Source organism: Parus major, chromosome 5 (genome assembly GCF_001522545.3).
Source record: "Parus major isolate Abel chromosome 5, Parus_major1.1, whole genome shotgun sequence".
In the NCBI taxonomy this organism is placed as follows: Eukaryota; Metazoa; Chordata; class Aves; order Passeriformes; family Paridae; genus Parus; species Parus major.
Genome location: NC_031774.1, coordinates 50740423 through 50806899, shown reverse-complemented (window position 1 = coordinate 50806899; position 66477 = coordinate 50740423). Strand labels below are relative to the sequence as shown.

At 38.3% G+C, this 66477-nt stretch overlaps 1 long non-coding RNA gene across 1 annotated transcript; it reads right to left on the bottom strand.

The window, feature by feature from the left end:
- Positions 1–21024: 21024 nt before the first annotated feature.
- On the bottom strand, positions 21025–55218 carry LOC107205942. Its single transcript, XR_001522204.3, has 3 exons — positions 54904–55218; positions 54016–54216; positions 21025–22279 (listed from the first exon to the last, which is right to left on the bottom strand). It is a non-coding gene; the product is annotated as an uncharacterized LOC107205942 (long non-coding RNA).
- Between the last annotated feature and the right edge of the window lie 11259 nt (positions 55219–66477).

Here is a 66477-nt window from a genome sequence, read left to right as displayed (position 1 = left end):
CTTTCTCCCTTTCTTTCTCTCTTTCTCCCTTTCTCTCTTTCTCTTTTTCTCTCTCTTCATTTACTCACTCGCTCACTCACTCACTCTCTTTATTTTTTTTTCAGCAATTGACATGATATCTCCTCTTCCTACTAGCTTGGGACCCTTTCCCTGTTTTGCAGATTTATCCATCATCATGCACACAAACATGTTTCATGTGTTCTTTTCTGTTTGCATCCTCTTACCCTCTTTCTTCTCAGTTCTCCATCTCCCATGTGCCCATTCTCTTCCCTTATGTTGTTCCTTTCCTTGACCTCTTGGTCTTCTCTCGTTTCTTGTTTTCACTGTTTCTAGTCTGTTCTACTTGCTATACCATATGTTAAATGTCTCACATCATAAATAAAACAGTTTTGACTCCTTCCATCTCTAGCTACTGGCCCATCTGCAGTTCTTTCATCTCTAAGCTTTCTGAATATGCTGTTTACACTTTTTCTTCCTAGAGCTTTTCCAATCTGGCTTCCCTCCTCTGCCCTTAAATGAAACCATTCTTTCCACAACATCTAATGGCATCTACTTTGCCAGATCTCAGACTCACTGCTATAACCGTAACTTCTCTTGGCCTCTCTGCTTCTGCTGTCCTTGAAATCTCTCTGGGATTCATCAGGTCTGGCTTTCCTTGGCTGCTTCTCTAATCATTTCTTTAATACATCCTCTGGAGAATCCTCCAGTTCTTGGTAAAGAAATTGAGGGTTTTTAACCTTGTGTAATTTTACCCACAACCAAAAATTCCTTTGTCATCTCTTTGTTGAAGATTCACAGATCTACCAATATGTTCCTCCCCAGTCTCCTTCTGCCCTAAATAAACTTTTAGTCTGACACATTTTTAAATGATTTACTATTTAAACTTAATTTGGTTGAATTACAGACTTTTCTACCACAGACCTTTTCCCTACGTTCTTCTCACTAACTGTGGACTTGAGTGAGGTTGGTCCCTACTCTGATTATCATCTAGATGCTCCCAGCCAAGCAATGTGCAAAATTAACAAAATTGTAATCTCCAAGACATAATGCTTCCTAGCCATGCAGGTTGCTGTAACTCTTATAACAGAATCAGAGAATCACAGAATAGTTTGGGTTGGATGGTGTCTTTAATGGTCATTTGGCTCCACCCTCCTGCTATGACCAGGGACATCTTCAACCAGATCAGGTTGCTCAGAGACCTATCCAACCTGGCTTTGAATATTTCCAGGGATGGAGCACCCACCACTTTTCTGGGAAGTCCGTTCCAGTGCCTCACTACTTTTACAGTTAGGGATTTATTTCTAATATTTAATCTACACTGTTTCTGTTTGAGGACATTACCCCTAGTCCTATCACCCCTATTAAAAAGTTTGCCTTTTGTTTCTACTCTTCTTTTTTCCTGACAAATTATGTACTACATTTTTCTCAGCCCTTATTGGTCCCCTAATGTTCATTCAGGAAGCAGGAGAAGAAGCAATATTCCTACTTCAAAGTTTAGGGATGTTTCATATATCTCTCATGTATCTCTGCCTTCACAGCCTTCAGTTATATTCTTCTTTATTTGATCTGTAAGAGCAGTACCTACTGTCAGAGTCAAAGCTCTTTATACCTACTTCCATTTACCATATATTATAAATTCCTGCTCCCCCTGGTAACTTCCAGACAAGGATCCTTGTGGTTTTGATGGCCAAATTTCCTGTAAAATATCTGTAAAGCTGTCTCATTGCTTTCCCTCAAATCCCTCCCTAAATCCCCTTCCTTTGGGAAGCATAGTTAGGCGGCTTAAAGTGATGATACTAAAGTCTCAGGTTTTCTTTCTTTTCCTTTGTTTTATTCCTTTGCTTACCCTAGACAACCAGTGTAATTTTTTCAGATCCTTTCATCTTTTTTTATTCCACCTGTATTCACTACATTCTAATTATTACTATAACATCTATAAGAAGCAGAAAAAATAACAATCACAATTGCACAGTATTTAATTTTGAAGATTCTATGACTCCATGGAGCTTTTTGCATATGTATATATATATATATATATATATATATATGTGTGTGACTGGCAACATGAGATGGGAAAGGCAAATATTTCACATCTTGCTATGTAAAACTTTAAAAAAGTGGGAAATTTAAATGAGTAATGGAATGGACATTGTCATATACCCGCTGTCAATGTCTAGATTTTGTTTTTATCTCAAAATGGAATATCTGATGCTATATGCATTTGTGTTTGTACATATAAATACATATATATGTGCACACACACACACACACGTGGATATATATATATATATATATATATATATATATATATATAGAGCGTACTGAATATTCTACTTGGCTGGTTGTATGTGTCGAACTTTTGATGTACTCTATGAAAGGTGGAAAAAATATGTAAAGTAGTTAAAGTGGTGTTGATTGATGAGTGAGTAGCTCTTAGTAAAAGGAGATAGTGTTTTATTCTGCCAAGCAAAGTTATCCTTTGTGTGGGGCAGGCATTCTGAATTTTTTTTTTTTTCACTTGGTGTGTGGTCATCCTGAAATGCTTTAGAAATGTCTAATTTTCTTCTTGTGAAGCAGATTTGTTTTTCTTTCCTTCTTTCTTTCTTTTTTTTCCATTTTCGTGGATACTTCATTTTCCTGGTAGGGAGCTGTTGTCTTGTGGATTTTTAGAAGTAATATGTGTTTGAGCAGGAAAGAGACAGATCCTCAGATGTTAGCAACTGGCAAAACTATTTTGAATATGAGCCTTATTTGAAGATATTTGCCATGACATTTATGTATTTCATATGAATTAAAAACCAAGAATAATTTATTATTTAAATTATTAAATAATATTTGGAGAATAATAATTTTGTTCTCAAAACCAGGATTTTTAAAAAATAATTTTCATGAATGCCTACCAGAAATTAACATAGTTCTCATTCCAGTTATGATTGAACTACACCTTAAAGGAAGCTTTTCAGGATGTGACGTATGTTAGGCTACCCACAAAAAAATATGCACAAATGCATGTGTATTATCTTTTTGCAGATAGAAAATCCTGTTTTAAAGTAAAATAGCCTGGTCTGAACTCAGGGGTGGGATCTTAGCTACAGAGGGTCATTCCAGATTGCCAAACCTGGATGACATTTCTTGTTTGCCTGTTACGTCCAAGAGCACTGTGCTAGGAGTTGCACACAGATGAATAAATTGGAAGGCTTGTTCCTCACATCCTAAATGAACATCATGGTTGCAAGATATAATTCACTAATGGTTTCCTTTTCAAGAGCAGAAATTTAATCTGTCACTGCTGGAAAATGCCACAGTTACGAAAGTTCCGTCCAAGTTGAAAGGAGCACAGCAAATGGGCTACATAAGGTTCTTAAGAGTACTGGAGAGCCTCTTCTATGGGAAGAATGAGCTTGGTATATTTCTCTTAGTGATATGGAGGCTGAGAGATTTCAAACCTCTCCCTCAGTGCTCATGGCAAGAGGGCATTTCAGGCTACTTCAGTGCGAGGGGAGATGAGCATATGCCAGTTGTTGACAATATTTCTGCTGTGATCTACAATAAAATGCTAGAGGTCAGAGCTTTCAGATGTCAGTCTTAGCAACCTAAAGATAACAACCCGTGTCCAAGCCCTATTAGTTTAATTATGGAGCCTAATACAGTCCTGGAAAAGGTATGTTCATCTTGCTTCTGTAATAGTCATGTGGATTTGCTGTTCCAAAGTGTCCCTTCCCATCCTCCATCCTTACAATAACTTCCGACATATGAAGATGTACTTTATTGATCTATATTTTTAAATCAAGATTTCACAGTGTTCATGGCCTCTTTACTTTCTAAGGCAATTTTACATTGAAGTTCAGTAAACCTTCTAATGTAAGAGGCTGATGGCCAGCTCAATGACCGTGCAGAACAATGCTGGAAACCTCAGACAAGGTTAGGAGAGTTATTACTAAAAATTGAATCTCTACATGAGTCTAAGAAATAAGTGTAAACTGACTCTAAAAATTAGAAGACAACTCTCTGAATACCACTGCAAATACCACTGGCAAGAGACACGTCTCTAAGCTGTCTTCAGACTCCAGAGTAAATAAATAAAATATTTCTGAGAGAAGAGGGCTGTATATGTTGGCAGTATTTCCTGACTTTGTGTGTAAAACCGAGCACGATTCGAACTTCCACTAGGTAAAGACACTGACACAAGAAACTCATTTAAACTGGTCAAATTCTAACAAACATTTTCTGTGAAATTTTGGTGAGGTGGAGTTTGCCAAAAGTTTTTCCAGGAATTAACAACCTCCAAAGACTGCAAACACTTTTTCTTCTGAACATCTCTAGCCAGAATCTTTCTCCAAAACTCATAAAGCAAGAACTTTAGAAAACCTGCCTGAAAAGCAGTCTGCTTTGTAGAAATATAGTAAGAACTTGCCAATCTTTGAAGCCAGAGAGAACCTAAATAAAGGCAGTGAAGACTTTGTGCTCACTCTGCTTCCCAAGCACTATGGAAGAAAATGAACAAGTTTTAAACAATCCACTGGGGGACTTGACCTTTTTCTATACTCCCTCCTCTTCTTCCAACCTCCTGATTTCTCTACAGGAAAGCCATATAAATGGCTGATCTTGGTTCATCTCTATTTAAACTTGCTCCTTTGGGCCTCTCTCCCTGCTCCTTTCTCCCACTCTTAGCCTTGGTAATCAAATCTTGGCTTATACTCATTCCAACTCACCCCCCAAAATCAAACAAATAAAACACCCACATTCAGTATGAGATCACATTACTTGCTGATCTCAGTTCTGGTGTTACCTTACACTTTCAGCTGGTCAATTATCTCTTTGGAGCAGTTCAAAATGCTCTATTGGCCTATTGACTCAGTGGTACAATATTTGCTTCCTTCTAGCAAGCCTAATGGTAAATGGCACTGAGCACTTGCCAAGATCTCTGGCAAGAATCAGCTCTATACAAAACTTAGAGGCAAAAGTTGGTCTGTGTTTTATTTTTGTTGTTATTTTTGTTTGTGGTGTTTTATTTTGTTTTGTTAATATGAGAAGAAATTAAACATTATTTTTAACTCAAAAGGGATTTTAATATTAGACACTGCCTGGGCACAGTCTCAATAAGGACAAGGGCTGTGAGAAATGGGATGACATTTTGTTGCATAATTTTAAATTGAATGAGATTTACATATATTTTTATTAAAAACAATGCGAGGAGCATGCATTCTTGGAGGAGATTCATTTGTCAAAAGTTCAAAAACTTGGCAAGCACAACTACATTAAATGTCCAGTCAAATTTTTTAAGAGGCAATTATGTAAGATATAATGGTCATTTGTGCCTATACAGTCATTCATGTTCTCTTGACTTTGTAGACCTTAGAATTTTACCACCATCTCACAACACCTGAGTTTTGGGATGCTTTGATCATACTTTCAGAATTCTTACTAAAGAATGGTTAATTCTGTGGTGCATGAAATTTGCACAATACTGACTTCATTTTTTTTCTTAATGGAACACATTTTTACTATTTTGCAAGCCATCCGCAAGTTATTACTTCACGGTTGGTTTTAAAATACAGTTAGGAAAATCAAAACAAGTCTTGATTACAAATTAATTATGCAGTGAAATAAATTAAAATACAAAATAAAATGAAGTAGCTTCTCAAGTGAAATGTTTAATCAGTTTCAAGTGTTCTGAAGAGAAATGATAAATTATATAGCACCTTGTACAGAAAGTCTTAAATATGTTAAAAATTTTGTAGACTGTAGCTGCATAAATAGTTACAGTTAATTTAAAACAGCTTTCAAAGTACCACAGCAAGATAGGGTTTGGCACAGCACAGTTGAATAGAAAAAAGGTTCTATTTTTTCTTCCTTTCTTTCCTTCTTTGCCTGCCATACCTGTAACTTGCATCTAACTCTGATTTTTCATCAAGTCATGTATGACAGAAGTCTTGACCTGTTGGAATGACATTCATGACCCCGAGTTGTGTATGTAGGCACCTTCAGATCATCTGGACTCCTGACCATCCAATTACAGTGCACTCAGGCATAACCTTGCCCTCAGCTAGACTGATGATTTCGTCACCTTAGTCTGTTTGTCCATGTGGTACTGGGTTCTTTGTCCCAGTTAGAGATTCTCTTAGATGAGGATGGCCTTGGTTTCTCATTGGTATCATTTCAAACATAATGTGATTTTGATCCCTTTGAACCACAGTTATAAAATGAACAACAGTAGTAACAGGAATGAATACCATGAATAGAGGTATATCTGATAGGCAATTACTGTGGGCAGACATGGGACCTTCCTGTATTTTCTGTTGAAGTTGAGCATAGTTTATTTTAATATTTTTCATCCTCAAGTATATTTTCCACTATTATTCTAAGAACTATGTACTTTATCTCCAGTCAAGTAGCACGGTTCCAGGCTGCTGCTGTGCAAGAGACAATCTACAGTCTAAGCAGTAGGAGGTTCAATGCTCAAGGACAGTTCTGAAACACAAAGCTATAGGATAATTGTGCATCAGAGTTCCATCCCTGATGGTCTGAGTTCTGTGCCAAAACCCTCTTCAAGACCAAGAAACAAATAACAGTTCCTAAAGAAATCTGTTCATATCCTCAGGAAGCCTGGAATCCCTTTGGCCTACCATCAACACTTCTACTCTTCAGCAGATGACAAAGTTTTTTTTTTGTCTTTATCATGAACAGATCAACATAAACTCCAGTCAAGATTTTTTCCCATATTCTTTCATTTCCATTTCATTTCTAAAAGCTATTCTCAAAAAGTTTTGCTGCTTTCCAGTTAAAGACTACTTGATGCCAACCACTGAAATGTTAAGACTGTGTATATACTAAACTTGAAAGAATTCTACATGGTTTGACACCGTCTAGTCTACATCAGGTTTATGTTGAACACCTAAGTAGTAACTACCTGAAGAAAAAACCTCTCTCACTTCCTTTTATTCAGTGCATATTGATGAAATATGCACTTTCTGTCATTTAGTCCTGATAATGAAGTTTTTTTCATTCAAGTCCCTTTGTGGTAAATATTTACAAAACCTCCCAAAGTCTGTCAAAAGCAGGACCTTGAAATTGCAGTTAAAGTTTGTTACAGGTGCCAACAAATATCTTCTAAATGAAATTAGGGGTATGGCATGCCTTCAGAAGAAATAAATTCTAAGACCAATTCTATCAATTGAATCAATCAATTTTCCTTAAAACAACCTTGTACTAGAGATCTGAATTAGCTGTGGGACTCATGAGAGTTTGATCAGCAGCTGTGCTGGGGAGCTTAGCCCCAGAACACATCAGAATGACCACATATTTCGTCGCCTTTTTGATCAAAGGAAAACACTCACTCACTTGACGTAGCTTTCCCACAATAATTGCATGTTAGAGAAAAGCAAACCAAAGCATCTGATGCCCTAAGTAAATAGGCACAATCAAAGGACAGAACAAACAACGTAACATGCCGTTCCACCTCAAATGCTCTTGCTTCCCTCCTTTGCTCTTTTACTCCTCCAAAATATCTTGGAACATAACCATTATTACAAACTAAAATGATTCAGGGAAATTTTCACCAAACAAGGAATAAGTTATGAAGATCCACAATGAGAGTGCCTGTGTTATTTCATCTTGTGTGGTGACATGCACTATGGCCAAACAGTTACCTCTCAGAATTTCAAACTCAAACAGAACTGATGTCTATGTCTGTTTGACTATCTCCCGTCTCTTTGACTGTTTCCCTTATCTTTGAATTTCTTTGAGTTATTTAATATTTTTCAGTCTATGTATCTCATCTAGATTTATTGTAGATTGTAAAGCTACTTGTTTAGCCTGGAGAAAAGGAGACTCAGAAGTGACCTTATCACTCTACATCTTCCTGAAAGGTGGCTGTAGTCAGGTGGGGTTGGTCTCTTTCTGCAGGCAGCAGCTGACAGAACGAGAGGACACAGTCTTAAGCTGCATCAAATGAAATACAGGTTGGATATTAAGAAGTTTTTCACAGAAATAGTGATAAAGTACTGGAATGGTCTGCCTGGGGAGGTGGTGGAGTCACTATCCCTGGATGTGTTTAAAAGACTGGATGTGGCACTCAGTGCCATGATATAGTTGAGGTGTTAGGGCATGGGTTGGACTCGATGATCTTGAAGGTGTCTTCCAATCTAGTCATTCTGTGAATTCTGTGAATTCTCTGAATTCTGTGAATACTTTACATAGAATTTACATAGACACATGCATAATATTCTAGGATTTAGTGGCCAGGTGACCCTTATGTTACATTTCCCAAGCAGTCTCTGAAGAGTTAAGAGCTCTGGCGTTGTCTGTAGCACAGAGGAAAGGCTAGCCATGGATTCCAGCATTGCTTTTTATTATGTTGCAGCTGTACTGCACTCAATTCTACTTGGACAAATTCCTGAACAAGAATCTATTTCCCTCATTCACTTTTGGAATAAGTACTGTTTTGGTTTTTGGCTCGGCTTTGAAGCAATGTTCTTTTTGTCAGTATTGAAGGAATGAAGGGTATATTTAAAGAATAAACTTGGGATGTGTTTGGTGATTTTGATTTAGGATGTAGGAATAAGGTTCTCAAGGGATGGAAAATTTGAATTCTAAAAATAATGAGCATCTAAAGTTTAATGGAGGTATTATTATTGCATTGACTCATGGGCTTCGCTTGATTTACTTGTCTGTTTAGGAATGGGAAATTTATTTACAATACAACTATATTTATAGCAGTTACAATTTATAAGTGCTTTATTCCAGTAGCTATTTAAATATAGTTGATAAAATTCAAATATATTATGATATGTTATGATATGAAAATTCATTAGCCAGAGTTCAGGTTACTGCAGTTCTTAAACACTGATGCAAAATTGCTCATTCACTTCTGTGATTTTTCTTCTTCTGTGGATGCAAAGCCTGAATAAATTTAGTTTTCTGAATATGTAGGTCACTTTAATCTACCCGTAGACTATTTAAAATAGACAGTTGTTGACTGCCATTTCTTCTTTGAGGCCTTAACACAGTTTAACTTGAAGATACATGAGATTTGGTGTTTCTCCATAGGACATCCATAGGTTGTTTATCCCATCCAGTCCCTGCACTAAGAACTATGTTAGCTCCATGGTCTCAAGGGTCACTCTACAGCAGAGTCAGGTTTTGGATCTAAACATTTCCTGTATAAAATAGCAACGTGGAGAGAAAACAGCAGTACAACGCAATTATAGCTTAAAGTTACCACTTTGTTCATTGCCTACAGGCATTTACATATACTTAATGGTATGCTTTACTGCTGGGTGAAGGTAATCCATACAGCAGAACAAAATCTTCCAAGGAAGTTGGCTAAGTGCTTTAGTTGCACTGTGGCTTGCAATTACAGAGTTGGAAAGAAGAATTTTTGACAAAATAGCAAAAATAAAGTAGACCTTAAACCAGAAAAATCAAAGGAAACAAAACTAATTTTCGGACAGGGTGAATTATTGACCAATCTTGCCCATAATGCATAAAGAAGTTATTTCAGATTTCCTTTGGAAAGGTCAGCTTTCAGAATTCAATCATCTTTTGGCTGATGCCAGTAACTAAACTAAACAGACAAAGCCCTTTGCAGAAGGTGTGAATCTCTAATTGGACAGGAGAAATCAGGCTTTTCATGAGAGACTCTACACACCTTTGCTTGTAAGAACAAGTATACATTGGCCAATGACTTTCACTGGTATGTTTAAAGACTGAGTTTGGGGCAATCACCTGAGAGCAGGTCAAGCAACAACTCACTTCACGCAGGCTGGGCCTTTGCATTGCAACCCCTGTACAAATTATGAAGTGCTCCCTATCGTGAGCCACACAATGTCAATCCCACACCCACATTTATTTAAAGAGAAGTATTTTGGTCTGCAGGCACAGTCACAGTTTCAGCAATCCCCTTTTTACCCTTTCTCTTATTAAACCATTAATTTGTATTATCTTCACTTAAATTATGTTGTTTTCCAGGAAAACAGGACATTTTATCTCTTTCTAAATCAGGAGAATAAGAATTTGTTACTGTATCGCTAATCTGACCACTGCTGCTAAATTGGTCAATTTATGTACCTTTTTGCTTCCTTAAACACAGTTTCTTCCCAGAAACAAGACTTTTTATAGAAAAAGAGCATGCAGCAAATGGTTCATTCCACTTTCCTGCCTGATAAGATTTTGCATTGAGCACATTTAAAATACTCTTTTATTGCTCTATGGTAGATTTTAGACAAACACGTTTATTTTTGTAGTGATCAAAGAGATATGGATACGTTTGTCATCTGTTACAGATCTAGAGGCAATAGGAGGAAAAGAAGACTCCCCAAAGCATTTCACATGAAGATGTTTCTGCAGAGTTATGTATTCTTGGCTAGGTTACAGCTAAGGGGCCCTGGTCTGGCAGAAGTGACACTTTCATATACTCAACTTCATGACCACAAACAATAAGATGAAATTAAAAGGTCTGGTCTCCAGGTGCCAAGTTAAGCATACATTTTATACTTTAAAGTCCTGAAAACTTCACTGGGACTTGTCTGAGTGTCCTGAATCTTGCACTGAATATAAAGTTCAGCAGCAATTTTGCCACTCATGATAGTCCTGTAGATGACAGGTCAAATACTGGAGTATATGCATTGGGAGTACAGTGTGAGGAAACCTGAGGGAAATGACACCACCTCCTGAGAGGGTGTGAAAAGACAGGCTTAAAAAGCAAGGGGACTCTGAATTGCCAGTATGTAGCCAGAAAGATAAATCAAAATGATACTTTTAAACATTCTTTTCCCTTGCTGTGTAAGGATGGAAACTAAGGATTCAGTCAAGACTTCAAGTAACCCTTGTTCTGCATTTGGGTAACACTTTTACTTGCTTGTCTTTTTTCTGATAACCCCATGTCTGTAATGCAAAGATTGATGTTGGAGAAGTACACCAATTTGATTCATTGTTCATGCCATGATGATGGCATGGGAGCATTTTAGAAATCACAACATACACGTTGGGTCACAGGACTGTGAGCATGTTCATGAATATGTCTTTAAATAAAGGGATATTCATTGCATAAGATATTATACATGCCCCAAGCTGCTTAAGAGTTGGAAAAGTAGAATATTTTGCATCTGGATAAGGAGCCAAATTCACAGTATGAGATAGTTATCATATATAAAATTTCAGAGAGATCAAAATATCTACCCACGTGCTTATTTTCAGAGCATGGTTATGAAATATAAGCTGTCTTTAATACCTTTTTTTGTGTTGCAGTGTGTGCATATCCTTTATGAATTTCTAACCTATTTTTTTTTCATAGTGAAAACAGGAATTTTAAAAAGGACAGAGAAGTTTCCCCCCCTTTTTTTTTATTTCAGGAAATATATGTCTTTAAAAGTAGATTTATATTGGTCCCATTATTCAAAACATAAAAGACCTCAAAAGCTTTGAGAAATTCTGTTTAGAAGCTGCCAGTAAAATGAGTTTCATAACCAATATCAGTTTTGATACCAATAAAGCTGTTGAAGACACTGCCAATCATTCATTCTCCTCCAGTTCAAATGTAGATCTTTATAGGGATGACATCTCACTACACTGACATCTGGAACGTAGCAACAAAATGCTGCTGGCTCAGAGAAACAGGAGCAACATGCAATATTCATTGCCAAATGTCACTTAGCAACATAACGTGTAGAGTGGAGGAAAACTCACATCAGCCATACCCTACCTCTCCAAACAAACAAAAGCTCCTTGTAAGACTTATTTTGAAAAGGCAAATGATGTCATTATGCTACCTAGGAAAAATTTCTGTTCAAAACACATGGAAGAGAAAGGGATCAGAATACAAGTTCTGGTTCATTCCATCAGGGAATGGATACAAGACACAATTAAGCTTTGCATTGCAATGACAGCCCCCCAGCCCCCTGGAAGAATGGTGCTCTGAGTTAAGAGGTGCAGCTGCAAAAACTCTCTGGCATGTTATTGCGCTGTTGTTTAACTTAACTTATATAATTCCAGGGTTATATATCAGCCAAGTAATGCTTTTTGGATCTCCTTTTCTTAAGTGCCCAGTTGCCACTCTTTTCTCGTGTAAGTGCCTAAATATTTATGTACTCTCTGAATGTGTAAAGAGACTAAAGTTCTGAATGGACCGATGCATCCATGTGCCAAAGCACAGTACAGCACAGTTTGGAGGAATTTCAGTAGTTTTTAAAAGTAACATAGTTGTATCAATGTGTTTCTCAGCCTAAGTAGATTCACTATTGTGATTTAGATTTTTACCTGAAAGAGGCAGAAAAAAAGAGAAAAAGGTATAAAACACAGCAAAACTTTACCCAGGGAAGATACTCTAAACCAACCAAATACTTCCAAGCATTTTCTACCAGATATTTTTGTAAAGTGTATCTCTTCTATCTTGTCTTGGGACTAGGCATCCTTGCAGGAAGTGGGAAGAAGGTGAGAAGTTGGTTTGCAGAGGATCAACAACAAATACTTGTGAAAGGTTGGCCATTAAAAGTGGCAAGAGTTGCAAAGAGTTCCTACTGGCAACAGTTTGCCGTTTTACTATGTTTGTTTAGGGTTTTATCCTATATAAGGATGTCAGTTCAGTCTTCCCATTTGGAAAAAAATATTAGGTTTATGCTGTGATAAAAGTCCCAATCATCCAAAATTGAGGCATCACTAACACAACATGTTATCAAGTTAAAGCATAAGAGAACCTTGAGGTCCTGCAGAGATTGGATGCAACTAAGTAACCTACAGAAACAGTAATAAAAACATCTGGTAGCAGCTAGGAACTTACCAGTTAAATGTTTATGAGAAAGATCTAGAAGCACTTGTCCAGCGCAAGAGGACTACGTGTTGTCAACATAAATAGTTACTACAATACAAATGTACAGTGGTGCATTGGGAATTAGCAAAAAGTTAGACAAGTATCAAAGTCATTGACAGAACATCTGTGGAAATATTAGTTTGAGTGCTCTATTCAAATCTGGAGAAATTTGTTCAAGACTGACGGAGAGGAACAGGAAGGAACTGAAGAAATAGAAACCCAGTTTTATACGAGAGATTGCTTTCTTTTGGACACAGTGGAGTGGTAAACACAGAGGTGGAGAAAATAAACAATTTAAAAACTATTTTGGAGTGCCAAAAAATAGTTAAATAATTTTGCATTATGAATATTCATTTGAAGTTACAAGAGAAGTGAATTTAAACCAGAGGAATAAAGTTTTGCAACATAATAATTGTGGCAAAAACCTTAATTGGTGGTAATGTGGAGGACAATCTCTTTCTGAAATGTGAACTTTGATAAGAACATGAGATTTTCCTGTTGGTTGTAGTAGTCATGCCTGAACCTCTCACAGTCTCCTCACTTACACCATTAACCCTGTCAAAGAGGGAAATTTGTTTCCTCTCTGTTTTGGTAAAGATAGGATGTCAGAGCCTCATAATAAGTAACACAATATCTTTCCTAATTAAAAAAGTTGTTAATTTTGGCAATAACAAGATAGAAATTTGTTCATTACAATTTGGCAATCATCCACATTTCCTTATTTTATGACAGCTCTCAGATTATTGTTTTGTTGTCAACAGAAACCAGGTCAAAAAGTAGAAAGAAAAGCTGGATGCTATCATGACTTTGAAATTTAATTTTCCAAAAACAGGACACTCCTACTAAAGGACTTTGTATTAATTGTGCGTTTCCTGACAAGCTGCATTTCACAGATGTATCCATCAGTTGTTCTCCAGATCATACAGATATATCAAGTGGAATTTCTTAAAAGCAACCCTTCAATAAATCAAGGCCTTAATTAAAGGATGAGCATGAGATGAAGACCCTGGCCCTAAGAAATGTCTCAGCTGGTTCCACACAAACTGTGTTCAAGGCAGATAGTTTTTAAGCCTATTTTAAACCCAGAAGGAACAATCTATGTAGGGAATTTTCATGTAATTTTCTCAAACAAAAGAACAAATTCCAGTCTCAGTTTTTTTCAGGGACTGAAAACAGGATTCCCCACAGTATTTACTCAAGAGCAATTACTGTCCTGGGCCTTTAAGTTCCATTGGATATTCACATTGCACTACCTGAGTCTCATTTAGTTCTGTACTTTGGTAATCTCAGCACATATCAAACATTAAACCTGATATTTCTTCCTTCTCTGGTTTAAACACTCAGTCATAGGCAAGAAAAGGCCAAGGGATAAATTCTTGAGAGAATCTCAGTAAACATATGAGAAAATAGGTCCTGATTTTGCATCACTAGCAAATAAATTAGCGCAGTGATCAAACTTTTTGGTGGGAAAAATATCCAGTTCAACTGAAATTTTTAAGAACTTTTTTTTTATTGTCTATATCAATATTACTTTTGAACTTCATTACACAGCAATTAAACATCAGTCTCAGAAATCTGTGAGTCCCTGAGACTCCTTAGAAATTAATTTGTTATGAGAACAGACTCTTAGAAAAGCAAAAACAATGGCAAATTTGAGATAAATAGTTACATAGTTACTTTGAACAATGATTGATCATACTCTGGGCTTACATAAACATATTTTTCAACTTAATAAGGACTTGTAGAATGTGGTGGGCACAAAAGACAACATAAGATATTTTCTTTGGATGCTTATTTGCCACGGGATGAAGATCAAAAAACACTTCAACAAATAGTGTGGAAAGGTCTACTAGGTAAAAATCTATGGATGCAACTGGATAGTCACTTGAAAACAATTTGTGAATGACCAGATACTGCAGAGGACACCCATGAATTTGAGCTCCTTGGCCATATAGGAGGCATTGTTTGTAAGGACAGTCACAGTCATGGTTATCCAGAAGAGTTTTAGGTTTAATTCCAGTTCTTCTTATTTAATTATTTGATCATCTTCAACTTTACCTCAAGTGGTTGATGTTCCTTAAAGATAAGTTAGTAGTTTAATTTTATAATATAGTAGTTTAATAAGTTTTAATTTTAAGTACTTTATAATAAGTTTAAATTTTATAATATAGTAGTTTAATTTATAGTAGTAGTTAATATAACAGGGTCCCTCCCTCCATCCCAGTATATTAAGAATATACTGGAAGTAACTGAGTATACCACTGAGCATAACAGTTTCATTCTTTAATGTTTTCACTATGTTGAAGTATTTGTTGTGAAATACAAGATTTAAATATAATCTTATGTCAGGATGCCTGAAAAGTCTTTGTGATCTGTTTTAAGGAGAGGCCATAGCTTCTGTGCTGTAGTAATGCAGTGTCCTGCAGGTGTTTCTGTGCACTCATCACAACACTAAGAGTGATCTTTCAAAGAACAAGGGCAAACCTGAATGGCCTGGCACTGGTCTCCTCTCCTCTCTGATAACTTCTGGAGTACAGAACATGTGATATTTAACTAGATTATTTTAAATTCTGAATTTTGCTTCCTCTTCCATTCTTGCACATCCCAGTTTCACCCTAGTGGTCAACATTACTCCTCTTACTGAAATCTGTAGCAAATTATTCATTCCCTTTATATATCTTTCTTTAGATATTTTTTTTCCACAGGTCAGGGCATGTGAGTGAAGAAATCTTCTTCATTCTTAAGTGCCCAAGTGGCTAATTTAGCTTCACAAATTTCTGAGAGGGAGCTCAGTTGGGGTCATTTAAAGCTTGGGTTGTGTTTGCTTTTGTTATATTTCTTTACAGCTTCATGAAATTGACTCCAGGCCTTTTTACTGCACCTGGCAGAAAGCTGTAGTTTCTTTCCAACCTCTATCTGGAAATTAAGGTCTTCCCAAATGAGACTGTTCCCTGTCAGATTTCTGCCTTTAATAATGTTAACAAGAGCTCTGTTCCCCACTCTCACTGTACTGGCCCATGGCTGATTCCCAGGACTGCAACAACATAATTTTGTTCATTCTTCTTCTCTTGGATGATTTAGACCCAAAAGGATTCTGTTTCACCATTCATTCTGCAGAATACCACATAATTAACTTAAGATGGTCATGACTGTTTTAACCAATTTGATCATATGGTGACTGAACTGTGTATATTCTTCAGCACCTGCATCCTAGTAATGAGTGTAGGCCCACGTGTTTTTTGTTATAATATCCAGTTTCTCAACCTGTGCTACTACTAAAGCTCTTCTATTTTGTTGTTCAGGCTGGTTGCATTTACTATGTGAATGTTCCAGTTGGGCTTTTTAAAATTAACTCTTATGATATAGTTCCTGTGGCAGACTACATGCTTGCATAGTAATTCTCATTAGTGATTCCTTTCTGCTGGAAATCTTCTGTTGCTTCATAGTTGCTTATAAATTGTCATTGTCTTCTCTGTGTAATTTCCCTGTACATTGAAATCAAGTGAAGAAATTATGTGAGCTTGTCCTGTTTATATCCTTTTGAATTTTTGTTGCGAGTTTCTCTAAGCAAGACTGCTGGACCACAGAGAACTGTGTGCCTTGTTTTACAGGTGCTACCCTGTCAGATAAAGTTTCTCTCCAAGAAGGTATCCCACAGTTCATCACTGACACCTTTTTTTTGGTCACATCTCAAACTGCCTGAGGTTGCTAAGAAATGACATCTTGCTCTGCTAAGAAATAAAGTTACACTGCATATAAAGTGATCTTCATTTCTTTCTGTCCTTCACTTGGTTTCATGGGATTGTCCCAGTGTGACATGAGCCTCACATTCCCACCTCATACCTTGGTCCTCAAGACCTCTCCCCTTGCCCTCTGACATTTCCTCCAGTTTGTCTTCATGCAAGCCTGCCTGGGTGCAGGCTGGTCTTTCCCTCCTGTCCCCCCTCATCTTTGTCTCTGCCATCTCAAGATCCCTTAAAAATTTTTTCTTAACTCCAGGCCCTTTCTCTTCACCATTTCTTCATTCCTTCTTGTGGGGTGACTTCTCTATTCTTTCTATTTCTTCCTGTTTCACGAAGAGCCCTTGACCAGCCAGTGGGTGACAGATGTGAGGAGCACTCACGGGCACCACATGCTCCCTGGTGGCCCTGACACCCTCAGCACAAGAAACCCCCACTGCAGATGTCTCTCCTGGCCTTTACAGCACAGAGGCACACTCTTGTTCTCTTAACATGCTGGACCTAGTCCAGGACATTGCAGGAGTGAAAGTGGTACCATTTGATGTTAAAGATTGCTTCACCTGTGCCTGTCATATGATGCAAAGTGCCTCATAAGAGGCAGAATTTAAATAGGTTTACTTGAAAAATGAAAATGTGGGATTTGTAACAAAGTTATGAAAAAAATAGAGCAATAAGATCCTACTGCAGATGCTTTTTAGCTGTTCTAATTTCTAAATGACTTTGTGAGGTTAACTGAACGGCCTCTGCAGCTTACCCGAGGCCAAAACCAAGAGAAACTTCTGGAATTCTGGTGCTGAATTCCTGTGCTGGGTGACCTGCTCTTATCCACCCCAGCAACACAAGCTGTTTTTCTTCTTTTCTTATTTACTCAAAGGAAATTTCATTTATCAGAGTGCTGGGAATTTCAGTGGTATTTTCCTGTGGATTAAACTATTTCTTTTGTTCTTTCTCATTTTTTTTCACTAACATTTCTTCTTATATCCTAGTTACTACATTCTGAGTTTGGACTGATTTTTACTGTTATATTTTTCTGAATATACAATAGTAAATACTGAAACTGAAGTATCTCAAGCATAGACCTTTGATCAACTTCAAACTACTTCAAACGCTGCCTCCAAGTGTTGTTTTAAAGTAAAACATACTGTAATTTATAATGAAACTGGGCCCAGGAACTCAAAGACAACTGACTCAAACACACACCTCCCTGCAAACTTACTTCTGAAAGAAATCTTCTTCCTCCAAGTTGACAGGTATTCAGATAAAGATGCAGGCCCCAAAATAATGGTTATCATCAATATTTTTTTTTCATTTTAAAAAGAGAAAAGTTTCCTATTTGTTTTTTGACCCCATTTGATTCATGTTTTGAAACTTGCATCATTGAAAAGGTGAAGCATAGAGATTTATTTTTAAATTACTTTTTTAAAATGTCAATATTATGGTTTCAGACCATTAACTTTCCAATGAGTTCCAGGATAAGCAGATATAATTATCTTATTGAAGGACTAAAATGAAAATCCCTGCTTTTTCTGTATTATCAAAATGAGTGTTTTGACATTATAATTTGTGTTGCCTTGGAAGAAACCACCAATATATTATGAACTGCAAGGGTTTGTTCAGCATTTTAATATTTTATATCTATATAAAAATACCTTATGTGAATGGAGATACTAAAAAAAATATTAGTTAAGTGAGATGGATATGGCCACTGAAGATGAATCTGTAGAATTATGTTGTACATACATTTTGGCAACAGACATTTTAGGCTAATTTGTTGACTGAAGTTACTGATTTTCTTTTTAATTAGTATATAAATATTGCACTGACTCTATTTGGAATACTAAGACTGTCCTCTGGACCAGCATACCAGAATTGCTGCTGGGACAAATGCTCACTGCTCAAGGTTATTCTAGGAGCTACTGAAAGTGTGGAATTTGATTGCATTTGCCTTTCAAACTTCCACATTTCTCTTTGTGATGTTTCTGTGATTAGTCTGGGCTGGCATAAGGAGAGGGTCTAGGAGTGCACAGCACTGTCAAGTCACTCTCAGCCATTACAGAGGGATCCCTGCACTGCAGAAAGCTGCTGACATCTGTGCACACAGAAACCATAGCATGCTTCTGCAGGATCTCACAGTCTTATCTTGGAAGCCAGATGCTGTAGTGCCAAGCAGATTTGGCTTCAGACAGAGGAGAATGGAGCAAATGAAAAAGAGTAGCTACTTTTGGATTAACTTTTCCTGGAACAGCCTTTTTAAGAACAGAGCCATTTCTGGTGCCATCTAACCAGAACTGTTCAGTAACATTGCTTTTGTAACACTTAGCACTATAGATGCTTATATTTAATTTCTTTTTGTGAATTAGATATTTGGACATAGCTGAGTTATACAATAATCTATCCAGAGGGATGTTTAGAATGTGCCAAATACACTGTAACTTCTGAGTGTGCTCTAAGTGCATTTCTGTCACAGGTGATGTTGCACTTCATAAGAGAAGTAGCAGTATGTTAACTGATGTAAAGCAGTGTGATTTAACAAAGTTTGATTGTAAATAGGACAGTAGTTTCACAAGGTTTGATGGTAAGGTACAGTTGATTGGGGCAGACAAAACTATCAGAGAGACCCCCCCCACCCCCTGCTGAATTTGGAAGTTCAGAAATGATCCTCTTGCTTTCTAAACTCCTTCTCAGAAGGAAGTTTAGGTGGAGCTGAATCCAGATTAGTCCCAGACTTGGTCAACAGTTTATGTCTAAAGGATTTTATGTACACATTCAACCTTTTATATCACCTAGCTAAGATTTCAAAATTTTAACACATTTCTTTCCAAATCTCGTACAGAGTAACAGATGCAATTAAGATTCTCTTTGACTCAAGAAGTAATCTTGTCTACTCCAGGGGAGATCCTGGTATGCAGCCCACTGCTCTTCACTAGACCTCAAGGGGTCCTGGGCTTCCCACAGTTTAAGGGGTAAGATAATGGACTCATAGCTCTATCTGCATATCAACTACATAAATATTTCTTACAAAGTTGGCTTGATTCATACCTTGACCAGCACTGTGGTTAGGTGGATGCGTTGCTCAAATTAGCCTTTGCTATTGTGTTCTTATCTGTCTTCCCCAAAACCAGTCTGAGTTGGATAGAGCCCTCATGACCAAATGCACCATTACAACCTGGTGGTTATCACCTGAGCAGATTATGGGATATAATATGGGATTTATATGGATATATGTGGGAATGTGGGGGAGAAGCACACCATTACAACTTCCTTTGCAAATCTTGAAGGCTGTGTCTCAGTGCTTCATTATTGTCTGAGCTGAGTGAGAAACTTGAGTACCATGTGGACTCAATGCCCTCCCAGTCTGCACAGCGTGAGTGTCACCTTGTCCCTTCAGCCCATCCTGAAGGACTCCCATTATGTCAAAGAGTGGGATTGGAGACTTAGATGTGTAAAGAACAAAGGCGTGTGTTCTAGTTGTCAAACCTTCTTTATTTGAGACATAAAAGTACTCTCTGATGGGGGACAGAGACCATTAGTCATAATATGTGATTTTATTAAAACCACTCAAAGGGCATCGGACAAATGAAATAAAGAAGCAAATACAACAATTAGCAACAGATTTACAGAAGTTACGTAAATGGACATAAATGCCACAAAAAACAAAATCTCCAATAAGCGCAGGAAACTTTAAAGTTTAAATGTTGGAAACATTTTCGTGGAAAGATGACAAACGGATGTTTCAGGCCTGGGTGTTGGTGGACATGCCACACTTGTGTAGGTCATGCGATTCAGCAGGGATTTTCTCATGGCCTGCATTTGTGCTACTTGGCAGCACATGCTAACTCTCCTCTTTTTCACTAACTGTACCTGTCAGGGTGTCTCCAAGGTAGGTCTTTGCAGAATCTGGAATATTGATGAGAAATGTGCTGGGAGGAGGCAAATGTTTTTGGCTGGTAGATGCTCATTTTGTCCCACAACATTCCATTGACACATGCCCCAGTCCTGCTGTACCCTGATTTCTGACTTCCCACAGCAGGAAACTGACTTAGACCACACTCCCCATTCCACCTCTTCATGTTTGCCTGCATTTCAGATGGAATCCCACTTCCCTAAAGTTTACATATTAGTCTATCAAAATTTTGTTTCATTTTTGGTTTCCTTCTGTCAGCAATCCCTCACATAAACAAAATAGCAATGCCATTAATATAGCAATAGTAATGCCAATGCTATTAAAGTAGCAAAAATAGTTTTCTTTGGTTGTTTTCTAGCCTTATCTTACCCCAAAGACAACAGAAAACCACCTTTGGATGGAAAGGATGACTGTAAAGATCTGCAGTCAGAAAATGACACATAAGGAAGTTATGAAAATCTAGTCCAGCATCATTTTGTCTAAAGGATGAAAACATCCATCTATGGTAGATGTACAGTTGGTTTACAGAATCCATCCAGTTTATCAGTGATCAGAACACAAAATACAGGAGCAGATTAGGAATAACACTTTATTTCCTTCCTTACAAATTTTTAAGAACAAGTTAGGCAAATATTCCTGAGAAACCAATCAGTTAAAACCCATCCTGGTCCAGTACTATAGAAATTATCTCAATGGTCTCAGACCAGAGTGTCTACATGTAACATTAGTATGAAATCTGACATCTAACACTACAATACTACAAGGATTGTTCAAAACATTTGGAATAATCACCTACATTTGAAATTCTAAACTTTTGGTGTTTTCCATCACTAATTCTTGGTTTTCTTCGGTTCCAGAGCCTCCCAGTTTTTTTGCCATGAATCAAAGGAACTCCTCTAAGGCAAAATTGCTCAACTGTGAATCATTCTAATGAGATTGTTCACTAATAAAGCCTCCACACATTTTTGGGTTTTTTTCCTTGGCATTCTTCTTTCATATACTCATCTTATCTTCAAGTATGATGCTGTCACTCTTCAGTTTTTCACAATTCTCTACTTTCTATAGATTTCCTTACAAAGAAGTCTTCCTATTTAACAGGTCTATGCAACTTTTTAGAGCTATGTCCTGTTGCAGTTGTACTCACGAAGGATAAAAGGAAATCTAATGGTTCTGACATCTGAGTTTACTCCTTTCATTAAAAAAAAGCTTGTATGTTTGAAAACAATGTCAAAGATGGGAAGTTGAGCAACCATTTCAAACAGTGCAGTATGGACAAGGGCGGTTTGCCAACCCAATTGTATTAAGTCTCCCCATGGACCTTAATGGGAGGTAGACTATACACTACTCTATTGTGGCAAATAAAGTAAAATTTTACATCAGAAACAAATAAAAAAGGCTTCAGGAAGAACATTCAGATGTCTGAGAGAAAGATGGCATAATCATGTCTTCCCTACCAGGTCTTTTCAATAGCCCATTATCTCCCCAGCTGAAGATGATACTTGAAACAGATTTATTCATGTTCTATTAAATGCATTTTTCCCTACTCACCTGAATTCCCAGAGTCTACATTACTGTCAGGCAATAAGGTAATATAATTTTGATAGCCAGCTTAGCTTTTCCCCTTTCTACCAACATTGCTGAAAAAAGTTTGGTTTGTTTTTTTTTCCTCTTTTTTTTTTTTTCAGGAAGGCATCAGCTTACTCTGTGGTTTGAGTCACAAACAGTTCTGATCCATATGCCATAGCTCTGGTCCAAAAGCTGTAAATTTGTGCTGCTGGGATGCTGTTGCTCCTTGGAAAGTTGTGTAACTGTTATCTTCCAAAATTGTACCTGGAAATTAAACCAATATTTACTGAGAACATTTCACAGACTCCATAGCCTGTCTGAGGAATCTTAGCATAATACAAAGGGATAAACTTTTCAGTATTTTTGATGGAATGTAGTGGAACAAAATGAAAATTCATGACAATGTTTCATTCCTCTTGCCAGCAGCTTTTAGCAAATAAGTCTCTGAGTTGATCAAACCTGAAGTTGACTTCAGTCTAAGGACAAAGACAAAAAAAAATGAAATTGTCTTTACAATGCTTTTGAAATTTAAATTCAGTGTCAATTTAATTTTGCAACAAGCAAAAGCACGAGTTAGAAAATTACAAAGTTTTACAAAGGGATCAAGTTGCCCATTGCCCTTGTCTGGTTTTGGGGTTTTTCATAGTGTGAAGCCTAAGCATTTTGTCTACACTCATTAATGGAATTTATCAGAATTTACAGCGCACAGCAAGGCCATTTCTTTCATGACAATTGAAAATTTAATTTAACTTCCAGGTCATTCTTAGTTTAATGAAATTAAGGCATTTAGTAGGGCACAACTTCACAGACTAAAGTAGTTCAGATTAAGATGTTAGACTCAATGAGCTGGGGATCCTAATTATATCTGAATTTCCCATTACTCCTTATTAACATTACTGGTTCTGTGGCATATTATCTATTTAACATGTATCACTGAAGACTGTTTGGTCTGATAGATGCTTCTTACTAATATTTTCTAGATAGGAAATGCAAAATCTTTTTGGTGGAAATCAGGTTTCCTGTGTTTGGCCAGATGACCTGCTGTATGTGGAGGTCTACAGATGAAACTCAGCTCTCAGTTGACACCTCTGCTACCACTGATGTATGTCAGAAACAGCAAGGTAAACACAGTAAAAATCAAACCCCAAATATAAGCTAGAGTGTAAGCCTTGGGCTTTCACAGTACTGAGGCTTTGGGAAACTGAGAGCAGAAGACATAAAAATGTCTTCTGACACATTATTCTCTATGTTTCAGTCATTACACAGCTTGCAGGAGACAGTTCTGGACCATCAGTCTTGTCTACATACCCAAGTGAGACTGGAAGGAGTGTCCAGTGAGATAACCCTTTTTTACACTGAGCCTTACAGAAAAAAAGTAATTTCAACTAGCAGCAGGACTGAAGGGGTTAGGTTTCTTATACATTTGTCTCTAATGGGTGCAAAGAAGAGAGAAAAGAAACCCTGTAAATTTTCTGAGGCCTAATATTTGTTGTGCTGCTATTACCATGCGTTCCTTTCATGACACTTTTTTCTCAGGAGAGATACAAGTCATTTGATATTTCAGAACTCTTCAACCTTCTGACATGTTTGGTTGAGACTGAAAAACAGGGTAAAAAGTTACCAGGAAAGGTAGAGGCTGTAGGGCACCTCTACAATGGCTTTTTCCACAAACACGTGAAGGACATGATCTCACGATTCTCATATTATTAGGAAATCAGGCTAAAAATACCACACTTTTCCACAGAAATGGTGAGCTCTGCCCAGGACACAGCTGTCAGTGGGATGAGAAGGGAGCAGAACAAAGAGGACATGGTGGGAAGACAGCATGAAACTTCCCTTGGGCTTGTTTACACCAGCACAACGTGCCCTCCAGTTATACCAGCATAACAGATGTTCCCTAAAATAAATGGGTTTCAGGAAAGGGATGGAGGAAAGGGAGAAATGCATTTGGGAGCTGGGCATGATTGTGGGATTGTGTCAGATTCTGTGTCTGGCTCCATGCCTGAGGCAAACCCAGGTACTTCTCACTCAGTTTTCAGCTGTGACACTCATCCAGCTGGTGTGAGAAATCTTGCAGTGCACAGCAGAGCTGAATTGCTGATTCTGGTCATGTGCTGTGCAGATTTTTGTCTCTGGCTCACTCGAATAGGAATATCTCATTCCATACATTTTCTGAGGGTGCTACACCTCTGTGACAGGGGAAACAAATCACCATCACTCCTCTGCTCTCTACTGATAACCTTGTGTGGCAGCAAGAAAAGAGAAACTACAAGCAGCGGTAGACTTGCCTTGCCTTTCTTTAAAAGTGAGAAGAAACTGAGCAGGTGGGGACTGCACATCTTTCCCAGGGCACAGATGAGTGTCCTAGAAGGTGCCTGTGTTTGGTAGAGAGAAGATTACAAAAGAAACCCAAAGAGCATCCCCTCTGAGCAGTGCCAATTTGCACAAAGATGAATAATATTTCAGAGAAGAAAAATTTATTCACAAAGAAAATACCTGCTTTTGCAAGGAAGTCACAGACAGATAAACTCAATGCAAGAGACAGAATAATCTGCTGCAGGTTAAACCAGAGCCATTTGAAGTATGTAAGGGTTGAATTGATATCAGGGGCTTATTGAGCAATGAGTTGTTTAAGAAATGAAGGCAAGAAACAAAAGCACCAGAAAGAGTTAGCCAGGAATTTTTTCTAGTCTGCTAGATTTCTCCCCCACCACAGGTGAAAAATACCTATTTGTAAATATTTATTTGATGAGTAGCACCTAGTTAATTTGATTAAAACCATTCCTAATATGCATCTGAATGGAAACTCAGTCAAAATTACAGTTACAGCTCTTATAAAAGTTGAGGAATCTGTTGTAAAGGACAACCTGTGGAATCTGGTGACACTTTTCAAATATTTGGATTCCTATATAGCTGACACTGAGAGCTCCTTTTAGTGTTGAAAAAATCCTGGTAATAACTTGGTTCAAAAATAAAGCATGAAATAGACTTTTTACTTTAAATCAAACTAAAATTCAGATGACCTATCTTTGTATTTGTATCCCAAACCCAAGAAGCTTTTGGCAATGAAGAAAATTTTGTCTATACACACTTAGGCATTTTAGAGATTTAACATATGGAGTTGTTGCTCTGTTTTCTTCCACAAAGGCACCAGCTCCCTGGCAGGACCTGCCACACTTCTGTAGCATGCTCCAGCCTTTCAGGTATCCTGACTATCCTTCCAGTCACAAAGGTATTGCTCCTCTGCTTGGAGGAAGCTATGAGCAATGAATGGCATTTTGCTCAGAGTACAAAGCTTTACATGACAAAAAGGCAGCCTGTGGTGATGATGAGTTAATAACACTTGATGAAGACAGAAATAATGGAACCAACATGTAATAATGACCCAAAGCTGAGTAGCAAGCCCCACTGTGTCTGGCTTTTGTCTGCTTGAAGAGAACACATCCTTGGGCTCCTGATGTACTTTTTATGAAGTTAAATTCTTGGCTTCAGCTTCTAAGATCCTTCATTAGCCATTATGTTCCCATGCCTCTGATTTCCTTTCCCTTTCCACTGTCTTGTATCAGCACTCACAGCCTCATATCCCTTTAATTACATTCTCTCACAGTCACCATATTGGTGTTATATTTTATTGAAATTATTTTGTCCTTTCCTACAAACGTATCAACACCAAAAACATACTTCAGCCATCATGGCAGATGCACACACAAAAGCACTCACACACACAGAAACATCACAACTTGTCTCTCCGTGCTTCTCTTTGGGTTCTTTTTCTGTATTTCTTGGTGTCTGATCTCTCTACTGCTCTGCAGATGGATGTCTGGGCTTTGGGAAATGTAAAGGGTGTAGAAAGACCACAGCTCTTGCTATAAAAATTTTGGAAGGTTAATAGAAACAAATGGGCTGGGCCCTCAAAGGAACAATGGAACTGTCTCTGAACCACTGCAGTACTCACCTCACCAAATATCTAACTACTAAGTGCCCGAGTTAGGAGGCTTCCTTCACTCCTCCTAAAATCACCGGAGACACAGAAATACCTTTGCAAGCAGTGTTTCAGGACACATCCTGCTTTGAATCCCTCTTAAGGAATCAATTTCTTTCCAGTTGCTCTATATATGGGGGACAGGTTGGGGAGTTCAGCCTCCCAGTGCTGATCCATATGTACAACATTAGCTTCAGGTCAGTGGATGGCAATTTTCTTGTCATCCTAACAATTCTGGGAGCTCATGGAGCTGGTTTGCTTTGCAGCCAGCAGAGCTGCCTGGCCAAAAGAGGAAGGCATATTCATCCCACCAGTCACTGAGCTCTTAAGGCCACTCTTCTGTTATTTTGTGTTGCACTAGTGTCACATGTTCCCCTAAATCAGAAATATTCTGGGTACAGGAATATGCTGATTTTTAATGTTGTATAAGGCATTAACTAAATAATACAAAACTATCAGTAATAATTATAGCAAGAGCAGTATACTATTCATATTATATGCCAGGATATTAAATACTGTGGTTACAAAAAAAGGAAGATCTGTTTTCTTCCTGATACGAACACTTAATTGGAGATGAGGAAAAAGATTAACAGGATATGAAAAATCTAAGTGCAATAGTATTTCTTATGTATTTGATGTCTTTGTGGATGTAAAAAGTGTTGTGAAAACTGAGAATTTGCTGTCCTATAAGGCAGTGGGTCAGAAAGAAACCCATGGAACAGTATTGCTGAAATTCAGAGAAAGTAGTAGCATTTTGAATTCAGTGCTGCTTTGATCTAAGTTAAACCTTCTTCAATAATTGTGTATCCACATCACCCAAGCCATAAGCCAGGATTCAAGAAAATAGAAGGTAATAAAATAATAATAATGCTTTCATCATGCTTGACTGAAAACTGGAGGTAGACTGAAGTCTTTTTAATTTTAATTGCCTTTTGATATTTAATTTGATTATTTGATCAAAAGATTCTGGGTTGACTCTGATAGTGCCATAACTTGGCTTTAAAAGTTCTTTGTATTTATGAGACTACTAAAAGAAAATATCAAAGATAAGAGTGCATATAATATAAGAAGCTATCTTTGGTACAGAGGTAAGGATGTTTACTACAGAACAAATTTATACACGAATTTACAGTGCTTGAGCATTATTGCTTAGTTGAAGATGATTTGAAGAGATTTTTTTCATTGCAAAAGTTAAGTTGGACAGATGTTTCTGACTGTTTTTTCGCTCATTGTCCTGATACCTCTCAGGTCCAGGGAAATAATTTTGTGTTTACTGAACAGACTGCACTGGACTTTTTACAAATGTAAAATTGATGCGGTTGGAAAAGGATGTTCTTTATTAGTGAATTGAATTCACCTGCAGGAACAATGGGATTAAAAGATCTATTTACTGTTAAGAAATAGATACAAGGAGATAAAAATCCAGAGGTATTTCTGTGAAGCACATCCATCTACAGCTGGTCAGTATTTTGCGATGGCTGCTTCCTCTTCGGAAAGTTCTGCTTTCAGTTTGGTTTCCCTGGGAACGATGTGTAAGAAATAGTCTCTGTTGTGCTGTCTAGAGGCTTGATTATTCATCAAAATACCCATAATATTCTCTTGAGACACAAATACATTCAAATCCAGAGATAGCTGATATCCACTGGCCTAGCTCAAAGAAGGGCTTAATTTAGCAAAAAAACAGCTGATCATGTTGCTCCACCACTCAGATAGTTGTTTTTCTACTTGGTTTGTTATACAAAGTTATAAGAGAGGGGTCCCAACATTCTGTTTTCAAGATTAACTACTTCAGGAAGTGGGTGTTTTCCTCTCAAAACCAGATGACTTTTTTTTTTTTTTTTTTAAGAACCCAAAAGAACCTGTTTATTAGCTTCTTTTGCCAAATGAAAAAAAATAAAAATAAAAATCAACAACCCCCAAAAATCATTGCCAACAAGTTAAACTTTTCTGTTTTAGCTTGAGTAAATATTTTTGATGCAAAAATAAGCAGAGAATTAATTACCTGACATTGAAACTTTGTTAGAATATCTATGGAGAGTGTCACTTCTAAAGGCTGAAAGAAAACTGTTCCATTAAAAGAGACATTAATTTCTGATGCCATTTCTCTTTCAAGCAACCTTATAAAGTATTATATATTGCCTTTAAAACCACGTGAAGTGTGACTATTCTGTTCATGGGGTTGATGCAACACCACTGATTCTCAACCTTTTTTTGTACTAGACTCTAATCAGGCAATGCTACAAGCAAAGTGAGCTCTAGTCTTGTCCAGAAACTTGCCAGAGTTAAAAGTTCTCCAGGCAGAGGTTGGAGATGATGAATGGTGAGTGGTGCTCATGCTCAGTAAATCTGTCACCAAGCTGGAAATTCGCTTGGAACAAGAGTGTCAATTTTGTGTGAAAGGGATGTCTGAACTGAAATGGCAAAATCTAACACATGTAGATATTGAGCATCCTGAGGCCCACTGAAGTCCCTAGAAGTTCTGAGTGATGAATGCTTCTTGCAAGGCATTGAAGGAAGATTATTGCAAAACCTATTGAAGTATAAAGACTATCACTGATTCCAGCAGGCATCAGATCAAGCTCAGTGTGAATGAGTATCAAAGAATGTCTACATAGCCTTTTGCAGGCAGAATAGAAGTTTTTCTGCCCAAGACTTGAGCCAGTTGGATTTATGACAGCCTTGAACTGGAAGCCATGTTACTGCATTTACAGTGCCGAGCCCAAGCTAAAGCCCCTGCTGAAAGACAGAAAATATCAATTTGTGCTCAGCAGAGTGCTCTGTCCAAGGATGCGTAGCATGAATGCACATATGCTCAGAGCTCAAACAGAATGATTTCATGCTTGCCTGCAAAAGACCACGTAGAAAAATGTCTTGAAAGGAGAAGAACGTCTCAACTCTGACGTGAGCACTGAAATACTCATTTTCCTGGTCCCAGGGAAACTGAGGGAAAGAGAAGGATGGGCTCATTCCTACCAATATTCTTCTAGTTTGTTTCTTAGATGGAAAGAAAAGAGATAGCAGCAGTGGTCTGTTGATGGAAAAAAAAATTTAAATAATATAATTAAATTACAAACCCACAAAATTATCAACTTTCACTGGCATGATCTCTGCAAGCCCCCAAACAATACTTTAAAGTGTTTAATTTTTTTCACATCAATTTTAATTAAGCTCTCATTAGGCTCTTGTGCCCCTAGAATTTGGCGAACAAAAAGAAATGCCTTGCCCAGCGAGTTTCCCAAGCCTGCACAGCTCTATTCCTAAGGAGATTTATCACATTTTTTTCCTCCTCTCGAAAGAACCTTACATGAACCAATTCAAATGAAAACCACATGGCCTAAAAAAGACTTCATCATGCCAGATACCTTTTTATATCCAAAGCAGTGAACTTGTAGTCAGTTTGTCCTTTCATGTGTTGTTTTTTCTGGCTTTGGGACCTAAGAATGATTTTTTACTACGTGCAGTAGTAAAACAACATATTATGCAATTCTATTTTTCAGGGAGAACACTATGTAATTCATAGACTTTGCTATGCCACATTTTCTGTTCAACAAATACAAAAAGTGGCTTCTCTTTCCCTTATGGGCAGACATCTAGAAATTTGTGTTCAGCAAATGATATTCCAACTTATTTTGGGGTTTTGGAGTTTTAACTGTTTCAAAAGTGACTGCATAATGTAGCAATAAGAAGCTTCCAAACTATATTTTTATCTCTGTCATTCAAGAGCCTGGCACACAGAGGGTTGATATCTTTTATCCTTTATTCCAGTCAAAAAATTCAGGTGAAGACACAACATACTATGACTAGCTTGCAGTCCAACAGATTTGATATATGAGGAACTCTTTCCATAAAATGCACATGATGGATTAGCAGCTGTGTTGAAATAACTTGTTGGCAATGTACTCACTGGGATGATTTTGAAGATTATGCCATCTTCCAAGGAAAGCTTTCAGAACTCGTATTTTCTAAAGCCAATCTCTGAAAGAGTTAGTTAAAAGTACTTTTAAAATTGATGCTTTTGTTTTTTAACTTGAAAGTCATAATTCCAGAAGACTAGCCCTCTAACCCTTGAATGGATTTATGTGGTGCCTAGTATCTCTTCTGCAACTTGCTAAGTGTGTGTTCATATGATGGATACTTAGATATTGATTTTCCTAAACCAAAGCTTACAGCTAAAGAATTATCTTTAATGTGTAACTGGGAACATTTTCCCAAAGAATTCACTCACCTATAGCTCAGAAATTTTTTAGAACTTTGAAACATGCTGATAAGGAAGATATGATTAAACTACACAATGTCTTCTTCTTATGCTCAGCTGTGGTGCTAAAATACAGCTGACCCTCCTCAAAGTCATGAAAATCCATTTGCAATCTTTCCAGACAAGTTCTTGAAAGAATCCTTTTGTTGCTATAAAGCAGTACCACATCAGGATCAGGAAACCTTTGGGTTCTGGCTTGCTGGAGCCTGGGAAATGTTGCTGTATGCTTATCTTATTATTAAAGTCTTCTTTACATATCTGATTTTCATGTGATGGCCCTTCCATTTAAAGTGTGGGTGTCTTTGAAAGGGAGGATCAAAATCCTAGAAACAGATGGTGGAAGAAAAAGTCCAGAACTTCTGCAGACTGGTCAGGATTGAAAGGTAGTGAGCAGTGATGTCTGAGGTGTTTGCTGAAGATATGTCCATGTCTTCCCCTTGAAAGAAAAGTACTTCGGCAGTCCTTCCTTCTGCAACTGGAGATCCTTGTTTATCCCAGCTGACCCCCAGTTCCTCCCAGCTAGCAACTGAGAGAGGCATGAGTGGCAAAAAAAGATAATTACAAAGAAAATCGAGCAGTCTGGATCGTAAAGCATGCAAAAAGGACACCATGAGACACTGTCACCCTCAGCCACCAGGCCAGCACTCCAGACACAGCTGATCTTGGCTGCGAGAAGGTTGCAGTGGAGGTTTTCCAAGGTTGTCTGGAGAGAGATGCTGTATGATCTCCTTATATGCATCTGTTGGGACCAGAATATTTTCCTCCAATATGGTTCTGGAGAAGGAGAAGATGTTAAAAAGATGGTGTTAAAAATCGTGAAAAGGACCAGTCAGTATCAGGTTAATGTGTGAGGAATAGAACTCACAATTCCTGTATCTTGCCGTCTGTTTCTGCACAGCAGGAAGGCTGCTGGAGAGGCTTTGCCTTTGTCCTCTTTGTGCTTATGCAAGCCTAATGTTTCCACAGCCCCAAAGGTGTTGGAATAAATACACTTTAGGCTGAATCTACTGGATCTTGTAGCAATTTGTACCTTCTAAGCTGACACATCACAGCTATCAAGCGGGACAGGGCTGTGCTCAGGCACAAGTAGGAGGGAGTGCTAAGCACACCACACCATGTGGCAAAAAATGAATTTCTGGCCTGCCTTGTCTCTGCTTCTTTACTTTAAATAATGCTCTTGAGAAAAATTAGAAGATAAAGCATAAGAGGAGATATTACAAGAGATAGAAAAAATGCTCTTCAGGGCCAGAAAGTTTATGATGGTATTGAGCAACCTTTCCAGAAGACAAAGGGGTCTTTTGCCTCTTATGCAGTTCCTCTACACATGAACTCATATTCTTTAGCTCTTTACCTTAGTCCTTCCAATTCAGATGGGATTCATAACTTGTCTTGCAATAAGACCTCCATTCTGAGGGTTCCCTTGAATGTGTTCTTCTTGAGGAGTATTCCTTTTGACTTGAGTTTCCAGTTGGAGCTTTGTCATCTTTCCCATAAGCATCCAGCCCCAGAGGCATCAGTGACATAAATTCCAGTGGTATTTAGTAAAGGGGGAAGAGCATTGACAATATACTGACTTCTGCCCAAGTGAAGTGAATGACTTAAGATATGTCACATTAAATGCTTAAGAAAAAGCTCCTTTAATAGTCTATACTGTGCTTACACAAGGTAGGATGGCTCCTGGCATTATGTGATACTTAATTAATTGCTGCATTTGAAAAAAATTGATAAATACAAATGTGTGAGGCATCACTCACCCTTTGTACTGTCTGCTACATTTCAGATCAGAGTGGAAAGGAACTGAGTTCAGCTGGCTTTCACTGTTCAACCATGCCAGGACAAGCAGACCAGGAAACAACCAAAAAAAGAGCAGAACCAACCAATGAAAAATCACCTCTTTACTTCCTTCCATTGCTGTTATTGAAAGTCCCATATTCTTGTTTTAAATCTGTATATTACATCATCTCTACCGTGATTTCGGGAGTACCAGCAAGCTTGGAGGATCTTTTGAAGCAGGTTATTTATTCAGTGATATTCTCATGGTTTTGTGTTGTAAAGATCTCCACACTCTTCCAGAAACTTTGGGAAGTTAATCTGACTAAAAAAACCAAAATGACTTCTGATCGACCTCTCCATTTCTCTCCATTATTTTTTTTTGAACTCTCATAATTTGTAACATGTCCAGAATTTTACCTAGATGTGTGGTACAGTTCCTTTTTCCTAAGTAGCTGAGTGCAATTTCTTGGTTAAGACTGCTGCTGTGAAGTCCCTGTGGTAATTTCATATTCACCTTCTGGAAATATTTAGCAATATTTAATCAAGATTTACTCTGAATATCCCTTTTTTGCAAGACAGTCTACAAGAATGCTTTGTGGGTGAACCTGCATGAAAACAGACCAAATCATTTAATTTGGTAAAACAGAAAGATTTTCATGGAAAGGTGTTTGCCTGCCTCTTCAATATGCTGCATGTACTATGTTGCTGTAAGATGCTCAGTAAGCCACTTCACTTTACAAGTTTAATGCTACACTTTCAGTTAAACACGTTTTCCCCCAGCTTTTGTTCTTTTTTTGGAACATGTTTAAGGACAAAAGCTTTAATTTCATCCTAAAGTAATTGAAAGGGATAGTCTGTGTCTTTTGGTAACCTTTTGTTTCAGCCTCAGTGGAAAAATAATGCAGATGGGAAAAAGAACATTAGAGATACTATATGACTGAGACAGTTCAGCACTTCTCCCTTCAGAACCTATTTCATATTTTCCAAGGATTCCTCTGCCACCTTACAGTATCTCTTACTATCAATTTGAGAACTGTTCCAAGACATTTCCCAGGCTGAGAGTGGTAGAGATGCTCAGCTCACTGGCAGCATTAAGAAACGATGTTCTCTGGCAGACACATCATCTTCCAGTATAAATCTGAGGACCGGGATAGACATGAGGCTTTCCCACCATCTGGGAAAGCCTGTTACTCTGCCATTCTTGGTACAGCTGGATTTTAAGCTGGTCCCTACATCTTTAGGAAGCTGAAAGAAACAGAGGTAAAGGCAAAAAAATCATTGCCTAGACCGAGGGGCATCTCTCAGGGTGACTGGGCTCAGCAGATCACCTTACCAAAGCCCCAGCCTGAGCTATGCAGGGAGTTTTTGTAGCTGTTGTCCAGTGGCTGCACCAAGGGAGTGATTGGAATAATTCCAGATTAGGAAGTTTCAAGGACTTCAGTATAAAGGAGATGGTAAACTTTTTCCACCAACAGATAGAGAAAAGATTGCAGATAAAACAGATGGTTTTTATTTTCCCAATATACCCTGCACAAACTGAGTTCATTCTGAAGCATCTGACCCCTTATGGTGGCTAGAGGGAATAATTTCATTGTGCAAATTCCTTGTTAAAGCTTTGCAGTTAAATTTTGTGTGTGAAATAAAAGTACATCTGTGTTTAATTTTGCAAGTTTGCCATACATCATAACCTCAGAAGAACCCCTCAAGATCATGCAAATTAAAAGCAAGTATGCAGATGATTTGCATACATGTTTTTCTGGGTTAGACATTACATTGGAATGCATTGGCAGTGAGTGGCTGTGACTAATGTAACAGAGCATTACATTTAACGTGCTGCATTATACAGTTTTATGCACAGTAATGTAATAATTAGTTTGTCAAGATATCACGCTCAGCTCAAATTTAAATAGTGTTGCTCTCTGCTGGTTAGTCTTGTGAACTACATATTTCTTAATGTGAAAACTGCCCATTTAATTGTTCTCAGAGGTAGAATTTTAGGTTCCATTCCACCAGTTGCTGTCCAAGCAGAGTGACTTTGTGAGAGTTGAGGAAGTACATGCAACAACAAATCATTTGGATCACATTCACTCTTTTCTCTGGCAGATGTTATGAAAAAACAGTCTTAAAGACTTAGCTCTTGTTCTACAGGATTTCTGCATGGGTCCTCATTAAACCATCTTGTAATTTTGCATTTGATCATTCTTCATTTTCTTTTCAATTCCCTCTTCCTCCTAGACTTCCCATCTCCTGAATAAAGATTTTAAAGAGGAATATTAAGGGATGTTTCTCTTACTCTTACAAAAAAGTGGCAGCCCAAACTACATTTTCTGAAGAAAAGGAGCTAGTCAGCATATTAGGCATGCTCTGATTTTACCACTTGGACTGAAACTTTAGGAGGATCTTTTTCCTCTGGTTTCTCTACCAAAACCTGACTGAGATCAACAGTGAACTGCAAAGTTTACAAAATCAGGTCTAAAAATCAGGTAAATATGAGGTTTTTTAGTAGCAGAGAAGGATTTTTGTTCGCACTTGGGCATCTAAATTAACTTTAATCCCTGCTGACCAAGTTGTTGACATCTTGTTTTTCTTATACACAGGTGAGGAGCCTGGAGAGAAGACAAGGTAATGAGAACATATAAACCATTCTGTGGCACAGAGCAAAGAGTGATTATCTTTTTCTCTGACCCGCTATCATAACCAGTGCACAAGAGAAAAAGTGAAAAAAAATTTGAAATTTGTCAAGAAGTTTGCTTGCTGTTCACACTGACCATAATGTTTACTCTGGTAATCTTGCAAGTTTTGCTGATTCTGCTCTTAGAAGTACAAGCTCTGAGAGTTAGCACCTTTAAGTTATTTTCATCCCACTTAGCTAGGATATGTATTTTAGCTCATTTTTATGTACATATAATTTTTTGGCTATATGAAATTAATACCTGACATTTATCCTAGAAAGTTTTTGGATGATTATAGATATAGCAAAATTTTCAGTGCAATTATAGAATAATGTATATGTGGTATTCTTTTTAAATTGTGAATTTTATAGTTTACTTCAATTCTATGTTTTAAATTCAAATCTTATGAGCTACGGCATAAGTCTTCCCCTAGCTTATGTTTTCAAGTACCAAGAACATTACAATCCAGATCTTTCATATCTGATCCTATTTATGTCACTAGCAAAAGTTCCTTGCTGTGTTTACTTCATCACAGATGTGCATTGTAGGAATTTGAAGAGATCTTCAAATACCTCTTGGTCTATTTCTCTTTCCAAACAGACAACCCCTGCAAGTGTTCTGATTTTAATTTAAATTATATGCATCAGTTGCTGCCATAAAACAAGTTAGTCTTGGCTCTGAGGTTATAGGTTGTCAGGAAACATTTTATGTGGAGAAGCAATGAACAATGAGTATATGATATAACGTAGAAAAGTTGTGTTCCTGCAGTTTTCACTCAAACATTATTTCCACTTATTATGGTCTTTGCTGCCAGTGTTTTCCAAAATGGCAAAATCAGAACTCAAGAAGAAAATATGAGTGAGGGACAACATGTACTCATAGCAGCCTGAGAGTTTATTTTGGTCTGTAAAATAGGGACACTTCAGCAAAATTTAAGTACATAATATTATGTGACAAATCTCGAACCAGGACAGGGTGTGTGCCACATAATTTTACTTTTGTACCAATGAAATGTAATTTAAAAGTAATGGTGGAGGACTAAGGTCATCCCAAAAAGATTGCAGGGGTGTGAGATAGCCAGTTTTGTCCTCTTTACAGCAATCACATAGAAAATAATTGTTTGTTTTGTTTTTTTTTTTCTTTTCTGTAAACATAGCCAACTCCTCTATTCCAATTCAGAAGTGTTGCATTTGACTAAGATATCTTACACTGGACATTTCACCAGAGTTCCTGACTAGCATGTCAGAGCCATTGGTGCCATGCCTTTTCCTGCTCACTGGCTGCTGCCTAAGGGCAGCAGTGGTTCTCTGCAGTCATCATCTGCCTTTCAACCTTTTATACATCTTTATCCTTTTTTAAGGCAGCTTTGTGTTCTTTAAGGTCAGCCCAATGTAAACAATGAGAGCACAGAGCAACAACTGCACCTTTACCATGCAGAGAAAGCTCCATTTTCACTATAGAAAGGCTTTGTCTTTCTCCAGAAAGGATTTTGCTTCTGAAAAGGTCTTGAAATCCTTTTTATAGCTAAATCATTTTTATCCACATTATAAAAAACGCAATTCAAACCTGACAAAAACCGCAAACAAACAAACAAAAAAGCAACATAATCCCCCACCAAACACATTTTACTTAAGGAACACCGTAATTTTGCTGTGATAGTTTTGTATAAGTATGTTGAACTGAATTGATGGAAAGGGAACTGAGGTACAATAGCATTTCTTTCTTAAATAGAGCTACATATTACCATGAGAAAACTAGTTAACAGGAAGTTAAAAAGGAGCAGCTAGAAGGACAATTTTTTTATAGCTCACATGGAGAAAGTTTAAAACCACCACATCAGAGGATTGCAGCTAATGAACAGTGCTAATTAAACAGAACCATTCAATGAAAACAGAACCATTCAATGAAAACCCAGCCACAAAATAAAAAGGATTCAGCTTCATGAAACAGCCAAATTAAAGACGAAAGTAGCTCTTAAAAGTACATCCTCCCAAATAGGTGGAAATCATATATAGTTAGGGGAAATAGAAAAGGGCATAAGAGCTGCCAAAGGAAGAGAAAAAATGCTAAATATGGGAAAATAATTCTAGAATTTTGGGAAGTTATGGAGACAACTGCCAGAGAATTTATTTTGTTCACAAATGATCAAGATGCAACAGGAATTTTTAAGCAAGATGAAGGCATAGTAGGAAAGTAATTTGAAATATTTGCATTATCTTCCATGACAGAGGAACTGTTTTGTAGAATTGCTGAGAGCAGACAAGATATCAACATGCTGCTTTGAATGATGCATATGTTGGACAGATCTGGTCATTCCATACAGTAGAACTGGAACTAAAGAAGGTAAAGTAGATCTAGGAAAGGCATAGAGAAGAACAAGGATAGCCAGAAGTTTGAAACAATTGTTCCATATAAAACAACAAAAAAGAAAGGACTTTTCACCTTGGAAAGGAAAGATTTATAAAAATATGAACAGAGAAGCAATAAATAGGAAAACTGTTGATCTTTTCCCTCTATATACAAGTGTATATAGAGACAAGACATGGAAGTTTCAAAGCAATAAAAATAGTTTTTAGAAGTACCTTTCACAAACTTAAATATTTACATTACACAGGTCACTGGTAGATTATGCTGAGGAGACAACAATTCCATGTAAGTTCAAAAACAAGCAAACAAAATTAACAAAGAAATAAACAAATTCACAGGGCACACACTAATTAAACATGCCAATCACAACCTCAGCTCAGGAAGTCCATGAATTTAAAGAAGTAAAGGAAGTATAGCAGGGGAAATACAAAAACCAGAGTATGTAAATAACTAAACAGTCTATAAAACCACATGTTACGTTCCTTATCAAATTGTCCATTTCTTTAACATTAACATTAGCAGAACATTTAGTGATCAATGCTTATGTTCCCCTGTGTATTTGTTCAAGACACACATCTGTAAAAATTCTGATGGCTATGCAGCATTTTTGTGGATGTTGCCGAGCTTGGAATGTTTGATGGTGAATTAGACACTGAAGGCTTTCATGTCCTTTGCCCCTTCCTGTCTCCTTGTCTTCCACCATTTTTTACCAAAAAGAGATTTAATTTCTTGAATAAAAATGACACTTCATTTATCCTTTTGTTCATTTAACCTCTTGATCATTTAACCTCTTGTTCTTTTAACCTCTTGATTTTGACTTGTTCTTTGCTTTTTTTCCTGTAGTTTTTGATTTAAATGCGTGTTTTCTCTTAAATTTCTTTTCTTTCATCATTCAGTTTGTTTCCCACCTCATTCAGTTCGCTTCCCTGCATAGAAGGCTTGCTCTGGAATGGAGCTGAGGCAGCCTGTCACAGCCTCTTCCAGCAGGCACACGGAGCATCCCCAATAGATAATGGTCAGTGCTGACTGATCTACTGCTGCCTCAGCACAGACCTTGCACATAGACCTGTTTTCTGCTGCTAGCCTACATGTAGCTGGATCAGTTCTGCATCTCAAGAAACATGGCTTTGTTCTCATAAAATAAGAGAGATTATCTTTTAGCTCTTTAGAGTGCTCAATGCCTAACAGCCTTGGACCTCAGACTACCAGAATTTATGGAACCACAGGGGAAGCAGAGAGCTCTCCACCTAGGAGATGGAGTGTGTACCTTCCCATCAGCACTAAACCTTTCCCCCCTGCTCATCTTACCCCTCATCCTTTGCTTTGGTGGGGTTTGTACCCCGAGTTTCAAATGCTGCTTGACAGTCACCATTGCATTTTCTGGCCCAGCCTTGTAAATTCAGGCACTTATGACATTGGGCCATTTTATGCTGACAACCTGATGTAAAATGAGCTCCTCCACATGGAAACAACCCTCAGGAGAGCGAGTTCCTTCCAACTGGCTTCATATTTTGTTTACTAAAGCAGTTTGATTGTCTCTGAGTTATACTCACATATCTTGTAATTTTTCAGTACTGCTCCTATTACTTTTGGTAATTTCAAGGTTTTGGGCCAGGTTAAATTCTGCTCTGCCAACAATCATCCTTTGAATTCTCTCCTTATTAATACCATAAACCAATTCATATAATAGCATTCCCTCTAGGACATTTCCAAATGAACAACATTAAGTGAGCCTTGCTTCTACCACACAGAGCTGCAGTTTCCTCTTGTGTCTCAAATTATTATGAAATTTATCACATTCTACAGAAACACTTAGCTTTAGTGAGTAAACTTTTAAGATCTTTCGTAACTCTTCTAAATTATTACTGCAGAAAATGGGACTGGAATAAATCTTGTCCTAGAGCATCCTTCTGCCCCTAGACAAGGGGAGTTCTACCTGACTGAGCTGTTGTTTTTCTGAGACTGTAACAAACTGAGTAGGAGGAAGTTTTATGTTGTCATTGATGAAAAGTTTTTCATTATCTGCAGATCTTGTCTACAAGAGTAGGGACATCCCAGCTTGTATAAATTGCTTCTAACCCTTATTTGATCCATTATGCATGTTCAGTCTTCCTGAAAAGAAATTGCTGTTATGATTTTTACTTCCCCCACCCACGCTGATTTTGGAATGGGATCAAGAGGTGCAGTCCAGAACCTATTTCCTCCTACAGCTGAGCTGGTGTGCAACCCCTGGGTGCTCCTTTTGCTTACCTGTAGAAACAAGTTTGCTGCTCTGAATTCTGATTCTTGGTGTTTGCTGCAGAATCCCAGTTCTGGTGCCTTTCAGACACTTTCTGAGCCTGGTTCTAGAGAATGTCTTTCTCTTGGCAGCTCTCCTCCCTTGTTTCAGGAAGATAAAGTTCTCTTTACTCATAAAGGGGACAGATATAGCTGGGACAGAAGCTCTGGAGCCCAAATGGGTCCAACACCTAACTATTTTGCCCAAGCTGTATTCCTACAACAGTCCCAGAAAACAGCCTTAAGGCTCTTAGTACTTCTAGTCTCTGTGCTATTGAAAGCAGACTATGCATTTGGCTGGATCATTTTTGTACCTCCTTTGGCCTTGTCTTTTTCAGCCTCTTAGTTACTCAGAGAGACTTTACCAAGGTTTTTTGTATCTGGTCTTACAGATGTAACACAGAGCTCAAGGGAGATGACATATTTTGGATCTGGTTTAGACTTGGCTTCTCAGGGAAACGTTTACTGTTATGATTTTACTTTGTAACTCAATACCATTTTTATATTCAGCTCTGAACTCTGAAAATGTTAAGAAGCAAAGCTTTCCAACTTCCCCAAGAGGTGCAGCATAATTTTATGAAAATTGAAGGTAAAGAGTAAAATAGTGAAAAGAATTTATTGACAAAGTCCATCCTTATCCTGGACTCTCTCTTCTGATTTAATCACTAGAGAGTCTCCATCTCTTTCATGCTGTAAGTACCATCCACACATCTGAAAAAAAATCTTTTAACATGTTATGGAGACTTTAGGAGGGAGGAGGATAGATGTACTGCAAAACCTCTGTGGTCTGGATAGATGAGCCTTTGACTTTTTAACAGTGCTCACAAAGACCTTCTGCACTGCACCTCTTTTCACTGCTGCTCATGGAGTGTGCATTCTAGATTCAATAAGAATTAAATAAAATGTCCAGCTATGATCTAGATGCTTTAGAGTTGTCCACCTTATGTGCCACTTCACAGATCTCATTTTTAATGTATGATGTTGTTAAAAAACAGAGTCTGTAAAAGAGTGGTATTAGTTTCACACAGCATCTTCATCAATGATCTGGGGAAGGACATGCCCAGGGAAATTTTTATGTTTGCACCCAACATTAAACTTTTTTTCAGATTATAAAATACCCCTCTGGTAGTGAGTAAGACCAGAAAGACCTCACCAAACTGAGAGAATGGGCAGGTAGGAGGAGGTGGTTTTCAACTCAGCAGTGTTGCAAATATCTGGTGAGGCATCAAAGGAGCATCAGTCTAGCCCACATTCACTTTATTATACTGAGCTTTGAACAGGCACATGCAGCCCCCTTGCTCCCTCCTGCTGCTACATGCAATGCTACTTGCTGATGCAAACCATGGAAGGACAGATCTCCCTGGCCCTGTAGCACTTAGTGAGCAGCTCTCAGGCCACCCTGACAGTCAGTGCTCTAGTGGGATCTCATCTAGGCTTTTTTCCTGGGATGCTGTAGCGCAAGAGATTGAAGCCCAGTTCATACAAAGATTTAATGTATCTTTTCCTCACACATCCTGCTGTGTCCACGCTGCAGTTTCACCATTATCATTTATTGCTAGAGGGGAATGGACAGGTGTTGCACATTCTGGGCTGATCCATCTTCCCTTAGAAATATTATTGTAGAGACCTAAACCCAGTCAAGTGTCTATGCAGAGTACAACATAACGTAATAGTACACCAAAAAAGACTAAATATCAGACTACTTACAGAGTTATAAAATGTCAGACAAAAAAAATAAATATATATAAAAAGAGATGCTCTGTGACAAGAAAGAGATGTACTAAACACACATTTACCTCTTCTGACAGACAACAGTAAAATCATCTGAGACTGTCGACAGTTCGTTTTTCATAACAACAGTGATCTTATTTTATTCTATTGCCTTGTTCTTCAGGTTCTAATAGATCTTCTTTGAATATAAACAAAAATGACATGCCAGACGATGACAGTATATTGTTTGATGTTGTTAGCAAGTTAGTTTTTTACCTTGTAAATAATATTTGCTCTTTTTTAATGCCCCCTGTATGAGATCAACTCATAGTGCAATTTGCTTAGCTTTTTCCTTGGATGGCTGATAGCAATCAGGCACTTTGAACAATCTATGTAGGTCATTGCAAAGCTAATTAATCCCGCTTTTCAGGCTGAAAATTATTTTCAAGGAAATGTGTTCTAAAACAGCTGTCCCAATGATTTTAAATAGGTTCTAATAATATGCACATTTAGTGCCTTACCAGTATCTCTAAAAAATAAAATTGATTGAGATTCATTGACAAGACTGAAACAGAAAGCTGAGGGTTACAGTTCTGGCTATGTATTTCCTGAGCAAGGGAAGGAAAATTGCAAAGATAATCAGTTTCTGAATGAGCAGTATAAAAGAAAACCAGTAAAACAAGGAAGCAAAGGAAGATAATTGGATTGGTATTTTCTTCCAAGAGGGAAGCATTTGAACCTTAGAACCTTAAGGAGGAATTATGTCAATGCAATAGCTTTCCCAGGCTCCACAGGGGAGTTGCTTCACCTGTCAAATGCTTTTCCTGGTGTACCTGAATAAATTGTAAAGGTCTGTGGATTCAGAAAGCTATAGAGCTTATGTTGGATTTTTGGTTTTACACCCTTACTGGATCACCACTTTTGAATTTCATTTTTCAGGGAAGAGCTTGTTTTTTTCTCAAAGAATTGTGCAGGGTGGCAAAAGAGAAATTAATCTGTGTGCTCCCTCACATGGTTGCTGCAAAATTCTCTCCCTCTGTCTGCTAAGGTGACAATGGCAGCCTTGCTAAACCCCATATTGGTTGCAGTTACTTGTTAAGATAAGACAGTTGATTGCCAAATTTCATTTACACAAGAACAACAAGCTGCTTACAAATACAATTCACCTGGCTTACTTTTTTAACAGATGCATCAGAGAGAGCAATCAAAGAATTAAATGTGGTCTTAAACACATTAATACATGAGACAACCATCCTAGGAACCAAGATCTCGTTCAATCTGCATCCAACACAGTATCTCAAATAGCTCCTGGGGGCTGTGTTTCTCAAACTGTGCTTTGTGCATCACTGGTAGAGTTTAATACATTGGTCTGTGAAATTTGAAAGAAACCACACATATTCCCTGTACTTCCAAGAAAACAGACTTTCATTTCGTAATAAATGAACATTCAAACTTTAGCCTAATTTTAAGTTGCTTGTAAATGAAGACAATTGTGGGAACACTGTAGACATGGTCTGTGTTTTTCTTTTCCTGAAAACATCCTTACAGTAATTCAATTAACTGAAGTTAAGAAACACTTGCCTACAGAGTGGATTTTTAGAATCAAGCTGTCAGCAGGAATTACAACACCTGAAAATAAAAGATGTATGTTTCTAGGTCAGACTGTCTGCGGTGTTGGATTCACAGATGAAAAATGAGTGTAAAGGGATTTTATATAGAGAATGAAACATGTCTTTCCCATCTTCTTACATTTCCCCCCCCCCCCCCCCCCCCCCCCAAAATATTTGGATTATGTTCCAAGCTCACAGGTAAACTCAATTCTGAAACCATTCCTTCCTTCTCTCTTCACAGTACTGGCAGAGAGAGGAAAGGAAGAAAAATTCAGGGCTATTTCAAGCATCCAGCATCACTGAACAACTGAGATTTGATCACATTTTTCTTGAACTTTAATTTTCACAATTTGAACTTTAATTTTCACAATAAAAAGTGTGATTTCACTAGACAATTTTAGGAGGTAAATGAGTCTTCTTCTCAAAGTGTATCATATCTGAACAAGTGTCCCTGTCTTGATTGAAAAAGCAACACTGGGGTCTGTTCTATCAGACAGTACTGGACCCTGGCCCTTGCTCCCCCATCTCTGATTCTGAGCCCTCAGTCCTCCTTCTCCAGAGCACATTCCTGATGGAAACATTCATGTTGTAGCTGCCTTCCAGGTGCTACGAGTGCTGGTCCCCCTCCACACTCAGCCCTGGTGGCTGGTGTTTCTGATGAAGGTGGAACCACATGAAGGGGCTTCTGTACGTTCACAGCTCTCCTCAGGCTAAATCTCTGCATGCCTGCCTACATTCCTGAAACCCTCAGATTTGTGAATCCAGGTTTCATGGTGTCATCTGACCTATGCTTACAATTAAAAGCCTAAGCCCATGAGACAGACAGGATCTGACACAGCTGCAGATGTTTCACCTTTCCTAGACAGTCTGGTTTATGCTCTCTGCCAGGTCACAAACTGGCATTGCACCTCTGCCATTTGCTCACTCTTTTGGGTGCTTCAGAGCTCCAAATTCAAAGGGATGCATCATCCTGTTTCTTCTTAGACTTGTGTCAGGTGACATAAGTGGTCTGAACATTTGATCCACAATTTATAAGTGACTTCATTAAATGCAAGAAGTGTTAATCAAGGAGGGGGAAAAAGCTCTAATAAGCATTTCAGCATTGCTAATTTGCACAGATGGTTGAATTGGAGGGAATATGCAGAAAGAAAAGATAGATCCTGAACATACTTTGAAACCAGTTTTTCAACCAAATAGAAATAACTTTGTGAAGCAGCCAAATACAAAAGTTTGCTGAGGCAGCAGCACAGAGGCCAGGTTCAGGCAGTAAACAATTGGGTGCCATCATGATGGCAGCACACCATTAAGAAAGATAATGAAAGCATTTTAAATAAACAAACATAAAAAGCAGTTTTGTAGCTTGTATCTCTACTTTCTTCACTCAGCACAACCTTGGATCCAATTTCTAGTGCACTATGTTTCAAACAGATGCTAGTGGTGAGCATACCATACTTTCACAAGCAGGACAGAGAGAACATAAATCAGTTATCACCCTAAAATATGTATGGTACCTGAAAAACTACAGACTGTTTGAAGGGTTACAATTATTATGTCTATTGAAATAAGTGATATCCAGACATGGGAAGGCTTCTAACCCTTTAAATTATATTAAAAATAGGTCAATCTTGTTTTCTTCCTCTATCGTAAGACTGGTGAAAGGAATATGATAAGGTGCATCTGTAAAACCACTGCAAAACCATTTTTTATCAACCATAAACACATATTCATTAATTACAATTAGAAATGTAAGACTGAAAAAGTGTTCCTAATCTCAGATATTGTCCCTGTGCTAACCCAAGTGGCCATATCTAAAGTGGTGCCAAAATCTGGTCTACCTACATCTAGAAAACAATTTGGGACTTTTTTCTGCTTTGCGACAGCATCAGAACATACATATAAATTATACAAAATAAAGCTCCTTTTTAATTAAGAAACACTTATGGTTGCCTCAGGTGATTATTGATTCAGAGGTTTTTTGAGTCTATTGAGGAAGGTGTGGGCTGATTTCTGCAGTGGCCTGACAAGCAGGATAAGCAGACTTTGCAAAAAGGATACAGAATTCTAAAACTGCAGTCACAAAGTAGCTGCAGTTTGAGTTTGTTGCATTAGTAAGAGATTGCAATCAGTACTTAAAGCTTTAGGGTTAATATATGGTTTACTTAATATTCCAATGTGAGTACACTTGGTTATACATGGATTTATGTGCAAACACACACACTCTTCAAGCTGTACTATAAATAATTGATTCATGCATTGAGCTTTTAAATCATCAAAACGAGTGACAATTGAAAGCATTCTAAAGCATATGCTAGCATAATTCTATTGTCATCTTAGAGGGGAAAGTCTTATCTTTCCAAAGGCAGCAGCAAAATTCCCAATGCTGTCCCGAATTAGAGTTTGCCTTACTATAAAAATTATTAGCAACAAGCTAGTAATTGTTTTCTATCTATTAAGTGGGACTGTTTAGTTTAACAGGACACACAATAAGGTGCTTAGCAAAAGCTCTTTCAGTGCTTTTGGTGTATTCCCGGAGCACAGACCTGGAGCGTTTAGGTCAGATCCCACATTGTGTGAATGAGCTCTTAGTCAGGGAACAGGACAGACATTTTCTGCTTCTTTAACGTGACACTTGGAACATGCTTTAAAGGGATACTGAAATAGAAAACGGGAGTTCATTGTGTAGGTGAGAAAAAGCAGAGAATTACAAATGTGGTGAATGACAAAGGAGATGGTGGTGTGGGTAAAAGCCAGGCAATGCATATGACTGCTTACTCCTGTTTTCCTGTTTCTTCCCTACCTACTGAGAAGCTGGACCATATCTCAGTATAGACAATCTTTTCCCTTCTTCAAAGCTGTGTAAAAAGCTTTTGTGTCATGGAAATTATTGTAGCTGTACATTTAATGTACTTTTAACTTCAGGTGATACTGTTTGCAGATAGAAGAAAGAATTAAAAGTTACAAATAATGAGCAAGCATGCCAGCAGCAATTCTAGTATCCCTATTGCAACAAATAATTTCAGCTAATTGAACTGTTTGCAGAAACATTTTTTTAAAGTAGGCATTAGAAAATGTCCGTGGAAAATGAGTCAGAAGAGTCATTATCTTTGCCACAGACCCCCCTTACAGAATTAGTTTCAGCTTTCCGAGAGCAAAAAAAGGCCATGTGACCTAGTCATCCTACAAAAATGACTCGAGAAACTGGATTTTAAATACTGATATCACACACTGAACCATTAATGAGCAATCTATAAAACAAAATAGGTCTGGGAATGCTTGCAGGCACTGTAATTCCACACACACTCTTCATTCTCTCCATCTCTTTTATTCTTTTATTGCTTTATATTAAACTGAATGGATAATTTAAGCAATTAAAAGGCAAAATAATTTTCCTGGCCTAAGAAATTACATTGGTTTCATTAGGCTTGTTAAGTTGTATTTCAAAATTCAGTTTTTTAGTATTAGTGTAATATAGAAGGGGTTACATGGATTAGAAGGGCTAACATAAAATCTCCAAAAGATTAAAATATTTACTACTTGACAAAGGCATACATAATCAAGCTGGCAGCTACTTACTACAAATGCATGTTTGAAAGTTTAGGTTTGGATAGGTTTTAAAGGATTACTTTTATTAAAATATCTCAGGTTGCTAGAAATAGACCTCATGGTAGACAAACAGTAAACAAGGTCACATACTTCCTACCTGTTGAATAGGGAAAAGCATGCCAGATTTCTTTGCCAAAAATCCCCTTTTGTGCCTTTGTTCTAAATAAACCCAAGGCAGCTCATTGCCAGAGCCTCTCTGCTTCCTGCACCCCCTCCCACTCCAGGCTTAAGATTCCATTTCTAGAAGCAACAGATAATTGGGGATCTTTTGAAATCAAGTATTGAGTTTTCTATTTTTAGCCACACTAATAAGGATGAACTGAAATTCTTTCCAGAATTTCACCTCTTCAGCTTAGGAACGAGTAATCAAAATTTGTAATAACGCCTTGGTTTGTGTTTTATGTTAATGGCTGAAGTGCCTCAACAGCCTTGGGAAAGGAACAGCTTGCTTGTCTAATTGAAGCTGGCAATATTTCCACGTCTTATTTCAGCTGGTAGGTACTGTAGCAACCAAGGTCATGTAAGAAAATTTCAGCATATGGTAACAGCTGTGCCTGTGATTGCAATATTTTCTGCAGATGGTTTATTCATCATTAGATAACAGTCATGATTATTGAGGGACTAATTGGATTTTCAAACAGCTAATCTTAGAGGATGGAAGAATTACAATAGAAAAGTTTGGTATAGCTTAGGGAGTCTCTTTATTCAGCTCCTTGCCAACTCCCAAGTTTTTCTTTAATCTAAGAAGATATTTCCTTTCTTTATTTGCTTTCTGCCAAACAATTTCATCACCTCCAAGAGAAGCAGTCTCCCTCAGATCTTTTAAATACTAATATCATCTTTCTGCCACGTATGGTGCCACCACCAAAAATCTGAAATTTTGTTTACAACATTTAAATGCCTGGTATGCTGTTCAGTTGTATGTACAGTTCAGCATGTCAGTGTCCTTAGGACAGCCTCGCACTTGTTTGTACAAGGTCAAGGAGATCAGATTAGCAAGTTAATGAATCACAGTACATAGAGAACCAAACATTGTTCTTTACTTTTAATCATCAAAAAGACACTTTTCCCAAATCAGAGCCCTAAACAAGTTTCTGTCTAAAAAAACCTAGTAAAAATCCAAAGAGTTATGAGGCTGGTGCAGATTGTGAGAATCCCAGAGTTATCAGAGCGGGGAGTTATGGTATGAGAAGTCAGGAACAGAGGTAATTACATGAATGTTTTAAGATCAAACAGAATTGTTCTTCTGATCATATGACCAAAATTCCTTCCTGGGAGATGGTGTCTTAACCAAAGTAGGTGTCTTAAAATGCTTTTGTTTTGTCAAGTCAGGGCCATATGACTCTTAAATTGATTTAGAATACTTGAAGACCAGAGTACTACACAGGATCACAGGTAACAGAATCCATTCCTTAGAGGATATGCCTTGGACTCAAATACCAGCATTTTGTCTAATAACAGTAACAATAGTAGGATCAGGTTTTTACAAAGATTGAGACTACTCAGAAACATCCTATGTTTAACAATCCATCAGTATTTGAATGTATAGTCTTGAAGACTTTTATCCCATGATAGTTCCTGGATGTGGGCGATTAGCTACAAAAACTCGTCTACAAGTCTTCAGCAATTTAAAAAAAGTACTATTTAGTCTTGCTGGATTGCTACATTAAAATCTGCTCTTTTAATTCCTTTCTCTGGAAATATGTATTCTTTTGTTTCAGCTCAACCACAAAAAAGGCTAGACTAAAAGCATACTGATGTCTTACATAATAGATTTTTTTTCTCTATCTGATCTTTATTCTTTCTAGGCTGATTTTGCAAGTTATTTAAGGACATCTTAAAGTTACAGTGCTCTAGGAGATTGATGCAATAGCCACAGCTCCAGTGTTAAGCCTGGGATCTCTGTAATATTAGCAAATACAAGGCTTGTCTGCTGCACCTCTTTTGAATATGTTATGATCAGCACATTTTGTCTCATTCAACCACATGCATAAAGTTTCACTCTGCTAATTACTGAATGATGGTTGTGCTCTGGTAAGTTTGAAGACATGATAGGCTGAGATCCACTGTGGGAAGAAAAGGTGATATTCCAACCTCAAATCCCCTTCTAATGACAGCAAAACTTTGCTAAGCTTTAATCTTACTGAGTCTCTCTACTCAGATATGGAAAAGAATGGGAGACGTGCTAGTGAATGGAATAAAATCATACTAACAAGAGTCTGAGAGGAAAGACAGGACAAACTGGCAGTAGCTGGCAGGTAAAAAGTTTGAGATCTGTAGCCAGACAGCAAGCAAAGAACAAGGAGGGACAGGGACTTATAAATAACCAAAATATATTTTTAGGTTGGAATAAAAACCTTATTCCCTCAGCACAGCCTGGCTAATGTAGGCTCTCCTCACAGACAGGGAGGGCAGCTACCCCACGGAGATGCATGGTGAAGGTGTTGCTGTTCTTAGCCTAAACTGCAGCTGTAGGAAGCCAGGTCTGAACACAGAGATATCATTACACAGGGCTCTTCTTTCAAACCCACTTCCATAGATTTTATGAATTAATGTCACTTGACATTTGAAGCATATTTTTAGGAATAATACATGAGGATACAAAAGGAAATTATTAGAACAAGGGATAAAATTAAGAACTGAGAGTTGTACTCCACGGTTACTTTAAGCAGATTAGTGAAACCCTGTTTCTTAATTTACTGATCTTGTACAATGAGGATAATCTTTATCCACAGGGTTTTGTGAATGGAATTTGTGAAGTGCTTTGAGGGCTTCTCCATGAAAGTCCTATAATCTGGAATTGCAAAGCTTTATTAAAATATTTTAGTATGTCTAAGAAGCAAGTAAAGCAAACATAAAGGCTGAAAAAATATGATTTAAAATATTTGTGCAGACTCATTTTTATTCGGAAGTATTCTGAAGCAGTAGTTATAATGCACTAGTGTACAAGTGTCTGTAAGACTTCATGAAGTCATAACCAGCCCTAGAACTTTACCACACTAGACTTTCTGCTTTTTTAAAATATGTACTTGGAAATTTAATATGTAATTAGAAAGTTTATTAAAATACAATGCACTCAGCAGTACACTCAGTACACTGCTGAGTATCTTTTCTGTTTAATGTCTCATTTCTAGTATTCTTCTACCACAGTGTCATCATACTTAACACTGTTGTACTTTAAATTATCTTGAAAGATACAAAAACCCAAGTGTCTTAAAGAATTCATGTTATTTACTTTCTAACATTTAAAACTTACAAAAGAAGGTGCTACCAATGTAACTGCTTACTGTTTTCTGTTCCTATTTTAAAACATAGATAATTCTTATTGCAGATTCTTTGTATATTATGCCTAGCAGTTGTGTGTTAGCTAGTTTACTGAAAAACCAAACTGATACGTGCTTTGTACAGCTCCCCTCTTTGAATCTTAATATAAACATATATTGTGACAAGTAAACAAGCTATAGTGTCCTTTTAACTGCGTAGCTAAGCTTTGTGTGAAGAATTACAGGGATAAAAAATCCATTGCCACACTAGGAACTGTACTTCAGAGGTCACTTGCTTTGTTTGCAAGAAAAATGAAAATAGATTTCTGTGTATTCACCTGACTTCATCTTTAAATTTCTGAACAATTATGACTTTTTCTGCCCACCACCTCATGCAAGTACTGAGCACTGTTGTGCCACTACATCTTCTGAGATACCCCTGTTTTTCCCAGAAGCTCACCCTGTGTCCACTCTGCCATATCATACCAAGTCAGTTTCTGCAGCCTTGTAACCATGGCTGCTAGGCCTGAGAAAAGAAGCCCTTGCAGAGGGCAGGATATAATCACACGGATTCACCATCCTCCGAACTTAGTCATCCAACAGCAAGTGTGAACCAACTTCTACCTCTGTGGTTGTGAAAGAGCACAAAAGGCTTCCCTGTCCTGGGTATACATGCTCTACCTCTACAGCTCTCACCCATGGATAAGGTGAAAAGGAGCCAGGCATCCTGCTGGACACTGAACTGAATGTGCCCCTGCCACAGAAAAGGCTGACAATATCCTGAGCTGCATTACACTGCCAGGCTGAGGAAGGTGACCCTTCTCTCCTCAGCACTGGTGTGCCCCAGTTGTGCTGTGTCCAGTTCTGGGGCCCTCAGTACAAGAGGGACATGGACACACTGGAAGGAGTTCAAGAAAGGCCTACAAAGATGATTCAAATTTTAGAGCATCTCTGTTATGAGGAAAGGCTGAGAGAGATGGGAGGGACTTTTCAGCCTGAAGAAGAGATTTGAGGGGATTCTTATCAACCTACATAAATGCTTGAAGGATGGTACAAAGAACACGTTGCCCACCTCTTTTTGGTGGTGCCCAGTGACAAGATAAGAAAGAGGAAACACTTTTTACTGTGAGATGGCTGAATACTGGTACAGGTTGTTCAGGGAAGTTAAGGATTCTCCTGTCTTGGAGGTATTAAAATCTCTCTGGACATGGTTTAAGAGGAGCTCTGCTTGAGCAGAGGGTTTGGATCAGATGAACTTCAGAGGTTCCTTCCAACCTTAGCCATTCTGTGATTTCTGATGTGTGATTTTCATACAGATTTTCTGGCATGGACAAGAATTTTCAACAAGTTTTGGAAGAGCTCTAGAGAGGAGTGTGAAAATCTAAATGTTTGGTTTTGGATATACTCAATAATATAGCTAAAAACTCCTTCAACCAAAGAAAACCTCAACCTAATAACTTGCTTAAACTGCAGATGGGAAAAAGAAGGAAAGAGAACTTACAAACAATGAATTCTCCTCAAGTTAATGGGAGAAATACAGGTTTATCCAAGCTCAGCTGAGTATTTTGGTGATCTCCTTCAATAGCCTCTTCTACAGCTATTAAACCAGATTTTAAATGAGCAAGGAATAGAAATCCCTCATAATACTCATTCCAAAATTAGAAACAAGGCTTGAGAACATGTTTCCACATCTAATACACAGAGTATTTCATTATAACAATCACAAAACATTTGAAGAGAAAGTGATTAAACCAGTGTTGAGCTGGTGGAGGTGGAGTGCAGAATTTAGGAAGTACTTGTTCTTTTTTCCTGCTGCTAAAATTAGAAAATCTTGGCATATTTTCAGGCCATAGACCAATTTGGGTCTTTGTTAGGTATCCAAATGCATGAAATTGTCCAGACATAAAAGCAGCAAGAATGAGAGAAGAATCCAGCTTTAAATGGAGAGATTGATTGAAGATACACTATTGAAATCATGAGCAAAACTCCTTAGAGCAAGATGAAAAAACAAGAGACAGGCAAAACAATTTTCAGTCAAAATTAACTGAAATTTAAATTAGACAGATGTTTCTATGAGAATAGTTGAAGTTACCTGAAGAAGAATTTTTGAAGATGTTTCAAAATACTGATAATTAACTATTTCTTTTACCTAAATTAACCTATTTTTCACTCCTATCCTGAGTACTTTCAATCTGTTCCACAATACTTAATTCCAATAAAGTGTTTTATTTCATTTTCCTTTAGGCCAACTCCCCCATAAGGGCTACAGCTCTATTTATACTTTTGCTGTATTAATCAAAAGTGCTTTATTACAGCATCATCTTAGCTGAAGTGCAGTTTGGCCCTTACTTTCCTGGATTCTCCTCAATCTTCATTTCAGGTTAGATATTTTTTTTAAGCTGGAAATATCCAGGTTGCTTCTGAACCTTGTGGCAAAACATGGGAATGACATGGCTGGTGCATGGCTGGAGATCTGTCCTGGGTAATCTGAGCACCGTGTATTAGACCTTCAAGCCAACAAACTCATTTGCAAAACACAGTTTTCTGTTTAAATTAATCTAATTTTTTTTTCATCTCATCTTTTCCAACAAAGTCTGGAACAACTTCCCATGGAGCAGGACTTCCTATTCTTACTCAATCTAATTTGGATCATGTGTGCCTGGGAAAAGAAATGAGAATAAGGTTTTGAGGTGACTTTTTGCTGTTTCAGTTCTAGTGCACGCACAGCTAGCACAGGAGTGTGGTGCTGGTGGATGGGAACGTGATGAAACAGCCTCTTGGTCAGCCCATGCTGACAGAGAAGTTGGTCTGTGTTTACTGAGCTGCAGGACACCACAGGTCTATGGCAATGCTCAGCTCTTCTCATATTCCTGGTGCTGTGTGTGTCCCAGCCTGCAGCCCCAAATGGGTCTATGGAATAGAAAGTCTCTGTCGTAGCACAGGAGCTGTGAGCTCATCCACTCACCTTTGCTGCAACTATTCTCTTTGAATGAAAAGGTTTTTGAGGTTATGGGGAGAAGTGCAAGTAGCAGCTCTGCCCAGCACAACAAGGAAGAGTCTGTGCACCAGTCCTGTATTTCCTGTGGTATCTCACCAGGAAAGGGGAATAATCTCCCACAGACCACCCCAAACCATCAAACCAGTATGAACTGTACTTGCCATGCCAAGAACCAGGCATCAAAGCTCAAGGGCTTACATATTCAATGAAGTGTTTTAATATTAGAGCAGGGAGACCATAAAAACTGCAACCTTTTGGTTCCCTGAGGTCTCCTAAAGAAGGCCATGAGGGACAAAACACTGTATTTTTTTTGTTCTTCTCTACAATATTAAACCACTTAATAGAATATGTAAGCTCTTGAGCTTTGATGCTTGGTTCTTGGCATGCCAGAGGCTTTGTTACATGTTTCTACAGTAATTGAAAGAAATATCCATCTGTAGCAATTTCATTTTTTAGCAAGCTGAACAGATTCTTGGGAGGTAGGAGCTGCAAACATATGAAACGGAATAAAATAGTTTTTATCGAGCTCAATTCTTTTAGTTCTGCTTTTGAGGAAACAATCACAGAGGAGTGTTATAGAGGAGCCCTGGAATCAGAGCTGACATATTCGCAATCTTGGTTCAAATAATGCTGCAAGCAGCCAGCCCTGGGGGAGCTTACAACCCTGCCACACCACGTTAGCAGACAGGGCTGGGGTTGTGCCACCAGGCTCTGGGTACAAGACAGCAGCTCCAGTTACCCAGCCCAGACTTGTTTCCTGAGTCACAACAACTGTTAGCCAAATCTCATCCACCTCATAGTCCATCATGGCTCATCTTCCCCCTTTCTTATCCTTCACTCTGCTATGGTTTGTTGATATGATTTTGGGACAGTGATTTGTCTCCCATCCTATTTGCTTACATTGTGTCACACAATGGCACCCTGATCTCGGTCCAGAAATACAGATGACACTACATTACAACTGAAAAACAACAGTCACAGAACAGCTATTCAAAAGTCAATTAAAAAATGAAAAAATGGGATATGCTACAAGCAGAGGTGACCTGGTATCTTGGAGGAGTAGCATAAAAGTGAAATGGAACCAAGAAAGAGCTTAGGAGAAATTTGTAAAGCCAGAACTTTGTAGACATTTGGCAAGGTGCTGAACAGGGAAAATTTCTTTGAATAGCGGAGAATCAAGTTTCCACAGTGAGGTTTGTTATGGTCTTTGAGAGCTCAGAATTTTTACAGCTTCAGCAGATGGACTTCACCCAGGTAATATGTTATTTTTTGGAAACTAAGATGTGTGGTTAGCAGCACCCCCACCAACATCTTTCATTTCTGAAGTTGGCACTGTTTTGGGGATTGGCAACCAATTGCCTACAATGCATGCTTACAGCACTGTGACATCCTGATGCAGAAAATCTCACCACTCTAGAGGGCTCCATTAATATTACTTCCAATCTAAAGCCACAAACCTCCCCAAAAGTAAGGTTCATGCACCATCTTACCTTTCTGCTGAAAAGCAGCAGGGATTTGTTTACTATTGTTTGCCTTACAGTATTCTCATCTGAAGTGTGTAGCTGCAGAGAAGAATTACAGCGAGATTCCTTCTTTTCTCCCAGGTATTAGAGTGAGCTCAGTTGTGCATTGAGCTGGGCTCTCCAGGTAGCTGAGCACCTCAGGGCAAAGAGAGGTGCTGTAAGGCCAGTCTGTGAAATACATTAGATTTTAATTTACATTATGAACATCATAAGCCTTTGACTTTAAACCAGCCTCTAGAGAGCAAAGCCAGAGCATCTTTTTGAGGCAGGGATGATCCCAGCAATGAAATGTCAATTCAGAGCATGTTTTTCTGCACAACTCCTCATACTGTTTTTTTTTTATTATTATTATTATTAATATAGTGAAAAAAGAGAATCATAGAATTGGTTGGGTTGGAATTTCCCTTGAAGATCATTATGTTCCCTTTTCCAGGGACACAGACACCTTCCACAAGACCAAACTGATCAAAGTCCAATTCAACCTGACCATGAACATATCCAGGCATGGACCATTCACAAGTCCTCTGAGTAATCTGTTCCTGTGCCTCACCACCCTCACGAAAGTGCTTGAACATTCTATGTTGCTGATATCCAGCCTGCAGTAGTCAATGTCACCAGAGAAATCACTGCAGAGCAGGACCACAGCTTTATGACATGGATGTTTAGACCTTCTACAGTCTGCACCCCCACAATGACAAAACAAACAAGCAAAAGAGAAAAATATAACCTTTAATCTGCAAAACCTAGGTTTATAATGTCCCATTATTCTGACACACAGAAATGTAGTTGCAGAACAGACTAAATGCATTTATAAACAAAACTACCTTTGCTTGCCTTCTCTTTTGGGGAACAAACCTTTTTCCAGGCTGTTTCCATCCACTCCCAAATTTAAAGCACCCACTCCAGCTGACTGTTTCTCTCCCCATGAAGGTCTGGTTTCTGTCTCTCACTGCCTTCTCAGCAGTCTGTTTGCAGGGCAAGCTCCTGGCTGCTTGCTGCAGCTATTCCTGCCTGCTGCCTTGCCTTGCCCTCCGGTCCCCTCCAGGCACAACCTCTCCACTTCCACCTGAAGGTCCTGCCTGACCCAGTGCCTCGCCTCACAGGGCACAACACAAAAGGAAAACAAGCAAATTAATCATTTCACAGGTGGCTTATAGCAAAGTGTCAGTGCAGACTAAAAAAAGATTTGAGAATAGCTTTAAGTGTTCTGGCAAAAGGGGAAAAAAAAAAAAAGAATGTAATCTTTGATAAAATGATGGAGGTCAGCAAATTGCAGCTAAAAATGGAGATAGCAATGAGATAAACACCAGCTGTTTTTTAAATCCTTCTGAAACAGTGTACGAGGTGAATTTCAGGTGTTTAAGAGAACATATGCAAAGTTCTTGGAAAACACACTGTTATAAAGGAATATTAGAGGAAGAAGGAATATATATGGTTGTTGCCGACCAGGATAAATTATTATTAATGTTTGCGATGAACGCCCAAATAGCAGGCACCAGAAGAGTGCAATGGTTTGGCCTCAAAAAGCCTCTAGACACCAAACTTTTTCACATAGCAAGATGTAAAAGGTCCAGTTTCTGTGTTTTGCATTAGTAGGGGGGAAGTGAATAGAGAAAGCTGACAGCTGCCAGATGGCACAAATAGCTCCACATTACCAAGTACATAAGTTTATGACAGTTTTGCAAGAGCTCAGCCTTCAGAAAGTACACCTAAAAGTTTGCATTGTATAAATCAGGGTGACTGAACAAGGTTTTCAGCTTCCTCTGGAATACTCTTTATCTCTGGAATTTCTGGCCATCACCTTCCATCCCTTGTTTAAATGAATTCTGGATGCCACATTACCCTTCAGCCCCCTTTCCCAGCTTCTGCAGTCCTCACAGCATCTCTTCAGGAGGTGTTGGAACTGCTTTGGGCTCACCTTGGTGTCTGTTTCTCCACGTATCCTTTACTGATATGTGTGAATTCCTGATATCACCTAGGGCAGACCTGAAGAGAAAAATGCTGAACTGCAGATCCTGTAAAATGGGAGGGTCACAGGAAAAAACACAGAATGTTGTTTCTTAATTGTTGTGTCTTAATTGTTTTTAATTTAACTGTTGCTATCTGCTAGTGGGATTTCTAACTTCATACAGATTCCAGAGACAAATGGGAATATTTAAACTGGGCCCTTTACAAGGTACACTGAGCTAATCTTAAGTAAAAGATGAGAGAGTCAAGGCTGAAGACTTCTACCACCAGCTATGAGTGAAGATCCACAAATGTAACAGGGGAATGTAGCTTATCTGCATGCATCCTCCTTTCTGGGGGTTTCTGCATGTAATTCTGCTCACCTGACCAGCTGGAGGACAAAATTTTATTGCTGTAAGTCATATTTATTTTCTTGTAGAACAGGACAGAAGTAAAAGACCCTACATGCTGGTTAGTAGTAAGATGGAATAAGATAGAATCAGGAAATTTCCCTTCATATATAAAATCAATATCTGTACTCATTACATAAAGCCTGTAGTCTGGACACTTGTGCAAGACACCCTTTTTGCTCTGGCTAAGTTTGTCCTGCTTGTTTTCCAGGTATGCACACATAACTAAAGAGGCTCAGCTCTGAATTGGTTTTGAAGTTTTAACAACACAAACAGGGAAATCTGTTCTGTGTCATCAGTATTAGGCACTGAATTTCTATGTCTGCAGTAATTGCCAAAAGATTTCTCACCCCAGCTTTGTTGTGATTCTGATGTTCTCTAAATGTCAGTGAAATCAGATAACCACCCCTTCGCTAAATAATGTCTGTCCTCTCCCTCTGTCCAGGGGACGAACATATTGCCAGAGACTTTTAAATAGAATGAAAGATGGGGAGTGCTGAAACAGCCACATGTACTTCAAATTCTTCTTATAAGAGTGGTTGTCATTAGCACAGATTATTTTTGTTCATTGCATATGTACATTTTCTAAATAAAATTCCCAGTACTATTGCTCCTTTCTCAAAAAATCATCAGGCACTCAAGCCCAAAGTTAAAGCAAAAGAAAATTTTTATCTCTTTAGAAGGCAAAATAAATAATTCTGTGGGAACACTGCCAATCAGAGACTTATTGCAAATGAAAAAAAAAATTACACAACTGTCACTTAATTTGGATCAATGACACCTGTTTCTAGGTAGATTCAGTGCAACTGTTATGTGTGCAGATGTACACACAGGCAATGCTGTTATTTATAGAAGGGTTCACAGCCCATTAGAAACCATCTTGTAAAAAAACTGACTTTAAAACCTCTGAAGATGCTTTTAGGGAGCTTCCAGATGCTTGGATAGTCAGCCAAATATCTGGTCCACAAGAACAGGATGCAGATCTAAAAAAATCGGGTTGTGTTTTTAATTTTCTCCTGCAATATCTCTTGCATTTGGCACTGAAAGAAAACATAATAATTCAAGAGAACCAAAATCTGTCTGAGTTCAAAGGAAAGTTTCAGATCAGTTTGTGGATGTCCAAACTGGCATCCTCTCCCTACAGGTGGAAAATGCAACTGATGTCTCTCATAATCTTTTCTATAAATAACATCAGCACAAAGGTTTACAAGACAGGGTCCAAAGACAATGAAGGTAGTCGATATTCTACTCCCATCTGAATGAATGCAGTATCATTACTGACCTTCTTTTCTTTGTTAGCATTGTTAAAAGTTTTATATATTAGTAAAAGAAATTTATTTTTTTTGGTGTAATTTCATAGACTTATCCAAGAAGAAAGAAAAGAGTGTCGGGGCTTGATCCTATATAAGGAACTGAATTTAATGAGTGGACAAAAGACAGGTGCAGAACTGAGTTCTGATTGTACAGTGTTCATGTGAATATCCAGACATGCAGAAGTATTTCTACTGTATTTTCATGCATTTGTTATTCGGTACCATGACATGTTTTCATACAGATGCTGCTCCTGAGCTCACCTCCTCTTTCGTTCCTTCAATGACCTTCTACAGAAGGTATTGTTAAGCAATGGAGAGTGCTTTTTCTTCAGGAGTGTTCTGTTCCATCAACATTTTCTGCTTCCACACAGTGAGAAATACACTTTCCTCCCAGCTTGCACAATTTAAATCTTATCACGTAGGTAGAGGCAGTCTACTGGCAGTCAAAACAGACATGTCTTACTTTGCATTTTTCATGATACCAGTACCTTTCTGTGTTTCTGTGAACAGAAACTCCACAGATTTTCAGATCTGACTACTACTGGCTTAGTTGACTTTAAATGATAAGTTGTGGGAAAAAAGAAAAGGAAAACTGAATGTGAACGTGAGAAAGAACTGAGTTATTTCACTGGCCTTTTGCTGGCTGTCCCTTAGGTTCAGTAGGGCAGTTTTAAGGAGGTTTTCAAGGAAGCCAAATGACTCTGGAGCCCTTGGTCAGGCAGTCTGAGCAACCTGCAGTACCTGGAGGAGTGGAGCAGTGCCTGTGCTGACTGCACAGGCTGTAGCAGCAGAAATAGCACAGCTCCATCAAAGCACTGCTGTCCTGACCTAAAAACCCAGCTAGGGAATGAGTTCACAGCCACAGGGGCAGCGCTGAGCTGACACAGCTACCCTGCTCTCCCTGTTCATGCTCTCCTGAACAGGCAGCGTAACACTCAGCCTGCACTGCACAGTGTATTTCATATTTTATTTTATTTTATTTTATTTTATTTTATTTTATTTTATTTTATTTTATTTTATTTTATTTTATTTTATTTTATTTTATGTTATTTTATTTTATTTTATTTTATTTTTATTTTATTTTATTTCAATTTTATTTTATTTCATTTCATTTCATTTCATTATTTATTTTATTTTAATTTTATTTTTTATTTCTTTACTCTAAGTCTTCAGAGCTTCAGTGCTATGTAGGATTTAACACATCCAGCAAGGCACTAGAACAAAGGGCCATGCCCAGAAAAGTAATGAACATATGCTGTCATAACATGACAGTTAAAGTCACCTCCCTGCCCCTGTGAAACCTTCTGTTTCTTCAGCCTCCTCAGCACATATGCTTTACCAGCTCAAACTCACTCCTGCACTGGTAAACACATATCATAAACTACCCTTTGACTATTTTATGCTAACAGAGTCTATGTCTCTGCTGGAAAACATAGCGCCATTTCATTTGGTTTAGTGAGCTTTCTGAGGGTTTACTCAGCTGCAAGCAATACCACTGGTTGTTGTGCAGTGTGCTTTACCATCTGACCACAGACACAAAAGTAGTACACAAAAGAGAAAAACAGGAATTAGACTTCTGAAATTTAAAATCTTCATTTCGGAACAAATGTCTCTCAATAGCTCAGGAAGCACTAAGGAGAAATGCAATTTTTAGGTAGGAGACAGAGAGATCAAGAGTGAGTTTGTTCTACAGAGGACAGCCCACAGTTGCCTTACAAGTACTGTATCATTCATGGAGCTAATCAAGCCCATGGAAAAGATGTGTCCTAAGGACCTAGACACATTTCTGATGGCAGAAATTAGAGCCAGAAGTCAGGGCCTTGGCAAGGCATAATTTCTTTAATTTTTAGGGAAAAAATAAAATCATCTCTCACAGAACTTCCAAAATAATTAGGTGAAATTTGTTAATTGAAGCTTTTATTCTAAAATTATTTCAGTGGTATTAATGACAGAAGGGATTCAGACTAGAATCCAGAATGATAGTCAAAACCTGTGCACACAAATGTGGTTTACATGTCAATCTTTGCTGAGGCTATATGTGTTCCTAATCGCTACAGCTGGAAACAATATTATATCTGCATTTTTCATGGGAAGGAAGAGATCAGAACCTAAACTTGTGCTACAATCCAGCCTTTGCTGTGACTTTGGTGACAAACCTTCATCCCTCTTCCATCACTGTCCAGTCAAGTGACTTAGTTGTTCTGGAAAGATTCACAGAATGGTTTGCCATGGGCAGGGACGAGAGCAAACACCAGGTTGCTCAATGTCCCGTCCAGCCTGGACTTGAGCACTCTCAGGGGTGGAGGATCCACAGCTTCTCTGGGTAACCTGCCCCAGTGCCTCACTACCCTCACAGGGAAGAATTTCTTCCTTATATCTAAACTAAATTTCCTCTCCTTCACTTTGAACTCATTATTCCTTGTCATTTCACTACAGTTCCTGATGAAGGATCCCTCTCCAGCTTCCTTTGGGCCCAAAGAGGATTCAAAAGACAAACACAGCAAGAGCAACCTTTCATAATGCTACATCAAATAAAAGTTGGTACTTATTTATTTTCTTTCTTTCCTTTTTTTAATAATCTGTTCAGTTCCCCTTTTTAGCATTTATGAAAGAGCGAAATTCACAGCTCCTTTTGTGTTGCCTCATGTCAAAATGCTGTCTCGTGTGCAGATTGATTCTGCAGAGGGCACCTGTTGAAAACTCCTTGTCCATTTGTACAGAATGAAAGAACAGCTGGAGCCCTGCTCCAGCTGAACCTTTTGACCAGCACCACAGTTGTGTGCCAAGGCAAAACAAGTTTGCCATAGGGGTGATGCACAGTGCTTTGTGGAAGGACTAAACTTTCGCATCCCAACAACCATAAGACATCCTCACTGAACTTTGTGAAGAATGCAGCCAGTCGAAGAGAATGCAACCCTAGGGCTCTCTGTGGCTCCAGTTTCTGTTCTAATTTCAGAATAGGAGCTTTATCCTGAAATCTTTATTCACACTCACACACACACACACACACGTGCAAAGATTGACTCGAGCAGCAAATGTATTTTCTTACCACTTGCCCTTTTCATGAGCACGGATCTAAGGCAGGCTTTGAATAAACATTATGAAGCTTTTCACTTTAAAAATCTTAAAATCCACATTTCTTATCCTGGAACTAATTCAGAGTAAGGATCTGGGGTCCGTCACACCTCAGGTTCAATGAAGCGCAGGCTCCTGCAGGATGACAGGACGCTACAGCCAGCTGCATCCTGTAATCATGTGCAATTGGCAGCTCACAACAAACACAAGGCATTCTGAGTTCACTGAAAGTGGAAGACAACAACTCCAATTACTTTTTTATTTGCTCCAGGCTGGGTAGCTTCATGCAGCCTGCAACCAGGGCAATTGAGGCACAGCAAGTTGTTATCTGTGAGGGAATGCACTTCAGCCAGGACTCTAAGATGTTGCAAGGAAGTGTACTTCTACTTTTAAAAAGCTTGACATTTACATGGAATAGTTGTTTCCAATAAATCTGGTGTTTTCTCCCCTCATGCTTGTTGTTTTAACTATTGCATTAATAACTAGAAATTCATGACAGCCCAATAAAACTCATGTCAAAAGGACATCGAGTCTGTATGAGCAGCCCTCAGAATAGTGCTGTTATGCTTCAACATGACTGTCAGATTATTATTTATAAATAACAAGTAGAAGAGACAATATCTTCTCATCCTTGGAAACCAAGCTGTTTTTTGCTGAGACTTAAAAAACATTAGTCTGAGCCAGAGACTAAGCATGGGAAAACCGAATGTCGATGATATGCATCAGGCATTGCTATTTCAGCCCCAGCCCAGGCTCATAGAAAGCATTGTCAGACAAGTTTCAGTGCAGGCAGGATTTACAGTATAAATGTCAACAAGACAACATAAATAGCAGTGAATAACACTTGCTGAATGATTGGATGGAAATACTGTGGTGTGTTGTGAATGCATTGTTAGTCATTGTGTAGTTCCTTTTTTTTTTTTTTTGCAGGGGGTTTGCATTCATTATACTGAATATGTACTTTTAATATATACTTAATATATATTCTCTAAACCCAGAGTTCCCCCTTATCCCATAGCTGTAATTATCCTCCCCTAAAGACAAAGAGAGGTGTGCACACAGTAATCACTACCAGAGCTTTCACAAATACCTGTGCAAGAAGCAGCTATCACCACTCTATTCATCGTTTCTATGTATGATATGGCAAGTGCACCATCTAGTCACAGCATTGCTCACTGCCACAGCCATGGCCTGCTAAAGCACCTTGCAAACATTCAAGCACACACTGTTCATGTTCAAAGTGTTCTTTTTCTTTTTTTTTTTTTTTTTTTTTTTTTTTTTTTTTTTTTTTTTTTTTTTTTTTTTTTTGGTAATATATAATCAGTTATGTTCGCTGGAACTTTAGGGCAAATATATTTCTGTAGAAAAACATGAATATTGATTGGGCAGAAGCTTGTGGGCAGCCTTAGCTGGAACTTTTCAGTGGAAACTCACTCATTTGCAAACTCAGCACTGCCCACAAGAGACAGAACATATGTAAGTGTTTATTATGTGAATACATCTGAAGACCTATTTAAGCTGATAGTTTAATGCTCCAACATTCGTACCACAAGCTTCAATAACATTTTGTCTCCTCTACATCAAGTTCTTCCAAAGGCTGGAGAAAAGAAAGAACAGCAAGGAATCCTTTTCAGCTACAATTGATTTTTTGAAAGACTGACATCACTGTCCTACCCAAAGGAACAACACTATTTTTTTGCCTAGTTATAAGCACCATCATGATACAGACAACTCTTCAGCTATTTAGTATAGTCTTTGCTGAATATCATTGAGTTAAACTGTAAATGTATTTTCTTCCAATTTGCCCTTTTCATGAGCAAGGACCTCAGGCAGTCTGAATATCATGTTTGCTGAATATCATCAATCCCATTTGCTGAATATCATCAATCCCATTTGCTGAATATCATCAATACCATTTGCTGAATATCATCAATCCCATTTCAGCCTCCTTCCTCGCTTCTTGCCTCTCTTTACACTGTGCAGTGGATGGTAGACACTCATCCATACCAGGATGTCCAATACATCATCTTGTAGTGGTCACACATGCCCTGCCGCCTGTAAGCAATTGGGTAGAGTATGGCAAATCTAAACAGCCCATCTCAGGGGGAACAGAAGAAAGGAACAAAGCCTAAATTCCCTGCTTCTTCTAGCTATGCCACCTACTTAGATTTCCTCCCCTGCCTGAAGCTAGTCGCGCCTGCTAGAACGACAAGGACTTTGAGGACTTTCATTGTTTCCAGGTTAACTGGGTGGCCTTCATTCCTCTTCTGTCTTGGGATTCTGTGGAGACCATCCCACTGTTTTACTTCACATCCTCAAAGCAAATGCTTGGACTCACCATTCCATTGTCTCTTTAAACCAGGCTGTTTCTCCATTTTCTTCTCCTTTTTTGTGTGCCTCTGCTAAGTAGAACATGAAGCCCTTTGCTGAAGTTGTTAGTGGATTATGGCAGCATCGATTTAGGCACGATCTTCCATTCTAAATGCTCTACCACCACTCTATTTGTTTGCTTTTATCCATGCCATTGTAGCTGTTCTAAAAGACAGTTGGATTTGAGACACTAATGAGCATAGTTTTAAAGAAGCTCCCTTTTCCCCAAATTCATGCTTCTGGAAATTACATCAATGGACACGATCACCCTGGATCTACCTACTTAGGAACTGGAGGGAGTTACTGGAAAGCCATTTTGCTTGTCACAATTTTGTAACTTGGACAATAGAGATAACAATCTCTAACCTTTTCTCTGGAGAGGAAAGTCTTGAGGCTGGGGGACAGCCTGAATTTTTTGCACCCTTTTTTCACTCATCAGTGCTATTTTTTTTTTTTAATGAAGATCATAACCGTAGGATAGGAAAATGAAAATCTCCAGCCAAGATCAATGCAGAATCTGTGCAGTAATGAGCAAAATATCAAAAGGACTGATATTCAAAAGGAAGACGAAACCCCAAGGTAACAGCAGCAGTTTCATTGAAACTATTGGACAATTCCAGCTTTCTGAAGGGGAGAACAGGATTGGGCCTGCAGGCAGCTGTGCAGAGCAAACCTGATAAAGCTGCAGTTCTCTCTCTTAGCTCCCTCAACCTCACACGTGCTCTATAAAGCACAAACTAAGATCTCCCCTGCTGAGCTAATCTCTTAGAATATAACAGCCCTGCAGTTGTCTAAAGAAAAACTGCCTCAGACAGGGCTCCACATCAGACTTGGTCCCTTTATGGCTCTTTCCCAACAGTAAGCCCACACGTGATCCTTGTGCTTTCATCTCTGGCTTCCAGGCAATCTTTGTTCTCTCTCAGCAAGGAGGCATCACTAACTCTTTCTTGGGCTCAAAACTACAGGGACTACTCCAGCACTCCCTGAAAACAGGCTGCCTTTCATATCTCCTAGCAATCCAGGCTCCCAGCCACCAGATCAGTCAGATCTCCTTAGTTCTCCCAGTCCCATTAGCTAGGAAGAAAAACAGGCACAGGTGAGAGTAGAGAATGTAACCCCTTCAAAGCTTACATGTGCCCACAATAAAATGCAGGACTTTTGTAATAAATACTTCCAGCAATTTAAACACTGGAAAGTAGAATGGAATAACTCCAAGTTTGTTTAGCATTTTGAAATTTTAAGTATTTCTTGCTGGAAATGCCGTAGATGCACAGCTCCCAGCAAGCTGTGATGTGCCTGCATCTACTCTAGAAATCTGAGTGAAGTTCTTGAATTTGGTGCAAAATACTTCTAAAAATTAAAGCATATATTTAACCTTTTCCAATTTGAATTCCTTAGAAAGTCAATATGACAGAGACAAGCAAATAAAAATCTCACCATACAGTGTAAGAAGCATAAGAATGAATATTGACAAAGTTGCTGTCCATGCACTTTTGGGATAAAAAAAATAGTCAAACAAATTGAGAGAGTCTAGAAGCATACCAGTATACCAGAATCTTCATTTAACTGTATTTATATAAAATAATTTCTTGTTTATCCTTTCATTATTCTTAATTTCCTCTCAGTGACTGTTAATTTAAGATACTGTCATTAATGTAATGTTCTTTATAAATCACAGAATCCTAGAATGGTTTGGATTGAAGAGGACCTTAAAGACCATCCAGTTCTACCCCCTGTACTGTGGTCAGGAACACAAATAGGTTGCTCAAAGCCCTGTCCAGCAGCTGCCAACACTGACCTTGAACACTTTATAAGTGCACAGTGTCTGCATTTGGGCTACCAAGAGCCATGTACAAGTTAGTAGAACGGCCGAATTCCACTCTCAGTTTAATTCCAGAGGAGAACAGGAATTCTCTTCGGGGAAACACTGCTGTCTTCCTCTGCTGGTGCAGATGTGGCTTTGTTTACCATCTCAGGAGCAGTGGTTACCTACAGGTGAAGACTCCTGGCATCTTCTCGTTCTCCCTTTTTGCCATTTTTCCATGAGCGGGATCCAAACTTGCCGGTGTGAAACGCGGCTGGAGGAGGTTCGAGCTGTTCTGTGTTCAGAGGCTGCCATCAAGCGGACAGACACAGCAGAAGGCTGCAAGCAATGGAAAGAACATCTTTTTCAAAGAGGAAAGTGGATGGAGACACGAAGAATAAAACAGTATTAATGCTCCAAGCTTCCTGTTATAAAAACATTTTTGGTCTAATAAAAACTTCTCACCCAGCCTGGCTTAGTCCCCCTTTTACATTATATCACTTTCATATTATAGTATCTTTGAAGTTGCTCAGACTTGACTTGGAGAGACTATGAAAATAGAGGAAGGCTGCTCTGTGCCTGTGGAATTTGTCTTAGTTGCTAGGGACAAGGATCACATTCTTCTCGTGTACCCATGGACTTCTCTGAGGCCCTCAGATATGTGTTTCCCCATCTCAAGGAACTGCAGGGGACTGAAATGCAAGAAAATTTATCATTTTGAGTTTTAGAGCTAATAATCAAAATTCAATTTATTCAATGGTTCTTCAAATCCCAGATCAACAGTTCCATTTATATTTGAAACTGAAATATTCCCCTTTACATGATGGGAAATCTTATTCCTCCTCTTGCGAAGTTTTAAAACAACCTTCACCATCATCATTTTAAAATGTACCTTCAAGAAAATTTAGAGAAACTTCAAAATATTACTTGGTACTAAAAAGGGCAAAGTCCCAGTACATTTTCTGGGTTTCTCTCATTTAATGGCCACAGAGCTGCAACAAAGCTGCTCTGGCCCTTGTGGACCTCTAGTGCCGACCCAAATATGTGTTGAGCAACTACAAAAATCTTCTCTCAAGGCACTTCTTTCACCTAAGCCAGGCATAACTGGATATTTTCCTAGGCTGTGTGACTTCCAGGAACACAGGATTTGTCCATGCCTCATTCACAAGAAATGCATTGTAAATTAGATGTGTTTTGGAAAATTCACAGTGTATGTATAGTACATGTGCAATGATTTCATGTTCTCTGGATGCGTACACATGTAGTTCTGCCAGGAAGGTCTTGCATTTCTAAAAACAAAAAGTGCTCCATATCTGTAGCAAATTGTTTTGCCCTTAAGGCTGTGATAGTAAATTAGTTTGCCAAGGCAAATTTGAGAACTTGGAGATGGAATGACATAGTTGTGAAGAATGTACTCGGCCAGTGCAAACTGCCCTGTTGTTTTCAGGAATGGTTTGTGCATATTCCTGTAGCCAGGTCCTTAACCTGCTTCACTCTCAAAAAGCTGTTT